We start from the raw sequence: 54158 nt of genomic DNA, 5'->3' as shown, positions 1-54158 counted from the left end.
AAGAAATGGGAAATTTGTTTCCACCTAATCCATGAAACTTCTCTAATTACAATTAAACCATATGTGGCTTAACCCATGTTACAGATAGACAGAAGTCCGGTAATTAATAATCCAATCTTGATAGTTTTGGCAGATAGAACTGCGAGTAAGAGCAAATTTTAGATGAAGTTATAGCCCGCTCCTTCCCAAGTCAATTTTAGATGAAGCTGCTCTGTCACATGCTTTTCACGTCATCTCCTTCTTTTGTCATCTTTGGGCTGTCTTTATCTTGGAGATCTTTACCCTGCTTACTTAACTATGAAGCTATGACCCCCCAAAAAAAAGAAAGAAAAAAAAACTACCAAGGATATGATGTGATTGTAACCTCGCAGTTTCTAGATATGATCCATTGGTCAGGGTGAGCTAACTAGTAGTAAGATAAAAATGTAGTTTTTAGCATTACTCTTCTAACACTGGTTAAAAGGCACGAATCTTTCATCAAAACCCTATTTTTTAAAGTGTCCAAAAGCCCATTTAACAGTTTTCTGAGTCCCCTTCAAATTTACAACCCCAATTTTCATGAGATGAAACTGAACTATATACACTATAAAAAATGATTTTTTTCCTGACAGGTAGTTTTTGACGTGTTAGGTGGTCTGACACGTCAGTAAAATTTACTGATGTGTCATTATTGACATGTGTCAGGCGTTAAATTTTGGGTGTCAAAAACGGAAATTTTTTGACGTGTCACTTTTAACACTTCAATAAGTTTTGAGTGTCAAAAAGTGGCATGTCAAAAGAATTTCCTGACATGTCATTTTCTGACACGTCAAAAAATTTATGACGTATCAGAAAATGACACATCAGAATTTTTTTTTGAAATTTTTGATGTTTCAGATTTAACACGTCAAAAAATTTTCTGACATGTCACTCCTACCACGTTAGAAAATGACACGTCAGGAAATTTTTTTGTCAATGTGCTTTTGAAGTTCAGCAGTAATAGTTGTTAAATAGATAACCATTAATACCATCCATTATTAACTTAATTGCAATCCATCACAAGAATTATCCATTTTCTCTTCTGGATTTAAAGCTATAAAATCACCAACCACATCCCCGGGAGTTTTGCATGCATGATGCATGAACAATATTTCTTTCTGCTTAATTCAGCTTAATTTCTCTTCATGCATGCATGAATTTAAGCGAAGAAAGATACTAAAAATAGAACATGCAGAATCCAAGAAACCCCATTAATTAACATGAAAGCAAATTAATTAAAGAACTTGATCATGACTTTCCGGCCGCCGGTGAATAAAATATGATGATGTCAGCCTCTTCCGGCAATCTAAACCTCACCTTCTTTTTCGAATAATTCCCAATTTCGCTTCTGCTTATTATTGAAGAAACCACCGGTTCTTCTTCAGCACCTACCCTTTTCTCCAGGGAGAAGCTGTCTCTTGCTTTACAGGATAAAGCTGTATGATTTACACTTTTGTCCATGGAGAAGCTCTGTGAAGCTGTACGGACTCTACTTGAAGATGGGTGCACCCTTTTATATGAAAAGCTCCTGCTTGGAGAAGCCATGAACAGCTGCTCCAGAGTTATAATCTCTCTCACCTTTGCAATCTGCTTGTCTTCTGGTGAGTGAGAGTATTGTTTCTTCTTCATCATCTTCTTTGTCTTCAACCGCTCTGGTTTCATCAACTCAATGATTGATGATCCTGCGCTTCTAATATTACTATCATAAGGCTTTCCCTTTGAGCTAGAACGCCTGAAACTGCTCAACTTGGCGCCCATTGAATCCTCCAAAGGCAAATAATTAATGAAAATTTTAAAAAACCAAGATGAGAAATGGATTGGATGAGAGCTTTGGAGGGGATTATAAATAGGCTTGTAGACGGAGTAGCCTATGGGATCACTATTGTTCACATGAGCACAATGATACCTTTGTTATTATCATGCCTTTTTCTTTTTCTTTTTTTCCTTTTTTTTTAAATAATTTCTTCTACATTTTCCATGCCCTCATGTATTGGAGCAAACTCAATTAAGTAGCTATTTATTTTTCAGATAAACTAAAAAGTAATTAGGCTTGCGTTTTAATTATGTCCCGTGCGCACAAGACGCAATCTATTAATTAGTACCACATAATTAATAATTAAAATTGTGTGTCACTCTCAACTTAATATGTCTTGTAAAGCCTAATGTATATATATATATATATCCAGATAGAAAACGACACAGATTTCTTAATTGGCTCATCCAAAGGGCAAGCCATGCAATATTGCTTATTGCTTAATCAGAAGGTGGACAACAAATGGAGATAAAACCAAAGCTGGTCAGCTAATAATACATGCATCTAAATAAGCAAGGTGATCCTATTTTAGTGCTATCCTCTTTCGCTTCTGAAAGAGCATAATTCAGAATCTTTGTTGTCATATAGTTGGAAAAGACATTGTGCTTAGGACCTACGCTCAGCTTAGAGCATTTACATTTTTCTCTTCTAGTTATTCACTTTTTCGAAAAATCTAGTAATGCATGCAATTTGGTAGTTTATTTCAATAAAGAAACTATTAATGGAATTCTAATTAGACTCAAATTCTAGGATGAAAAATTATGTGTTTGGAAAGGTCATGCGGGTGTCATTTGCAATTGGATGATCAATATTAACCTTTGGAATGTTTGAAGTAAAAATTTTTAATGCCTCTAGAAAAGGAACTGAATAGATATATTGGCAATCAGAGTTTTTCTATATCATTTGGCCGAGTAATAATTATAGGATTAAGAGCTTGTTTAAGCTTGCTAATATGTATTACACGCTACCACATCAACAACTAGAAACCTATATTCCAGAGGGAGGTAAACGTTATGTACAAGCTAGGCACATGCATCACCACACATGCACCTATGAACATCAACTACGTACAGATCTGCTGCCATCTCAGCTGCAGAACATTAAACGATTATGTGGTGAAAACAAAAGGCAAAAAAGGATGTATGTTATATATATATATATATATATATATATATATAGAATGTCAGTTAATGTCTTTCTTATCTATTTATTTATTTATTTTTTGACATGTTCACACAAGGAAATGGGGAGGTAGATTCGAACTAGTGATCGACCTTTACTTCATGAAGCGTAGTTCATAGCCGATTGAGTTACTCCTTTGGGACTAATGTCTTTCTTATTATTGCTTTCTCAAAGCTATATTCTTAAAGATGATTGCAATTGAATTAATGACTGATAATAGGAAAAATACATGCAAGAGAAAGATCGAGTAAGCAATTTACTCATGACTATTCCAAGTCTTCTATAGCTGTAAAGTGAAAACAACTCGATCGGATACCCTTACAATAAAAAATAATTGATATTTTCTGTAAGCAAGCGCCGATATATATAAACATTTATTTGACAGCGCTTTTTTGGGGGTAGTTAACTAAAATTCTAATTGAGGGTTTCTATTTTCTAAGACCATGTATATATATATGAGGCTAATGCTTGCTCAATGCCCGAAGGTGAAAGAAGTTGGTAACATGATAACAGCGGAGCCAACAAACCCAAGCCTCGGTGAACGGGTAGTACTTACTATAATAGTCTAAAGGTAATAATTGAAATTTCTTGTTGGGTAAGTTTCAATCCTCATGAAAGGTTAAACAATTTGGGCACGGTGTTAAAGAAAGCCTTGGTGATATAAGTACACATGTCTAGTGAAAATGCAGACTATTTGTACGATATAAATTAAGATGTGGACTACCTACCGAAGAAGCTTCATTGTTCTCTCGTATTAACTTTGGGTCTTTCTTGCGCAAACCGAAGAAGCTGGCTTCCTTCCCCGGGGGCCTATTCTAACCTTGTGTTGGTACTTATGTACAAGCTTGTATATTCAATTAATATAGCCAAATTTGGCATGGGCCTTATGAATTTTTTCTATGAAAAGAAAAATCTTTTCTTATGAATTTTGTACGGTGGGTATTTCTTCAAGCTTGAAAAAGCATGGTGGTTTTTTCTAACTCGTGGCTGGAACTATATGTTAATTAAACTAGTTAATTTCCAGAGCGTGTTCTGATAGATCATTTTTTCAAGAACATCTACTATATATATATATATATATATATATATATATATATAACTTAGCCGTTTGCTTTTGTTATATATATATATATATATATATATAAACAAATTAATAGAGCATACTGTGTAAGACTTGCATGTTTAGCGTTGCATAGATTTCTACGGCTTATGAACTTGCTCTTAACAAAGTCACATATATACTTTTTGTCGAAAGCACAAGACAATCAAAGGCCTCTTTCGTTGCAGCTTCCCGCAGGCTGTTTCCACCAAATTTCATGCAAACCTTCAAAACATGAAAGGCGACATGATATCTATATATATATACTCTAACAATGTCAGCAAGCTAGTTAGGTTTTTAATTAGGATATACGATCAAACAATGTCACAAACCCTAGCTTTTCTTGGTTTAATTTGTTTTTAAGGACAGCTTGTCCATCGTGCTCATAATTTTTCAAATTTCTATACTTCCGGCTGCATATTGTTATGCCCTTGGCCAAGGCATCAAAGGTCTCATCTGCACTATTTCTATTGCTTGATTGGATTGGAACTTTGAATAATGGGGGTTGTCATGATGATTTCCATAATCTGAATGCATTCTTAATTGTCTTAATGAGTGCAAAACCCCGTTCTTGGGGTCTAGCTATCGAGATCCACACATTAATTAGTAGTTGGGTTGGATTGGGATTTGCTGTAATTTAGTCACTGAATTATAACTAGTCAATGAAGCCCACCTGTTCAAACATATGATTGAAGACTTGCTTGAACAGGTAAATAATTAGCTTCTTTAACTACTCGAATCGACTGCAATTCGGACGGCTAATTACAAAAGAATCCAAGTCACTAACTAGGAAAGACACTGGTACTGCTGAAATATATTAGGGAATCTGATTAAAAGTGTGGACTTCTACTGCTTTAGGTTCTGAGAGTGCAATTGTGGAAAAGCACCAAGTAAAGTTTGAGACATTTAACTATTTAAGCATAAAGGGACTGTATGCAGGTTCTCTCACAGGATCCTTATCACATGTCCTTGTCATCAAAGATTTAAGATGGGATTCTTTTCTCTAATTTTGGTCCATTTTGTAGAAGATCATGCATTAATTGACACCAATCGATCTGGTGTATACCTGTTTTGTTTTGGTCAACACATGATTGCAATTCTATTATTACTACTTATTGTTTGATGCATGCAAAACCAAATAGTCCTTGACATTTCAAAGGTATCTTTTATCTAATGGAAACTTATAAACACGGTTGATATTTCGATCATTTTTTGTCCACATTGCGACTGCTATGTGTTTCATATGTCACATTAGTCAGTTATGTGATTAAAATATGCAAAATTTTCATCTTCAATAGTCATAACCATATAATACTAGCTAGTAATAATGTAGCGTGCAAACATACGTGAGAGAAAAACCGGTAGAGTACTCTTGGAAGGAAAAGATAAATGTATCAATTATTAGGGCTGCTCAAATGGGGCGGTTGTAACTGTCCTGCTAACCGCTTATAACCGTTAACCGCTAACCGTTTTGGTAGGCAGTTATTAAAAACCGCTAACCACTTAGGGTGGTTGCGATTAGTGGTTTTAGGGGATAAGGCAAGGTGGTTTTGGTTTTGTGCCATTTGGCGGTACTATGCCTCCATTTGGATTTTGTCTTTTTAATTTTTTCATTTGTATTTAGATTAATGGATATGGGCTATTTATGACTATGTATGTGAAATATATAATGTGGTATGTGATGTTTTGGGCTAAACCTTATTCAAAAACATTGGCTGGCACAAAAAATAATATATATATATTTTTTTCATCTTTTTTGGAACATTTTGGCCATAAACCCTTTAAATAAGCCCAAAAAATAGGCCAATCCCATAAAATAAGCCCAAAAAAATGCCAATTAAAAGCCAAAAATACTTAAAAAGCCCAAAAATTCATATAAAAAAAGCGGTTATAAAACTGCGAGTTATTGGATTGAATAACCGCTAACCGCCAGTTATAAAATAACCGCTAACCGCCTAGGCGATTGCGGTTATTAAAAATTGATAACCTCCTAAGGCAGTTGCAGTTGCAGTTATAGCCAACAACCACCTGTTATAACCGTTTGAGTACCCCTACCAATTATGGTTCTATTTGTTTCAACTTAATTTTTTTTTTTTTTGACAAAAAAAATATATATATTTTCAAGAAAAATTATTGTTCGCTCTGGACCCAGAAAAATAATGCTGAAAATATTTCAGTATTTGATTGACATTTGACACCAAAGAGAAATACTAGTCACTCACTGACACCAATGATTTATGTGCTATCATAATCTCAATCCCTCATTTAAAATAAATGATTTAGATGGAAACAATGACAGTCTCATATAAATTAATACTCCCAAAAGGAGAAAATGATTAGCCTAGCCAATGAGCGATATTCCGTAGGTGCTTCAGGCTCAATCTCCCCCACACACGTGTAACGCCGAAGCCCATTGAGCAATCTCCACGTGCTGTGTCTCTAGCAAATCCATTCTTTACGAGAAACCCCACCGAACCGAAATTTTATTTTCAATTTCACTTTCTTTTTTTCGCATTCCACAAAAGTAGTAACGAGCAGCAGCCTTTGGCTTCGCTTCGCTTCCTTCTATTATTCGTATTCTCTCTCTCTCTCTCTCTCGCTTCACTCTCTGCCAAGCCAAACCAGGTTCCAATCTCTTTCTGTTGCTCTCTTTTATATGTGTGTTTCTGTGTTGTTTTGATATTGCGATTCCTTTATTCAGATTTGGCTTAAGGAGCTGTTTTGATTTCCAGCGTTTTGATTCCGGTGGGATATCAGTTCCGGACTTGGAATGCCTTGTTTTTTGAGATTTGTTTGGTGGATTTTAGTGTTCGTGTGAGTATTTGATTGATTTAAGTTTCTTGGGGGTTTCAAATCCTGAAATATTGTTTCAGTGAGACCAGTGGAACTAAAGGGAGTTTTGATTTTTGTTGTATATTTTGGAGCTAAAATAGTTTGGGAAATGTAATAAAAAATTGAAGTCGGTGGTTTTGTGGGAAATGGGGTGTGATAAGAGTTGGTGTTTGTGTTGTTGAAATTTGTGGTTTGCATGCTCAGGCATTATTTTCTCTTGGAAATGGCATCTTATGCTACACTGGGGATGTGAGAGGTATGCCTGAAATTGTGGAGCTTCAGGTGACCCAGAGCCAGAGGAGGGTTGTGATGTAACTGATATTTTGACCGTTTTGTTTGACCAAAAATCGGATACGTTGCCATAAACATCCAAGAACAGTAGTCCTAGTTGTATGTGGTATAATTTGTCAATTTTTTTTTTGTGAGAAAAAAAACTTTACTCTTCAGCACATGATGTTTACGCCGTCTATATAAGAATGAGGTGGCACCTATTGAAGAAGACATTAGGGAATGTTGGTTAAGATGGTTTGTTCATGTTCATTTGTAGCCAATAGCTAGACTTGACTGTGGTTTAAGGTAACGGACAGTGACAATAGCAGGAAAAATGATGTTGGTTGAGTGAAATACGTGATCATTGCTTGAGATGTTGAGATTTGAGATGTGCATGTTTCGGACCTTTTATGTGGTGGAATAGCAAAACTTAATTTTCACTGAGATTTCTTGTGCTCAATTTCTATCATATTCTCTGGTGAAAGGTGACATTCTCTGTTAAAAGGTCTAGATGATGCACCGCATCAAATTGTAATGACATATTTTGACCAATTAGTGACTTCTATAAGCATAATTTACTAGGGAACCTTTGTCTTGTATGTTAAATGTTTCTGTTAGCTTTGGTGCTGTACGTTTCATTAGAATTCTGCATTTGTTCTTTCATTTTGGTGTAGTCATGCCATGTTTGAGTGGTTACGATGATTCACTCAGTCATTCAAATGGAACTATATTATTCTACCATTCTCAAGTCTATAGAGAGGATTTGCCCTTGGGGTTTTCCATTTTAAGCTGACTGCATTGACAGGTGCATATTTTTCGTTGAAGTTGATGTGGCCTTTGTGCTAAAAGTTTTGTATATGAACTAGTTCACAGAATTTAACATCTAGTGTTATCTTAATTTCTGCTGTTAGTTAACTCTGCTGAATTATTTTTCTTTCTAATAGTGTTTTTTTTAGATATTGCCCCCCTTTCATCTCTGTAAATCTATTTTGCGATCCCCCTCCCCCCCCTTTCTCTTTGCAAGTCTGTTTTGATATTCATTCCCTAACTATTATATTCTGTGTTTGATGTTTCAGGCAACTATTTTTCTGCATTGCAAATATCTCTGTTGTTTTCCCTATAGAGTAAAAATTAATACGAAGAGCCATGCAAAAGGATAATAGTACCGGCACTCCATCAACTCCTTCTGCTCGTGTTCGACATCGTCGACGTTCACATGAGGTTGTTTACATAGTTACTATACATCTGGTCAAAATTGGGTCTTAATATGTGTATGTGTGTGTTAAGGGCTTAACCATTGGATCAAAAGCCGTAGGATAGACTATTGGGTACTAATTTGGTTAAACCCTTAATTCTTAGGATTGTAACATTCCACCATATTTCCAAATCTAACATCCACAACGGTCCATTCTATCGGCACTAACCCGATGGTAACTCTTTCTCTTTTAGTCGCTCCACTCACCTATCGGTATTTAATGACTTAACACTCTTCCCATACATAATATTAAGACATTTTAATCCAACCTATAAGTTGCCTCTTATGTGACTCAAACGTGTGACCTGGTGACTGCTTTGATACCAATTGTTGAGGGCCTAATCATTGATCCAAAGCGCTAGGATTGTTGGATACTAATTTGGTTAAACCCTTAAGATTGTAACAGTGTGTGTGTGTGTGTGAGAGAGAGAGAGAGAGAGAGAGAGAGAGAGTTATATTTGCTCTGACAGAATTTGCAGATAGAATGAAATTTTTGTGGTATTACTGATGGAACTATGCCAATATTTAACTTATCTGTTACATGTTATGGGGTCTTTCTGTTTTTTATTTGAATAATTCCCTTGTTTTATAGATACGAGCTTAGTGATGCTATTTTCTCAGTGATCTGTGTAAACAAGATGAATCTTAACATCAATTTCATCCCCTGTGGAATCTGTCACTATTTAGCTGTTTGGAAAACCATTTTTGAAGTTGTATATTAACATGGTCTCTAAGGCAAAGCCTCGCTTAATCGTTCGGAGTTCAATACATATTTGATTCATTGAAGGCATGGGTTTCAAATGTATAATTTGATTTCGTTTTTCCTCTGGGCTGTCAGGTAATAGCAGAGGATGGCAAAGCAAACGGAAATGATTTACTTGTTCATGATAGTAATAAATACAAATCAATGTGGATCCGTGCATACTCATCTATTTGGATGATTGCGGGCTTTGTGTTTATTATCTACACGGGTCATCTTTATATTATGACTATGGTTGTCGTTATCCAAATCTTTATGGCTAGAGAGCTGTTCAATTTACTCAGGAGAACACATGAAGATAAACAGCTCCCAGGATTTAGGCTACTAAATTGGTAAGAATGTTATTTTAGTGTCGCAATGTGAATTTGTTTTCCCCTGAAGGAAATGAACTGATGTTATTTGAAATTAAGATTTTATTTATTACATCTCAACATATTTGTTCATTTTCATTTTCTATGCTCAGGCACTTTTTCTTCACTGCAATGCTATTTGTTTATGGCCGCCTTCTCAGTCAACGGCTTGTCAATACCATAACCTCGGACAGATATTTATATCAGCTTGCGAGCAGCCTTTTCAAGTATCATATGGCTATCTGTTATTTCTTATATATTGCAGGTTGGTTCTACATACATCTTATTTTTGTCCTTTCACGTAATGGCTATGAAGAATCTTGATATCAAATACCCTTTTATATATCTCTGACTCATATTCGAAATGTAATCTGCATTTCATCTCTTTATTAATTTATAATAGTATGTTTTATGTGCATGATGCTTTTCTTGCCGGGTTACTGCTATTTTGCAGTGTTTTTCTTTTGTTATTTTTTTTGTTGTATGGCTGCTGATAACAATTTTTTTTGTGTAATGGGCTCAGGTTTTATGTGGTTCATTCTTACACTAAAGAAGAAGATGTACAAGTATCAGTTTGGCCAGTACGCATGGACACACATGATTCTAATTGTCGTGTTTGCACAGTCTTCCTTCACTGTTGCCAATATTTTTGAAGGAATTTTCTGGTAACTTAACTTTCTTCGAAAAAAATAATAATTGAGATCTTCTTGATGATCTTTAACTTCTAACTTGCAGACTATTTATGCCATTGCTCAACCTTTGTTCCCTTACTTTGGTAGACTGCTTTTGGGCCTTTTTAGTTTCACCTTTTTCTGATACTTGCATTTTTGTACATAGAATATACATAATTGATATTGTGATATGAGGTTTGATAGGCGATATTAATTGGGTTACTTCTTGTGAACTTTAATGAATTCTTTGGAACTTATCCAGAAGGACTAGTGGCGCCCTGCTCTGCATGCATCGATTGTGGATCTTCTGAGAATCCTAACTGCATGTCTATTAGCTGTGCTTGATAAAGCTGTCTTACCCTCGAGGAAGTGGATAATTAACAGGCCAATAGGGAAGCCTATTGAGCCACATGAAACTTTCTTACTTCATCTGTCTCAAAATAGATGATGTGGTTTGAAATGGAAAGATTATTATTAAAAAGTGACAATACAACGATCTTGCCTTATTTTATCTCAGAAGTGGTATGACTTCTATGTTAACTTTTTGAAAAAATCTGAGGTTATTTAGAAAAGTGAACTATGAATTTTTACTTTGGGGAAGTTTCATATATTTTGATCCAACTCATAAAGGAAAGGTTATAAGCTATTTTGAGATGGAGGGAGTAGTTAAGAAGTTCCTATTTTTTACTCTATTCTGGGGATGCTTCTGACCTGGAGAGTGCGTATTCCGAATTTCAGTTCTTTACTTGCCCTTTTTGACATTTCCTCTTGAGGTTTTTATGAATTTATTTATTTATTTTGTCTCGTTGGAGGTAATATCTCCCCCTTATTTGTTTACTATTCCTATCAATTTGATTTAGGACCTCATGAAAATAATAAATCTCATGATACCCAAATCCTTTATAAATAGCATAGATTTTAATATGAACATTATAAAAATACTGAATTAAAATTTTTATTACTTTGATGAGATGCATACAGGGGAGTATCATTTATAGTCCTTTATATGTGCTCGCTATGGAACTCATGCCACATTTTGACCTTTGTATATCATTTTTTGTCATCTATTGCCGATTGAATTTATATCGTGTCCAGACTTCTTTATTCTTTAATTTGGTTCATCTGGTCTATAATCAAGTTTCACATTCTGATATGGTTTTTTTAAAAAAATGGGCTATTTATGTAGGTTTCTTCTTCCAGCAACTCTGATAGTCATCAATGACATTGCTGCTTATTTCTTTGGTTTCTTTTTTGGAAGAACCCCTTTAATCAAGTTATCTCCAAAGAAAACTTGGGAGGGATTCATTGGAGCATCTGTTACTACAATGATCTCTGCGTTTGTGGTAAGCACAGGTTTTTTTCTATGATTGCTGTAAATACGCTTAAGTTTTATCATGTTTAGTATTGCTTGATGACTAACTTTGAGGAAGCATTCCCTGGGAGTAAGCCTAATGTTTCAGCCAGATGCAGCCATTTATGGTCAAACTACAATTTTATAAGCTTATAAAATTTATGACTAGCACTTTATGTATTAATGCTTACTTTTCGCTGACAATGTTTTCGAAATGGTTACAAGACACACATCATTACTGATTAGTTTCCTTCAATCTTATTTCCTTAATTTTGGATATCTGGTATGTCTAATGCCTTTTATCGTTTGTTTATTTTTCACCCAATAGTAATGCTTGGCAGAATTTTATCTTAACAATGCCATGTTTCTCACAGCTTAACCGCTTTTATTTTTTATATAAAATCTTAAAGTTGCGACTTACTTCTTGGACTGAAATGTTGACGAGGGTTCTCTTCCCTTCATTAAGTACACCTGTCTTCTCTCCCTGAAATATGCATCTGAAAAGCTTCTCATTCTTTTAGCAAGGGTGCAGTAAAACTTTCTGACCATGTTTCTTGAGTTCATGTTTGTTTACCATGAAATTAATTGCGGGTGAGTTCTGGTAATAATCTTTATTTGTTCAATGTCTGGATTTTATTCAAATGGGTATCTATAAACATGGTATTTACACTTATTTATGCAGCTTGCAAACATCATGGGTCGTTTTCCATGGCTAACATGTCCAAGGAAGGTAATTCTTTTGATGGAGTGTAAGTCATTGAGGTTTGAAGAGGCTTAGTAGATCAGTTTTGAAGAAACTTATAGCCTTATTTCTGAGGTTTATATGCAGGATTTATCAAGTGGTTGGCTTAACTGTGATCCTGGTCCATTTTTTAAGCCTGAGCACTTCACTTTACCAGGATGGGTTTCTCAATGGGTGAGTCAAGTGACATTCAATTGAATTTGATTTTATATGAACCAAACTACACAGCATTTATTTATATACTCGGTGCAGAAACCAGAAATTGGTCTCTTAATTTTCTGGGTAGCGTCCTCGGTCATCACAGGCATATGATATGTATAATGTACTTTCACTTTTAAATGTATGAGACTCTAAGAACATCTAAAACAATTTGTTGACTTCATAAAGTTATCAATCCAGAAGCTCTTCAAATGGTGTAGTTACATTCTTCCAAAATATTTGAATTTGACCAGCCCTTAGATACTGGATAAATTTGGTTTTCCTATGACTGAACTAAACGTAAATGCTGGCATCCATTACCTGAGCTGTAGCGGTGGTTGGCTTGCTGTTTATCTAGTCAAGGTTGTTTTTTTCCTTCTTTTTTTTTTTGCAATCTCTTTTCATATTTTCCCCACTGGAAATTCTTTGTAATGCCATTATTTCAGTAGATATCCCCCAAGAGTTCCCACAAGAATAATTTCTTTTTCTCATCTGATAGACATTTTTGTGAACAAACACTTTTAATTGTCAGCCTGGAGATGGTGATGCACCCCTAACTTATTCATTATTTCCATGTTTAGTGTAGATTCAGAAAAAAATACTGTGCTTTGGACTTGATTGTTAAATAGGACTGAAAATAACAGTTATAACTTGTAGGAGTGAAATATATATGCTTTCATATATCTCCTGTTAATAGTTGCATTAATTCTTCTTTTTGGTGGTATCGTACTGAAGTTCTTCATAGAATTATGTAATAGTTTGTCTATACAGTTGGTGAATCAGCTATAATTGTCCGACTATTAAAGGTTGAAAACAGGGCTCTTCTCCACTGTTTTAGCTATTTGGAATTATGGAACTCAAATTATATAAAGCTTTCCAATTATGGAAGTTTTATTGTAGCCAATGAGATGTAGATTTTGAGTCTCTTAAAATTTATGGAACTCAGATTCTAATGCATCCTAAATTATTCTCTTGCACAGTTTCCTTGGAAAGAGGTCTCAATTATGCCTGTTCAATGGCATGCTCTATGCCTTGGCTTGTTTGCATCTATAATAGCACCTTTTGGAGGCTTCTTTGCTAGTGGTTTCAAAAGAGCTTTTAAAATTAAGGTTTGCTCGTGATACTTTCTTAATTTAAGTGATTTCAAACATAAGAGATGGTAAGCTTCCAATATGTTACACACTATTTGCTATATTTTCTCCCTTTTCCTGCAGGACTTCGGTGATAGTATTCCTGGACATGGTGGAATTACAGATAGAATGGACTGCCAGGTAAGATTTAATGAAGTTTGAATCCACCTGATTATAAGTGTTTCGACTATGGCTTTTCTTTTTTTCTTTTCTTTTTTTTTTCCTGTTTCTAGTAAATTGTTTAATTCTTCAGATAAACTTGATTACCATGCCTGATTAGTCATAATGTATGTATTGAATTTTTATTCCTCTTTAATGCACATTAAGTGGCACCCACCAGAACACCACACCTAGTGCACCAATACTGCTTTGACCATAACATCTGAAAGTTTCAGTTACATGCGCCTGCTTCATGTGCTGAAAGTTCAGCTCTATTTACTAATTAATTTGCTCAGTTTGGGGACTGGTGGCTTCTACACACTGCCCATCTGTCTCTGTTAGTGTGCTTGATGCATGACTCTGCATTCTTTCAAAGTCATGTTGTGCTTGTCATCTCATCTCATAACATATTGAATTGGATTTATGATGCTGCTAGTGAGCATTTCTTGTCTTTCACAGTCTAGAATTTGCAAAACGTTTTTGTTTCGCCTTACCCATACCTGCTGTTTTAAATGTCGTCTGCTTTAACTTGAGGGCTAATTAATTGATTACTCTAACCGAAATTTGTGGAGTTCTGCTAAATAACCATGATACCTGGTTTGTAGAGTTGAAGCATAATTCTATGTTGATTGATCACTTATATAGAAGGCAGCTGTGATGCATTATTCTGTGACTAATGAGGTCTTCAAATGTAGATGGTGATGGCCGTATTTGCTTACATCTATCTTCAGTCATTTGTTGTGCCACAAAGCCTGTCAGTTGAGAGGCTCTTGGACCAGGTACTGTATTTTACATGCTTGTGTATAAAAAATTTCATGTCCATTTAGTTACATGAATGAATACGTAAGAATATGTTAGCTGATGGTGTGACTGTTTTCTAGATATTGATGAACCTCACTTTGGAGGAGCAGCAAGCTCTCTACACAAAGCTTGGGGATATCTTGCAGGAGAGGCTGTTTGGAGAGCCGTAGATCTGCATAACCCGTGTCTTGCCTTGATGTCTTCTTTCTTCCCAGCATGTTATATACATGGTGGCCTAACGGCAAAAAAAAAAAAAAAAAAAAAAAGGATAATGTTTTGTATATTGTGGTGTGTTCCATTTTCCTAGTTCCACCCCACTCAAATACTTAGGTGAGTAATTCTTTAGTTGGCATACTCTGTATAGTGTATTTTAGCCATTTAATATTACATGAACTCTCAATAGAGTATGAATTGCTCCTCCCTCTCTCTCTCTTTCTCTCTCTCACACACACACGAACTTATTGCCTAGATTTCTTTTGGAAGTTCAAATGAATTAGTATTCTAGTTATGTGCATTATTTATCTGGAAAAAAAAATAAAATAAAATAAGGGCTTGAATTAGTTCTCCATGAAGGGAAGAAGTCATCAAAGGCCATGCACTAATTCTAATTCCGATCTTAAATTAATATGGTTTTCCTCTAACTCAGCCTATTCAAAGGCTCATCCTCTTTCTCCCAAAAAGCCAAAGCGTAGATTTTGGTATAGGGCATCCTCTTTCTCTTTTAGCTTTACGTTTACACTTGCGCCGAAAAGCAAGTTCTGATGCTACTTCGAGTGTTTTAAGTCTACCTTGCCCATCTACACATTATATGATTCAAAGGCTCATCTTCCATGTATGTGTGTATGTATGTACGTGTGGGAACTTCCACGCATCTTTGATCTATTCATTAATTTGAGGCTTCAATGAGAATCTGTGAAGCTGGATCGAACACCTACATATCTTGTTGGTTGCCTGTGGCTTGTGGATAGATCGGCCTTTATCACTCTTAAGTGAATAACATGGAAACCATAAATAAACAAATAAGAGTTACAATACATCAATCATATAGTCAAGTTTGTCGACATTGATAGTGTAAAAGTTAGAAGCTCCTCAGGGTAAAAGTTTGTAGACTTGCAAGAATTGTGTATCAAGTAATTAAGACGACTCGAATAGCTAACCTCGTGGTATTACACTAGACGAGAGACCATTCGAGCTAACTCTCGCGGGCCATGAAGGATTAAATTTTAACCTGTTCATAATATTAATCTCGAGGCAAAAAAATAAATATCTAAAGATTCCTAAAAAAAATAATAAATAATAAAAAAAGGAAATGGCTTTACTAGGGACAATCCAAATCGAAGAAAAAATTAATTGTCCATCCAAGGCATAAAGCTAACAAAATCAAAAATCATGATTCCCTCAAGAGTTCAATAACAAATCATCACAAGATTATATGTTCTAAAACCAGAAACAGATCCCAGTATCCAGAAACAAGCCATCTGATCTCATCATTACCAACAAAGGCATATAAATATGATACATGTTCTACACCTACAATGAAAAATCTGATGGGATCCCACCTAACCAGTGTAATATGCAATTGACACTTAAAAAAGCAGCTAGAAAAGAAAACAAAACTGGTCACTTGCTCACGTCTGTCACCTTCCAAAACGTTTCAAGAAAGCCTATATTCCATTGCCTTTGTGTTCTTTCATTGGGTTTTTGGTTTTTCGATCTTCACAAATGGAAGAACACCCATAAAATGGACAATTTTTGGGGCCCATCCCCGTTGCTGAGCACGGCAAAACATCAAGAAGGTGTTTGCGAAGTAGGAATTAAAACCCATGAAGACATGCCACAATGCATGACCCTGTGGATTAATTGGCCAACGAGATATCTCCTTGCAGAAAAAACGATCGCAGAGCCAACACAAGCTACCTAGGACAAGGGTGGCCAAATACAGCTTTGCAAGCCGCTTAGCAGAAGCATCTTGTGTGAAAATGTAATACTTGTACATTCGGGGAATGCAGAGGATACACAAGATCCCATAATGCACCTTGAAGCCAATGCCGAAACGGACAATTGCATGACCAATAGCAAAAAAGGCACCATAAAGGAAGACGAAGGTGGGCATTGTGCTGCGGTAGTGCCAATCTGGTGAGTAGAGGATGTACATATAAAGTAGCATCTCCCACACCATTGGAGTTTCATCACTCTGCTGTTGCCTGGAGATAAATGCAGAAAACCTTCTAAGTGTAAATGTTGACAGCAATAATCATCCAAACATAAAGGTATTGTCTAATAGAGTTAACGTTATCCTGACAGACTTCATACCTGATATTAGTTAAAGGCAGAAAAGATTTCCAGGCCTAAAGTGAAGGTGCACGTGTGAGTGTGCATGTGCAAGATCAAATTTGTCGAAAATAGAACCATAAATTTCTAAGTTAACCCCTCCATATGCCGCTCAAGCATATGCTGCTTGCACTTGAGACAGAATAATAGCATTTTCATTCCACTCCAAAGGAAAACAGCATTTGCATCGAGCTAACCAACTCATTCAACTCAAGCCCTAGCCCCCAACTGCATGAGACAGCCTACATAAATCCTTGCCAGTGACCAAGAAAATAAGGTTTAAATTCCTAATTGTCTTCAGAATATCAGTAAAAAGCACCCCATATAACATAACACGAGACAGTTATACACACTCAAAATTGTTTACTTGCTACATCAGTTAGTAGCTTGTGAGACCCAAAAATTGTTTGCTAGACTCACAATGACAAGAAACTAACATGTCCTCAATGATTATGGAATCTCATAAGCTCAAATACATAGTTCTTATCAACACATTCTTCTTTCCATTCCCATTTCATCCCTTCTTATCTCCCTAAATTGAATGATTTCTCTTGAATCTATTCATCAATAAGCCTACCGAAAGATACACAAAATCGTCAAATTCCTCATGATTGCTCAAACTAAAGCTTATATAGCTAGTCATTATTGCAGTAATATGCTTGTGCTGTCAAAAGATTTCAATGTCAAGGCTCGCAAGAATCCATTGTTGAAGCATATACAACACAATAAAACAAAAGGTTAAGAGCGTCATCCTGTTTGAAATTTCTTCATCTCAAGTAAGTTTAATTATCACCGTTCAGGTTGCAAACATCTAATTCAAAGTTTCTTTTATCAACATATCTCATTTGTACTAGTACGAAACCTCAACATCATATGAGACCAACCAATCACACATACATTAAGCTGCAGAACATAGCTGAGAGAATTACTTACACGCTTTGCAACGTGGCATGGTATAACATGCTTCCAATGGCAAGTATCATATTAGATATGTGAAGAACACTAAATCTCTTCTCAAATCGTTGTCTTAAGGCATTGATAAGACCAATGAGGGCCAAAAGAACGGTTGGGATGTTTGAAATGGTGTTGTAAAATTCAGCAATATAAGAAGAGTAAGAATAATTCTTCTCACAACACTCGATACTGGACGTGACAGGACCCCAGAAACTTGATATTCCATCAGCCATTCTTCTTCTCTATATTCTATGAAATATATTCAGGAGAATCCTTTATGTTGACGAGTAGCAGATATCATAAAAGTCACAAACCATGTTCCTGCAGAAAAGAAGCTGATAAGTCAACAATCCAACAATTCATTCATAGAAGAAAATTCACTTACGATGGAAACAAATTGTACAACTCGCATTTATCAAGCCTCTTACACACAAGTCATTGTGCTGTGACAATATAATTAAGAAATGGGTTACATAATAGGAGTGCTTGACAAAGATAATAGAGTGCGTGCCACTGCAATGCAATATGTCCATGAATGTTCCCTTCTTTTGAACCTGGCCAGTGGATCGTTGGTTATATTAATAGGCTCAAAACCATGATAGTGTACGATCACCATGATATAAACCAAAACTAAATCATATATGGCCTCAATTTCAAACATACCCAAGTCAAAGAAGGCTTTAAAATGATGATGTGTCTTGTGTTGACATCCAAATCAATTATTAACAACAGAAAGCGAGGACCCAGATGATAAACTCAAAACTCCCAACAAAGCAAATGTGAATAGAGGAATTGCCAACAAAAACAAAAGAAGAACACCAATTCAGTTAGATTGCAAATCTATTTCCCTCATAAGATGCATCAGAAAAAACATACGTACATGAACAGAAAAAGGCTAAAATTGATGTCCAAACGAGACCCAAATCAACAAAAACATTTCTTTCAGGTAAATTTACAACAAATCACACCAATTGCAACCAAAATGCTTAAAGATCCAATCTTACAGACCAAAATCAAAACATATCGTGCCAAAGAAGAAAAAAAAAAAGTAAAACAGAACCAACAATTTGTGATGCTCAGAACCTTTTCTACATACCCAACAAATCAAACTAAAAACAAAATTGAAATACAAAAAGAAGAAACTTTTAACTCTGGAGAACAAAAGACATTCTCACATATGTTTTATACTTAAAATTATATAACAACAAAACGAACCATTCTCGCTGAATCAGATCTCATTGTTCTTGTACTCAATGGGCTAATCTCCGTCTCCGTAAGCTTAAGCCGAACAAGGGATCACTGTGGGGAAAGAGGCAAGAGATATCACGTTTCGCCGCTCGAGGCAGAGAAGGAGACGGTAGACTAAAAACTAGTTATTGCCCTTTTTTTTTCCTTTCTTTACTGCCACGTCGGCCGAGTGGAAGGATGGGTCCCTTTACTCTCTTCTTTTTTAAAAGGTTTAAATACTTCACCGACATGTTGTTCAATACGAAATCAACTGGACTCCCAGTCCGAGGTAGTTGTACCTTAAACCTTTGAACTTTTTTTTTTTTTTTAAAGGAAGTATTTGTGAGCATTTGATTAATGTAATTGGCCCCTTTATCCATGTTTAATCCAATAATTTAATAGTTTGCTACCTCAAACCTTTGAACTTTTTTTTTTTTTTAAAGGGAGTATTTGTGAGCATTTGATTAATGTAATTGGCCCCTTTATCCATGTTTAATCCAATAATTTAATAGTTTGCTACCTCAAATCAATTCATAGGGTGGATACAAAATGTAAGGGGATAAAACTAAAACTAAAACTAAAACATTTTAGGAGGATAAAACAAAAATTTAAACTTTAAAGGGCTTATTTCATAAAAACCAATAGTTTTGAGGAGATTTTTAAAATTTAGAGGGTGACATTAGCAACTCCAAGCTAAGTCGTAGGTTTGCCCCCGCCAATTAGAGACTCTTACATGTCTTATATGTCGCATTAATATTATTTAAAAAAATATGGGACGGTCGAAACACCCTTTTGGCCAAATGGGGTTGACCGACTACCCCATGATCTGTTTTTATCTTTCTTTTTTTTGTTTTTAATTTTTTAATTTTTTTTGGATACGTTTTAGTGGTCGTTGATTAGTTCGACATTGCACACCGTTAAATTATTGAACAAAACATGAATGAATATGGGCCCGGCCCATTCTAGACTCTGATTGACAGTCCATGCATGAATTGATGGGCTGTGGCTCAAACCTGAAAAGGGCAAAGCTTGTTTTATGGCTTGTGGCCTGATTACATTTCGGGCCTATGTCTGAGTCCAGTTAACAGTCTATAGACTCCATAAATAAATAAATAAAATACCGATTTTATTATAAATTCTTTATAAACTCATATATCAATCCACGTAAGTACCACATGGCATAATTGGGTGAAAAAAAATTAAGTAACAAAATTTGACATATAAATTTAATTGTTTAGTAATTGACGTAGTAATTAAGTGTCACAAACTGTCACGTCAATATGTAAGAGAATTGTAATAAAAGCTATAGTAATTCGAACAACACTCAATTGATAAATGAAATCAATCTCATTATAACAAGGAATTAAAATTTTTAATCTACCCAAAAAAAAGGGATCCAAATCCACAATAATTTTTCTGCCTGAATTGCTATGAATTCGAACACCAAATGAATAGAGCTTTTATGGGCCTAATTTGCCTGAGTAGGTGAGCTAGCTGCACGATATCTACTACCTATGCACAGAGACGGACCCAGGTTTCAATTTGAGAGGGACCAAGGGCCAAAATTTTTTTGGAGAGAGACCAATTAGCAAAAAAAGCATTAATCTTTTTTTTTTTTGCCTAATTTTTTTTTTCTTGTGATTTGGGGGGTCCACTCCCCTGGGTCCGTCATTGTTTATGCATGCAAACCTTATAGAACCTCTTTCATATTTACTGTCTGAATTACTAACAATATATGCAACAAAATCATTGAGATCTTCCGCTCCAAAGAAAGAGGCAGAATTATAATTGAGAGGAGGTTATATCAGTCAATTATGAAGATAATGTCATCAAAGTAATCAAGTCCGCAGTGACAAGAAAAAGAAGTGTCAAAATGTATGTAGCCTAGAAAGTTGGCTATATGCGAATACTTAAGAAGAGGTGATTACATAATATTATATTAATATTAAGGAAGAAACATGTGCCGTTGAAAAGACATTGACATCTCACTGGCATTTTGTCGAGCATATTCTGCGTGGATGATGATATTCGCCCAATACTCGCACGAAGCCTTGCTTATGTGCGAATGGCATATACTGTCCAAATGTTATAGGAATATTGCATGGATTTCTTTTATTTCATCCCATACTACCAAATAAAATCTCTACGGCTCTGTTTGTTATTGTGTTTTGAACGTGTTTTTTGTTTTTTATTTGAAAAAATATTTTAAAGTGACATAAAAGTATAGATAATTTTTGTGTGTTTTAAATGTACGTGTTTTGTATTTTGATTGTTTCTTAATTTTTTTTAGAAGATAAATAATAATAATAATAATAACAACAAATGGACTTTTGTCTCGAAAACAAAATATATGCTCGTTACATATATGTGCATTTTAAGAGTGAGTTTCGTGCCAATACAATGTATTATGTTTATAAATATTTTACAGTTATTTTACACCTGTTAACGTGACTTATTTTAAATAATTTATCATATCAGTCATTTAAAACACGCAACATTAGCTAGCTAATGTTAAACGGATGTGATAAGTGTGTATGAAAAATAGTCTTACTCAAAGTCTTAAATAGTAAAGTTTCATATCGTTTTTTGTTCAGGTGCATGTATTTTCGTATATTCATAGAAATGTCTATTTTACTAAGTCTCTATTCGAAATCGTGTCCAAATTGATATGCCATTCTTGCCGGTGCAACTTACCTAGCATGAAATTAAAAATAATAATAATAATAATAAAAAAATAAAAAATAAAAAAAAACTCTAAAATATTATATGATATTACAAAAGAGTATACACATTATTAATTTATGATATTTTGAAATTCTTACTTGGATATATTATATATGCTAATTTCCTCTTTCGGCAACTTGTTTGTTTCCTTTTTAGGGGTCAGTTTTGGTGGCTATTGGCAGCACGATATGGTTTACTTCGAGTAATTCTACTCCAATTCAATCAATGAGAGAAAAACAAGAGCCAATGAACCTGGACACATACAAGGTTCATTGAACCTGGACAAACAAAAACACTTCTACGAGACTCTGCGCCTATTTCCCACGTCACACCCAACACAAATCCAAACAAGCCTTGATACAATGACGTGGAAAACCCAACAGAAAAGGGCCAATCGAAAGCAATACTCTCTCCACGTGTAAGTTGGTGCTGAGTGGTTACTGCTCGCGTGGACCACACATGCGTACGGCGCTTATCGCGTGGCTTTTATGATCTCATTGGGTAGAGTCAGCAAGTCCAAGCGATAACTATAGCCGCCGTTTGAACGGCGTCAACTGGAACCAGTTCCAGTGTAAGGCATCACACAGATCGATACGTGTGCAATTCCCAATGACCGCCCATCCCTGCCTCACTGCTGTGATAAACAGGTGATTACTAGAGTATATTGATCAAGATGTGCCCAAAACTAGTAAATTACTAAATTCTTTTCATCTTTTTTTTTTTTTCCATATTGATGTGACAAGATTTTCATTGTATAAATTATATAAGTAGACCAATTAAGCTCATAACTATAAAAGGCAAAAAAAATAAATAAATAAAGGGTTTTGTTTTGTGTGTATTTTATTTGGTCATAAGGTATAGTGGGATCCTAATCCCACTTATCAAAACCCATTGGGTCCACTCAATTCATGATTTAATTAAACTAATAACCTTGATTAATCTTCTTCAGCACGACTAATCATATTAAATTATTATTTATTTCAAAAGCTTAAGTTAATAAAATGATATAATTTTAATATCTTGACACAGCACATTCATTTCATAGCTAATAAAATATAAACCATTAATTATTTGATTTGTAAAATTTAATGTAAATCATAAAATGATTTATCTCTATTTGGCTTAAAATTAAAAAGATTCTTATTGATCTTAGCCTTATACATAGGAACAAGTATCTTCATCTATAAATCAAGAGTAATGCAATAAATAATCACACTTTTATTTCATCATTATTTCATGTGATTTGCCAATTATAAACCCTTAGATTAATTCTTATTAAAAAAATTAAAAATTAAAAATTGTTCAGCTTAATTATCACGTCAGCAAAATATAATAGTAGCGAGATAAAAGCGTGCCAGTGCCACCTAGCATTACCCATTAATCAAAGCTAAAAACCCGAACCTGGACGTCAAACCAGCCATGTTCATTAAGAAAAGTATAATTAAGCCTACATACATGCTTAGTTAAATTTTCAAAACACACACACACTTCCACCGTTCCACGCCCACTTTTCTCTCTCCCTCCCTCTATATATATAACGCCGTTAACATTCCATTACTACTCTTATCTCTTCATTCCAAGGCATTGTTTTTATGTAAACATCATTTCGCCACAATAACGACATCCCCACACCATTCTTTCTTCCAAAAGCCACTTCTCTCTCTCTCTCTCTCTCTCTCTGAGTCTATGATATATTACCCAGTAGCCCTCTCTATCTCCTTCACATCATTCTCTCCCAAAAGGTGAAGATCACCATACAAAAGCGGAAAAAAGAAAACATATAGATATTTTGGGAAGAAATTAAGGGTATTAGGAAGAAGATCAATAACAATGGCTAGAGTTCCGGTGAGGTTTGAGAGGTTAGCGGAGGCGTTTCAGGACGTGTCATGGGTGCGTCTGGGCGAGAGCAGCGGGAGCGAGCACTCGCCTTTCACCGATTTATCGGATCTTGTGAACTCTTTCATTGAAAGAGACGGTGGAGCATTTGATAGAGATCACGACAAAGAAGTTGTGGACCATGAGAAGGAGCAGAACCATGCAGAGTCGTCGGATTGTTCCGACTCCGAGACCAAGGATATGCTAAAGAACCTGTTTGGTTGCGAAGACGATGATGGTGATCGTGATCAGATTCGTGCTGCAACAGAGCTTGCAAGCAAAGGGCTGATCGGCGACAGGTCGTCTCTGGGGTTTAAACGACAACTGATGGCTCGTCTACGTGACAGGGGTTTCGATGCCGGTTAGTGACTTATCGTTTTTTACTTTTCACATAATTAGGAACCGTCAAATCCGGGTTCTTATTTAGGTAATTTACGTATATATATATATATATATATATATATATATATAAACGTATACTAATTAGATGAGTTGTCAGTAATTAATCATGTGTCTCACTTTATATCCGCCGTACGTGAAAAGAATTATTGAATTCATTAATTTTATAGCCTTATTGAGTAGCAACAATAAATTCAAATTATCAATGTCATTAAGCATGGTTAGTAAACATTGTTTCTTATTAGATAAATTACTTCATCAACAAGATTTGGCTCCGCTACGTAGAAATGTTTCCAATTTTAGCTAGAACTAGAACCATTAGAATTGGAACATGTATTATGGGTCTGATTATTAGACTCGAGCCAAAACCCACTAACTAATTCGTTATTTGTGTAGCATTGTCTATAATAGATTTTCAACAATTTTGTTATTCAAATCGCTAACAATTTGAAAAGTAAATGTGAGATAGCTTTTATTTATTCTAATTATATGAACCATATTTGTGCAGGCCTTTGCAAATCCAAGTGGGAGAAAAACGGACGATTCCCATCTGGAAATTACGAATACATTGATGTAAATGTCTCTGGGAACCGATACATCATTGAAGTTTTGCTTGCCAGAGAATTTGAAATTGCTCGTCCAACCGATAAGTACACGTTATTATTGGATGTTTTCCCGCTAATATTTGTGGTTAAAGTGGAAGATTTGAAGCAGGTGGTGAGGCAGATGTGCAAGGCCATTAAAGAGTCCATGAAAAGCATGGGCATGCATGTACCGCCATGGAGAAGAAGCGGTTACATGAACTCCAAGTGGTTTAGTTCTTACAAGCGGACAACCAATGAAGTTCCAACAGGAAAAGCACAATCTGATGAGGCTTTCGCCGGAAAACGAGCAGTTGGGTTTGAGGCACTGCCTGCGATATCCCACTATTGCAGAGATAATTGTGCAAGGAAGGTTGGTTTAAGAGTTGGGAATTTGGTTGCTGTGCTGAATGGCAATGGCAGCATGGGCATGAATTACTTGTAGAGTTATATTGCTTGGTAGTTCCATGTAAAGAAAGATTGCTAGGATTGGTATATTATTTGGTGGCTGGGGGAAGGGTGTATACAGTTTTGAGTAGTGATTGGATTGGGTGTGAAAGAATGTTAGTGGGATTTGTAGCATAGTCAATTTGGGTTTTATGTTCATAGGCATGCAATAGTAGCTATTTTGAATCTTGTAGAGAAATAAAATATGCATTCTTTGCCTTTTTGATTGGATTCAAATCTCGTGCAATTCAAATCTTGTAGATACGCACTTTGTCATAAAAGTTTCGAGAATAACTTTTAGAAGGACCAACCACATTAGACACCATAACGAATAAGTCCCTCTACCCTAAATGTAGACTTTCTAAGAGCATTCACAGTACCTCCCCTATATGTGGTTTCCTTCATTAAGTTTAAGAAAAATGTCAAAAAACCACCCACAGCAAATTTTACATATCACTCTTAAATATTAAGATCGCTACATAGGGTTGTACTATAGCAATTATTGTGCTTATTAAAATAGAAAAAAAAAACTCATTCTCTCCTTAATCATTAAAAAGCGAAGAAATAAAAATAAAATAAAAAAGTGATAATTAATTAGTATAGGAACGATAAAAGGGAGCTCTTGTAGAGTGTGACAAGAAGGTGGGAATGCTCAAACCTTCATCTTTTTCCCTTGTCTTTCACTTGACGCCTCTCTTCCCTTGTCTTTCACGTAACGACTCTCCTCACCAAACGCTCAGCTACCAACGATGCCCTCACTACTTTCGGACAAAAATTACCCCTCCACCTCCTCGTAGATGTCTATGTTCAGAAGGAAAAAATTGTGTAAATCTGAATCGAACAAGGTGGTTTCAGATCCTTCTTTTCTCTTCTTAATTTCACTTTGGCTTTAATAATATCAACCTCAAAGTCGAAATCTCTCCCTTTTTTCTGAAATATTTTTCTGCAATTTGTTCAGATTATAATACCCTTTTCAACAACGAAATCATTGTCCTCGAGAATTTTCACCGACTTTATTTTGCTTCTTTTTCTTTTTGGGTCCTTCAGGGATGATGATTTGTAGTTCTGTTGGTTGATGGATTCATTAATCTTTGACCCTTTTCTTCTCCGATCTCGAACAATGGATATTGTGAAGCCTTATTGCACAACAAACAAGCCCACCAATTGCAAATAATGTGAGCAAAGTACAAAAAAGTTTTTTAAAAATGCTTTCGAAAACGTTAAAATCATGAAAATGTCTGAAATTGTGTGTATTTGTAGGCACCGATAGACGCCAACTGCTGGGAAATCAAAGCAGCTAGCCTGGAAGGTGACCCCTTTAAACGGTTGATGTTTTGAGAAGGGTCTCTAAAAAGGCTAAACCCTATGCCATTTCCCTCTTCTCTCCCTTCTCATTACCCCCAAAAAACCCAACAACAACAAAATCAATGCAATCGACAAAGAGAATATATAAGAAGTTCGGTAAGCAGATTAGTCGACAGAGATCGGAAAGATCTCACGACAACCGGCCAGTAAACTTCTCTCCGATGTTTGATTTGGCTACAGCCGCTTTGGCAAATCAAGATCAAGGGTACTGAATCGAAGATGACACCCTTCCCTTGGTACATGTAGCCTCACCCAATAAATCAATGGGTTAGAACAACAAGAATCTAATGAAAAAAGCGAGAGCGGCGACGATTACTCTAGGAAGAGAGAAATATAAATGAGAATGAAAGAGGCATGCAACTAAAACCCTAGCTGCTGGTTTTATATATAAAGTTGGGTGGGCAGGGAAGATCTCAGCCGCTCATCTCGGACGATAGGTATTCTATCATATTAGTATAAAATTTACTAAAAAATACAATAAACATAAACATAAACATAAATAAATAAAATCACAAGATTTGAACTGTTTAATAATAAAGAATTGCAATTCTTTAAATATTTAGAATTGTTGAGTAGAAAAAAATAATAATAAATAAATAAATAACTGAAGTTCTCCTCTAGCTCCAATCTTTTCTTTTCTTTTTTAACATGTCCGCACAAGAAGGGTGAGAAAAATTCAAACTAGTAATGTTCGCTTCATTAAGCGTGGTCTCAACCGATTGAAGTTCTCTACTGGCTCCAATCTTATCATCCCATAGTTGCTGTTTATTTTTTTCAAAGAAAATCTTCAATAATTTTATCACTAGAGGCAAGCCAAACTCAAAAGCATGAACCCATATTTGTTTTACTGCTCAACATTGTTGTTCTTCTTTGAATTGCCTTTTTTTTTTCTTTTTCTTTTTTCTAATATATTTTATCATGAAAATTAGAGAAAAATATTATTACCTGACTATTTATATATTATAATATTTTAAAAACGATTAATAGAATACTTAGAAATTCTGAAGGATCTTGATATTTGTTTTGTTTTTTGATCCATCCCAATATTTGTATCAATGCCTCAAACTGTAAAATGATAAAATCAATGGCTCTCCTTCAAGTTAAATGTAGAAACCAGTGAATTAACTTGGAAAAGGTTCAAGAAAATTTTAAGGACGCAATTCATTAATCTTTTTAGGAAAAAAAAAATTGTGTTGGCGTGGACACCATCATACATAAGATGAAAAATTAACTGGAACAGTATATAAATTGTAACCTTATTTTATGACAATGTTGAACAATGTAAATTCTATGTGTATATTTTGTTTTCTCTCCTTTTTCACTAAAATAAAATGCAGTCTTGACAATTCCCAACGGGCCAACAACAACATTTGTGCAGAAATTCACGTAAGAAATCCTAAGACACAAGCTTGCAAACAACATGATATTTTTTAGTAAATGTTACTCTTTAGTCTTTGCACCCATTTATTACACTCATGTCATATCGGCTGTTGTAACACATTGTAAGCCACTTAAAGCATGACACGTCAGCCAATACGATATGAGTGTGAAAAATGGATACGAAGAGTAGCATTACTCATGATCTTTATACAATCATCTTCAACGACGAGATGAGCCAAAAAAAAATTCAAAGTTTGAACTCAAATGCCAGTCATAAAAATCCGCCTGTTGCACATACAACAATGGTCTAACAACGTAACAAAACTCAAGTGCAAGGCAATTCAGTCATACATAATGGAACAGAAACCATGTTACTTAAAATGGTTACCCTCTTCTTGCTTTTTCTTTTTCTTCCTTTCCCTTTTTCCCCCTTAATCGGCTGGGTATGAGTATTTTTTCTCAATTTTGGGTATAAAAATGTATTCAAGTATGTTAGTATTATGTTGAGACTTGGCAAAACTGATAGAGAAAACCTAAGCCCTACAAAAAGCAGAAATTGCTGATGTTTGGTTTTGCTACCTAAACTCACTTGGGTTTTCTTTGCTCTGGATGAGAGGAACATTATCTTCCCTCCAAAGGATCCGCTCTTCGCACAATGCTTCTGTCACCTCCGCATATAGCCGATGCTCCTAAATTAAAAAAATAAACAATAAAGATGTCACAAAAAGGAATTCAACCGAGTGGAAAGTTTATGCACAAGAATCCTGTAATTTTATCATCCAAGAGGGTACTTCTCCTCCTTCCAAAGACAGGGGTCTGGGATTCAGACAATCATGGATGGAGGATCAGTGAGTTTAGCGGTTATTCTATCATTTGGCACCAAAAGACATAAAATCATTCAATAGGAACCAGCTAGAACTTGATGTTACTATTGTCCCAAAGTTAAAACTGTTGACAAATGACTAATGATTCAGGTTTTCTCAATTTTATTGTACAGGAAAAACCTAACTCTCCCTCAAAAGAGAGAAAGTGAGAGAGAGTTGAGGGAAAATTATGATACGCCCAGCGTTAAAATCTCATTACCTCCCGAAGAACTCGTGCTGCCAGCTCCTCTGCAGTGTCATTAGCAAGCACAGGGACAACACTTTGGGCGAGGATACGCCCAGTGTCGTAGTGTTCATCAACAAAATGAATTGTTGGACCTGAGTATCTAACCAAGCACAAAGGAACAAAAACATAATATTCAGACCGACTTCATATAAACAATAATATAATGGAAATAAAAAGTTGGATAAAAGTGGGCAAATCCCTTATGCTTGGTCAGGAAACAATATTTGTTTAGATATATGACATCAAATGCTGCAACCTACCTTGCTCCAGAAGCAATGACTGCCTTATGCACCTTCATACCATAATAGCCTTTGCCTCCAAAAGCTGGAAGGAGTGATGGATGGATGTTTACTATGGATCTGGGATAAGCTCGGATCAGCTCCACCGGTATGAGTTTTAAGTATCCCGCTAGGAGTATAAAGTCAACCTCAAATCTCCTGATTATGATACCATGACAAATGTTAATATATTTTTGTACCATTTCAACACATCAATCTTTCCTTTTGTTTCACATATTTCCTTGGCTTATGAAATTAAAGAAATCACTTCCAAGAATCAGGTATATTTTAACTACAAGTATTAAAGAAGAAGGATATCACAGCCATCTTATATAGACTGTTCTTTCCTGATGTGATTTTGATACATTTTTCTTTTGACCTTCGCATATTTAAACCACTAGCACAAGAACCGGACTTAAGGCTCTATATGTTTCAGCTTAAAATATTTTCCAGAATTTTTCTTTTCCATATGTTCCTGTATTTGGTCCATGAAGAGTTGTACCCAAGGAGACGGAAAAAGACCCAAGCCCATCCATGTTGGTGACAAGGCTTGCGAACTTCAGTTTCACTATGGCAAAGTTCAAATTCACCATTGCTGACCTAGATAAGCTGCCTTCTCAACTTGTGGGCTTTGGTATTATTGATTTTTATAAATTTCAACGTACAGAATTTTGGTGCAACCAAACACTAGGAAATTATTTTAGGATCTCAACCAAATAATAGAAAACATATTACTTTCCCTGACAGTGTTGTCACTAGGGAAATGTTTAACAGAACCTAAGTATTGTACATTATTGGTACAACACAGAGTACATCCTGGAATCTGCTTATGATATGAGTGGATCTCGTCAAGTACTTGGCAGGGGTTATATAAAAGAACAATTCTTCTAAGTAACAGGCAGAAGTACAAGTCCCCTAGGATAAGCCTAAATGAGATCTGCTACCCTAAGAAAGTATATATTACGTTTAAACTGTTATTTGGATAACGAATGACCTTTAGACAACAGACATCAAATGAACCAAGGACAACCAGAAAAAGAAAAGCAACTTAGGAATCTAATGAAAAAGCCAACTGTAGCAGACAAAAGTAAAGCCAGCAGAAAAAACAGTAGTATGTAAGCACACATAGTCAACAGTGCCTAGAGAAAATGATTTAGATAGGTATGATCAAGCTATATAGTGGCAGCACAAAAAGGATGCACAGTTGACGAGTTACATTAAGTACTCAAAATCCATAGGATGCATCTCAAGGATTGGCTACAAGGAACATCTTCGTTAATGATTGATCTAACAGACTTCCTTCACATAACACAAATTAGACTAAATTGTATTCTCCTTTATTGAATAGTTTTTCGACAATTTCTTAATATTTCCTGACTGCCTGTGGCAGAGAATGTAAGAGATTTTATAGCAATAATTAATCTAATTTGGGTTTATGCGTACAAACTTCTTGCTGAGCAAAAATCAAGAACCTTCTTACTAGTGAATCTACCATGAATATGGTTCAACATTAACGAAATCCAAATAAAAAAATGTAAGGCAGACCTAAATGTTTCATTTTTGGGAGAAGAGCCTGACCTAAGCACAGATACGAGGTCGCTTGGGGAGAGCCCGTCAAGTTCCTCCTTTGTTTTGGGGAACAAAACAACTGGGATGCCCTTATCTCTTGCGTACTCTGCACCCCCACAGCCTGCCATACAGAGGAAAATAACAAACATGAATAGGTATGCTCCAAAGTAAAGGTTTATGCATTATAGTGCCACAGTCCCGAAGTTACTAATTATGTTCTAATCTTATCACCATAAGTTAGCAGGCAGTGCACATGTTCCTTCTATAAAAATGAGTTGTAAAGGTCCAAAATCTCTATCCAATGCCTACCAAGTTGATGGAAGTATATATCCAAGAAAACTTTCCCAGCTACCTGTCAAGGCAAACCAATGGCTACCATTTGTAGCTAGTCTCAGATTTCAGTATCAGGGCTGCTTGTTTTGAAAAAAGAGCACCGCACATTAAAATCAAACAGAAATCACTCTGTGAAGTATTAACATGTCCACCTACGAGATAGAAAACTTCCTCATGCTAGCTAAAACTAGGTATGACAATTTTAAAAAGCACAAGGCTCAGTTGCACCTCTCGCATCTGATACTTTCCTTCAACGATGCCACATAGGGAATTGGAATAAGGTACCACAAGAAACCATCCTCCAACCAATGGCCTACCCCATGTCTAGTCCATATCGTGTGACTCTGGGACCCATCAGTATAGAAAGCATATATGAATGCGGCTATTCAACTATGATTTTCCTAACGCTCACAAATCACAGAACTTGATTTACCAAGAAAATTGCAGAGACAGCAGTTCAAAAAAATTATAACTGTATTGAATAACATAAAATTTCCACTATTTTACAGTTCGTAAGGAATTAAAAATAACGACTTTCAAGCCCAAGAAGACAATCAAAATAATAAAATCAGAACTATATAAAGATAGAGAGAAAACCGCGTTTATTTGTGACCAAAACAACGATGTCTCCATGAACTGATCCTTGAAGAGAAGCTTCATGAATGGACCTGAAGTTCGACCCACCACCGGAGACGAAAACCGCTAGCTTTTTCCTTCTAACCCCATTTTTCAAATCCTTTCCATGAGAAATAGCATCATCCTCCACATTTTCTACACCGTTTTTACACTTCAATCTCTGCTTAGACCCCACCCTTTGCGGAACAGAATGACAGGTTCTATACGAGACCCATTTTCGGGGTTGATAGAAAGATGCTGAAAAAGTAGGCGGTGACGCCACAAATAATGGCTTTTTGGTGTTTCGGACGGGTGGGATCGTTGGGTTTGAGCAAAACCCAGAAAGCAATCTCTGGGTTTCCATTGAAATACCGGACAAAATAGAGCTCAACAGGGTTTTATAAAATAGAGCTCAACAGGGTTTTATTAGTTGGAAAAGATAAAATAGGAAAAGGAATTGGAGATAATTTGACAGTGGCTTTTTTGTGGGTTTTCTCTTCTGCGTTCAACCGCGAAGCTTGAAACAAAAGCGGCAGAAGAGTGAAGCAAACAAAGGAAAGAGGTGCAGCCACTGGGGAGAGGGCAGGGTACCAAACCATGTCGTGGTGGAATATTTGAAGGACATACATTTCATTAAAACTGGGCCTAGTCGCAATTGACATGTGTCTTTCAACCACATGTTTTATTTATTATTTTTTTTAAGGTTAAATACTAAAAACCAACTAGGGTTAGGACACTTTATTTTTTTTCTTTAGGTTTTGATTTGTATCACAGGAAGTACGTGTGGTTTTGATAAATACCAAATTAATCATTTAGTTAACTTAATGGAAGTCCACGTCACTAACATGTGGACCAATTAAAATTCAACATCTCGCATAAGTGGCCACGTCATCACTAATGACGTGGCCACCTAATTAAATTTTTTATTTTTTTTAAGAAATATATATATATATATATATTTTTTTTTTTTTTTCAAAAGAAAAAAAAAAAAAATTGGGGGGTGACAGTACCCACTAGGGGTGGCATGGAGCCAAGGGGGTGGTGGCCAAAACCACCCCCAATGGTGGTTTGGGGGTGGTTTCGGCCACCCCCAGTGGGTACTAGGGGTGGCTCGACCACCCCCCCAATTTTTTTCTTTCTTTTTTTATTTTTATTTTTTATTCTATTTTTTTAAATAAAAAAATTTAATTAGGTGGCCATGTCATAACTGATGACATAGCCACTTATGCCAGATGTCAAATTTTAATTGGTCCACGTGTCAATGACGTGGACTTCCGTTAAGTCAACTAACGGTCAATTAATAGAATGACCAATTTGATCTTTATTAAAACTACAGGTACCTCCTGTAATACAAATCAAAACTTATGGAAGAAAAAATAAAGTGTCCAAACCCTAAGAGGTTTTTAGTATTTAACCATTTTTTTTTAAAGTGCATGTTTTATTTTTAATGCTATTAAAAAAGCGCAAATAAGACATGCTATTAAAAAAACATGTATTTATCACTAGTACAAAACACAAGAAATGATAGATGAGCTGGTTCAAAGAGGGATCGAGTTTTCTTTTAAATTGAGTTAAAAAAATTTCTTCAAACTAAGTTTATAAAAATAGCATATGTCCGTTAAAAAGGTGGAAATCACATATATTTTTTGATAGCATGGACAAAATTATAATAAATTTTATGAAAAATTATGTGCATCTGATATACTATTAAGAAAATAGACACATGATATTTTTATAGATTTTCCTCAAACTCAATTTGAAAGAACACTTTGTCATACTTTATTATACATTGTTATTTGGTCTAACAACATATATTATATTAGACTCCAATCCAATTTGAAGAATAATTGGGTTTGAACAATTTTCTACCCTATGCAACACAAGATTTTAAGTCTCGTGCAACTACCATTTCAATTGTAAACATTTTATATTGAGATATCTATCTAGCATGAGAACATGACCAACTAATTGCTTCTATTGTGAAAGTAGATGTTTTAAATGTTTATTGGTTAAGAAATTTTACTGTAAAAAGGGTAAACAAGAGTCTCATTGACATATATGATCCATAGACCGTAGTAGGAATTAATAGCTCTCCTAAGAACAAAGAATCCCTCATATAGGATTAATGGGAAAGAGGACAAAGTTGGCCATTTGGAACAGTTTGATGCACTATCTCATTTCAACCCTTCGATTGGGACAGTTTGATGCACTATCTTATTTCAACCCTTAGAGCGAAATGCAATAAAAAGAATAAAAATTTATAGACAAACTCCACCGTTCCCTTGCTATAGGGACATTGATTACTCCAATGACGCTTTTACATACGACCATAATGTTCAATAAGTGAAATATGGACCTCAAAACATTTCAAATTGAACTACACCAAGAATATACCTCAAACAGATTTTCTTATTTCAATATTTTCCAAAAATAAAAAATAAAAAATTGCCATATTAACCTATATAGCCCAACCAAATCACACAACTAGTTGACTCACATGTAGGAAGTCTCCTTCCAAATTCACCCACACTACAAAAACAAACAACTCATACTATTCCATCAATCATTTGCAAAATAAGAATGTCAAACACATACACAAAAGGCTATAATCCTATTTGGGAAAGGAGTCCATGTTTTGGACGGCCACGATTGGCCAAAACATTAACTACCCACTCACGGAACCACCCAATCCCAGTCAAACTTGGAAAACCATAAAAAGGCCGAAAGCAAAAGCCAGCTGTATATGTTTTGAGATAGAGAGAAAGAAAAATAAAAGTAATAATAATATTTTTTTTGAGGGATCGGAGGCCGAGTCGGAACCGATTCAGATCGGGGAAACATGGAGGGAGTGGGGGCCCGACTCGGGCGGTCCTCGACGCGGTACGGGCCGGCCACGGTGTTCAGTGGGCCGGTGAGGAAGTGGAAGAAGAAGTGGGTCCACGTAGCGCCATCGACCAGTAGTGCTGCCTCTAACCACAGCAACAGTCACTCTCATCAGATTCACAGCCACAACACCACCACCAATGGGACGACTAACGGTAATAACGGCTCACATCTCTTGCTTTACAAGTGGACCCCAATCACCCAGAGCCAGAACAGCAATAACAACAACAGTAACGTGAATGACGGTAACGGGGACAAGAGTTCCGGCAGGGATGACGTGGCGGGTACCCTGGAGGAGCCTCCTCGTCGTAAATTCAAATACATTCCGGTAATTTTTTGTGAATATAGTAATTGATTTCTTGTTTCTTGGGGTCTTTTTTTGTTAATTTTTAAATTTGGGTTCGAGTTTTTGGATTTGGTTATGTGTGTGTTTGTTGGATTTTATTTTGGGGAAAGAATTGTGTGTGGGCCATTAGAAAGATTGGATTTATTTGATTTTGATATGTGATCTGGGTTTTTGGGATTTGTTGAGAATAGCGGGTTTGATGGACTGGGGAGACTGATATGTGATCTGGTTATTTTGGGTTAGTATCGATTGATCAAGGGTTTTGGCTTATGGGTTGGAAGAATTGTTTGGAGGAGTTGGGATTTTTATTTGAGTTTTCGTAGGGTTGCAATGTAAAGGTGAAATCTTGTGATGTTTGGTGGATAATGATATAGTGGCAAAGACGTGGGGATGAGGAAGAGGGAAACAAAAGCTTGAAATGAGTGGGGATTGATTTGGTTGTACTTGACTATGGTAGAATGTTTTGAATTGTTAGTTATAAGTCGTTGTAAAGGACCTTTGAGGTGGTACTATGTAGATTTGGAGGTTATATTGAGTTGAAACTTTAGTTTTGGTAGTACTCCATGTGGACATGTTGATATGCCATGTGGACAAGTGTACTTGGGCATATCTAGTTGGAAAGGTTTTGAATAATGTTTGCTGGCTACGACTCCATGTATATGTTTGTGTGTACATAATTTATTATGCGTGTGTGCTTGTTTGATGTCATCATAAAAAGATGTAGCTAATTATGCCAACTTGGAACTTTGTACTTGATCTAAAAGGCTGACAGTTTGTGGAATTGGAATATATCTAGATTTGTATGCCTTGACTTTTTCTTTTGTCTAAATTGTTTTCCATTTTTTGTAATAAAAAAAGGAATAACTCAATCATAAAAATATTATTAATTGTCTAAATCCAGTTGCTCAATAACCTAACATATAGCCATTCTTTTTTGGAGTGGGTGGAGGGGAGACATTTATCTTTTTGCTGTTTTAGTAATGATCTAAGGTCAGCTATTTATAAAAGTTATGCTTGGATGATACAAATCTTGAAGTACAAAGATAAATTTTGTCATTCTTTATATGGTAAAATCTTGGTTATGAGAGACTTGAAGTCTTGGTAGACCATAGGTAAAATCTTACGTTTTATGATCATAGCACTGGTACTATAATAATATTTCTTTGTTGATTGGTTCACACGATGAGCATTTTTATGCAAGGGACTTTTTTGGGTTGATTTCTTTGATCGGTTCGTAGATTTTGTGATAACGATCTATTATGGATTTTGACCATTACACTTATGTATTTGAGAGAAATAGATATGGTATCATATGATTATACATTTAACTCACTTCCTACCTATCAAGCATCATATAGAAAATTATAATGATGTCTGTTTCACTTAAAAGACACAATTAGTGATGTGCTTATCTACCATGGCTTTATGTTGTGTAGGTTTAATTGAGTAGACCCAATAAAATGGTAAACAAGGAAAATTTGTCTCATATACTGGAGAAACCAGAGGAGGTGGTGGTGGTGCCAATTGGAAATTGGCTTTGTGCCTACTAATGGCATATGATGTACTCAGATATTCTTTCATATTTGAGAATCAAATTTAATTAGAGTCTTATAAAGTTTCTGCTTATTCTCTCTCTCTTACTCTCTCAAATTACATATATTTTGTGACCTAGAAGCTAATACTTGCTTATTTTTTCTTCTGTTTTTTGGCTGACAATATGTACTGTTTGGGGCCATTATCCAACTTTGGTGTTCTTTTTATGAGGTTTTCTTTTCATGTTATAGTAAACTGTTGGCTTGTATTTTAACATGTTAATTTAAAAGTTAGAAGTTTGTCAAACCCATAGATTTGGCAATTCAACAATAACAGATTTGGAAATACAAGATGTTTTATATGAACAGTACACTCTTTTTAGGCATGATGGTAAGTTGAACTTCTGTAATGCATATTGACACAGTTGTAAAACAAGATTGATCTTTTTCCTTTTCTTTCCTTCTATTATTTGGAGTTCTGAGCTATATCCATATGAGAAACCAGGTGGAGGAGTTTGGTCTCAATCTCTTCATGTAATTCATCCGCATGACATATCTCATTAATGGAATGGAATTCATTTCCCATAGTTATGAACTTAAGGATTAAAGAGATGATATGCAATGGACTGTTTTAGTGTTGTTTGTTTTGGTGCATTTGGACAATGAATTATATAAAGACTTTAAATGCAGAGGCTATACAAATATTTTAAAGACTGCTGTAGGTTTTAAGGATGCCAGATTAGCCAGTATAAAAGATGAGTCTTCAGTTCATTAATGCCTTTGAAGTTTGTGGGCATCTCTCATTATCGTCGATCCTGCATTAGTTCAGAAATGCATTTTTCTCACTAGTAACATGGAAATTTATGGGATTGTCACATGATTTGTGCCTGTTGTCTATGATTGGCATTTGTGCCTGTAGTCTATGATTGTAAATCCCGGATAACCTAGGAACACAATCTTTGGTCTGTCCTGTTCCTGCACTTTGGCTTCCAATTGCTGATGCCTGGGACAGTTTTTGAGTTGCTTGAATGCTGGAATGGAAGTTTGTACATTCCAGTAATAGTGGGAGTTGGAATGAAGTCACATTATGCCTTAGGTGGTGTTGGGCTCTCCAGGAGTAAGCTCAAGCTCATTTTTGTGAGCTCGCTTTTTGATTGAATGAAAGCTTTGGGTGGATTAATCTTTTATGGATTGTAGCTTCTCAGGATTTCTTTTTTTTGTACTCCCTCTGTGCTGGAGAATTAAGCCTTTTCTATTTTCTTTTTTGTTTCATCTTTTCCTACTAAGAAAATCTCTTATTAGGTACTTATACCACCATTAGAACACAAATGGATGAAAGAAAAGGAAAAGGGAATGTGGTATTCGAGTTTGTGTTTGTAACGTTGGAAATAAGCATTTATGCTGGGGAGAGTATAACATTTCAAACAACTGATTTATGTGTTTTCGAGTAATTGTTTTATATGTAGCCTAACAATTTTTCCTAAAATAACAATCCATCATTGAATCTAAATTGACGCCCTTGGAATGAGGCAGTGAAGACATTTGTCTTATTATCTCTATGTTCTATTTGTTTTACTGGCTTTGTGGATGCATGATCATTTTGGATATTTGGCTGTGCAGATTGCTGTTCTAGAGGAGCAGAAGAATGAGGATGCAGAAAACGAGGCTGCAGAAAATGATGATGCTAAATCAATTGATATTGACCCTAGTGCAACAGAGTCCACTCCCAAGGGTGAGGCTTTGGACGAGAAACCTGACATTAATGATGTGCCAATGGAGGAAAGTCAGGTGAAACGGTTACACATCTCATTCTTGTTTTGTATTTCATTGCTTCTGATCTAAATTCTTGGTGAAAATATCATCTATGATGGAGAAAACTTCTGGACAAAAAGCTAGTCTGGACTGATGGATTGGGACACTACTGCAATTAGTTTAGATAATGATAATAAAAGAAAGGAAAATGAGAATGATGAAAGGTCATGCACAGGATTGCTAGTTACCTAGCTATTTGTTCCATATTAGAATCTAAGAAAAGCAAAGTACTTCATTTTGAAAGTCTGGCAAGATAGTTATAAAAAAAATATTTGTCTGGTTTAAGATGGAGTGTCTAATTTCAAGCTGCAATCCCAAAGATTGGTGAAGGAAATTTTCTAGTTTTAAAAATGTATGCTTCTGTTAGTGGCATGAGATCAACCCTACATAGCTATTGAACTATCTGCTTATGTCTTATTGAAAGATTACATGTAATGCTGAATTAGATTTTTATTGCGTCACAGGACAAAAACCAGTTAATATGCCAAGATCTGAATGAAAGCACTTTGGATTTGAGTTTAGGCTTGAAGGCGCATGATGATGACCATGGTCATGACTCAAAAACTGATCAGACTAGAGGTGGCCAGTAGGAAAGAGAAGGCAAGTAGTGTTGAGACATGATTGAAGGCTGCCTTGGGGTTTTGGGATGCTGAGGACATTAGAATCTGCAACCTACTTGTTTGTGCCTGATTATAAACTGCAATTTTTTTTTAATTTTTAATTTTTTTTGTATTCTTGTTGAACCACTGGCTGTCTTAGGCAAGTGTATTCCAGTGGCATATGCATGTACTTTAGTCTTCATTTTATGCTCCCTTGCTGAGCTGATTGCAGTTTGGCTTTAGGGGGCATGCAATACCTTTTTCCCTCCTCATTGGACAATTGATTTTTTTTTTTAATCTTTCCAGCTTTGTCTGACAACTTCTGAGCTTGGACATGCTGGACTTACAAATTGAAAGGAAATCGAATGAATCATCTAGTTTTCAATGTGATAATTGTATTGATGTTCTAGTATTACTTTGCATCATGTTGATTGGACTGTCAATATGTAATTGCTCATCAAGATGGTACTAGGTGAAGTGCCTTATGACTAGGACATAGTGTTGAAGGATCTATAATGAGTTCAGAGTACGGCTTTAGGTTAAGAGTTATGCTAGAAATTACATTTTTATCTCATATTTATTCTATAATGCTGGACGTGGCAAAACCAACTATTTTTATTTTTATTTTTTATTTTTTATTTTAAATTATTATTTTTTATTTTTTTATTTTTAAATAAGGACTATTTCAAGGATTGAGTGATTTTAAAATGTAGTTAATGAAAAATAATTTTTAGAAACACAAATATACATTTGGTAAAAGTATGGTTCCGCTTTTGAAATCACAGTTTATTCTTTAAAAGCATGCATTTTTTAAAATGCATCCATTTCATGTGATTTTAAAATATAGAATTTTATGTCTCCAAATTGGCATTTTTTTTAACACACTTTTGGCCTACAAAATCGCAAGGCCAAAACGCACTGTTAAGTCTTAATTGAGATCTCCCGGTTTTGGTTTTAGAGCTGCAAATCAATATCATTTCCATTCATGGATCTCTCAAATTTAATGCATGGTTTTGCATTCAAGACCTTTATAACTTTACAACTTATTTAGCGATATTCTTTAGATATCTGGTTTAGTAATTTTAAAAGTCCTTCAAGTGTCCATCTCGAGTTCCTCTAAGAATGCTGTAGATATTAAAATTACCATTTGATCAAATCTAATAATAATTAATCACAAGCTCAATAGTGATTTTAATAACCACATCATTCTTGAAGGAACTATAGAAAAATACAAAAGGGACTTTAACTTTACTCTGTTTGGTTGGTAATCAATATGTTCTAGCAAGAGCCTTGCGATGAGGGTTACGCTAGTTTTACTAGCTAGACTTATTTTTCACATCAAGTTTTATTTTTTATTTATTTATTTATTTTTCATTGCATGGTATTATCATGTCTTTATATCTTTTAAAATTTTAAATGACATAGTAACGTATACACCATTAAATATGTGAAAAAATGATCTGGCCCATAAAATAAACCCCTCTTCACTTAAGTGTGAAATCTAACATGGACAATGAATCTCCAATTCAAGTAAAATGGAGAGCATCCTGAACTGGCTCCTCCACGACACAGCAAAAAATTTAAGTCCCAAGAGTAATATAATTATGAAGAAAGTAATCAATACCTCAATTCTCTACCATTTTAAATCCTAGTTCTACATAGCCAGTCCCAATTTTAAGAGGTGAACGTGGACTGCAAAAGGTTACAATGAAGATATTGCAAAACAAAAACATGTGATTTATGGAAATATTAACAAAATTTTATCATTGAATTTGGGAACCTTGGCTGTTCAAGTGTTCAATTATTTCCAGTTGGTTTACTAGTACAGTGCCAATCATTAAAGCTACAAATACACACTTCATGACATAAATGAACTATCCAATGCAAAAAAAGACAAGCATGATTATTGAAGAACTTCAATGAACTGCAAGACAAGGAGGCAATATTGAGCCTCCAACCAAGCGACATAAAAAGAAGTTGAGAACTTTTCGTCATCATTCTTTTGCTACAGCTGCTTCTTCCTCTGAGAAATAATCTTGCCTGGAAATGTAAAAGAAGGAAAAAAGAAAGAAGAGTCATGAAGATCCCACCTTCAATGGAAATGGCATTCATGCAAACCATGGAGAATATTACAGAGAGAAACTCTAAGATATTTCCAACCAGACTTTCCAGCAAGTGTCAAAAAATCTTTTAAAATCCAATTTAAACAATTAAGACATTTCTTCTTCTCTTTTTCACCACCTTTTATTGTGCAAATGATGAGCAAAGTTGCAGAAAACTGACCATCTACTGCTTTTTTTTTTTGGTAATAAGATGTGTCTCATGTCCATTTCCTTTCTATAAGGATTAAAAAATTGCGACAGATCAATATTAATTTGATCCAACTAACCGTATTTTGCGTGAAAGTTGGTAGATTCCTGTCCCTGCCATTGCAACATTTACACTAAAAAGGTTCCAGTTCTTCTGCAGGTCAAAATAAAAGACAACCAAGAATTAGAATTATGAACAAGCCTCCATCCCAGACAAATGCCATTGAGCAATACCAAGAAGTGAAACAAAAGAACATTCTTCATAAGATACCACAAAGAAATTAGGAATAGCAAACAAGTGCTTTTCTTTTTCCCTTGGAAATGAATTACTCTCCGTGCAGTCAAGGCCATGTTCACATTCTCGTTGCTTTTTTCTCATTTTTGTTTCATGGGGTGCAAAGAGGGAGGGGGAGGGGAGTATCATCTTCATTGAGGACCTTACACACTAAAAGGTGGGATATATATCGTTCCAGAATCATTGAATAAAAGATCAGACAGTTGCATAAACCCACACCTCAGATTGTTCTTAGTATTTTAAACTTCACTCTTTCTAGGGATGCACACGGTGGTGGAATTAAAGCAAAAGGTTATTTTGGAAAAAGCTGGAGAGCAAGTGGTAGGGCACCTTTAACTTGAAGCTTTGATCAGATCCGACTGGATCTGATCCATTCAGATTCCACAGATTCAGCCGATTTACTCTTAAGAGTGGATTACTATGCAATTCCCTATTTGGGTTTTGGGAGATGAGAAAACTAGAAATAAGGCAGGAACAAGAGATAAGGCACAGTCCATTCCCTCCAAGCTCCAGCCCCCCCACCAAAAAGGGGGGTGAAAATTTCGATGGAAGTCATGATACCACCATTACCAGGGGCGAAACTAAAATTTCAGGTGTGAGGGCACAACGGGGTGGGGGTGGGGTGTAAAAATTAATTTAGGAGGGTTTATTTCATGAAATTTAAAGGTCTTAAAATTTTGGAAGCAACAAGGTGGTTCCACCCCTGACTATTACAATCCAGAATGCGAACCATTCAAACCTTAGATACGATAGCCTGATTGAAAGATTATGGTTCATACAACTCAAATCTGGACAAGGTATGTACGCGTGGAGTAAAGAAAATAAGGAAGTGTCTATGTTATATCTGTGCAATGAAGCTATACAACACTGTCGGAGGTATACCATCATTATCTCTAACTTCTGAAAGCAGGAAATCTTCTCAAAATTCAGACTTACCGGAGTGATTACTGTGCTATATCGTGTCCAGATAAGTCCAGTGCATGTAACCGCTGCATCACAATAGAGAGCGTGAGAAAAAAATATAATGCTGGTGTAAATTAATGCAAGACAAAGAATGCTTAAACTACTAATAGAATACTGACTTGTTCTTGAATACATGGCAGTACGTGGATAAAGGTTTCAGATAGTGTGTGTGCACATGTATTCGTGTATATACCTATTTGCTGAGGATACGAAAGCTTTTCAGGTGGTTTGGAGAAGTCAGCAATGTTGGCTATGCTGATGCCCCATTTGAAAGTCGGTGCCCAAAAGTGAACTGCGACAACAAGAAAGCAAACTTATGCATACTGTAGTTACTGACAAATGAAAAACATTCATTCAACCATTGGCGATTAAGAATCGACTCAACACATGTATTATGTACCCACAGGTGTTATATTGGATTTGAATCAGATTCGAAATTGATTCTGTTAAATTCACAGTTATCCTAAAAGCTTAAGCCGATAGGAAATTGTGAATTTAATCATTTAACTAATACTTGAATACTATAACAATCCTCTCATGTATGAGCCCAACACCTGAAATCAAGTAAACTTTGAAGTCAAGGTTCCATGACCTCTACTCTAATACAATAACCGGTTCAGTACACTTATCATGACAAAGAAAAATATATGTACATATATATATATAAACTGATGGAGCAGTATAAAATAATAAACTTGTCAAAGTCATTCTACAGAGAACGATGTTTGGGGCCTCAAAAGGGCAATAGGATTAGTTACACATTAAATCCAAAATAACACAATTCTCATAAGGCAGATATCACTGAGACCAAACTAGCACATTAATACCAAAAAAACAAAAAAAAAAAACCTTAGAAATCTAATGTCCCTTAAGTGATTCCATCAACAATATAACTTACTAATTATGGTCTCAATCAGCTATCTGATTTACACAGTAAAGTCCCAAAACAATAATATAATTAACTCTAAAATGTCTATCTGATGTCAGCCACAGAAACAGTAATTAACCCTTCTGCTATAGCAAAGGTCAATTTTTTTCTGTTTTTTTTTTTCAAATCTTGAGCCTCAATCTCGTGGATCTAATCTCTGTGAAAGTGATTCGTACGGAAACGCGACGACACGAGCGAAGAAAATCCGAAGCAAAGTATCAAAATCGAGCGAAAGAAAGCAAACAAACAAACAAAGCACATATTTTTAATTTGCAAATTACAATCAGACAAACGACAGAGCAACGATTTTATAAAAAATATAACGATAGCCGAGTTGACTCACTCGTTTTGGGTCCGGCTGGGTGGTTCCAAAGCGCTTGAAGCTTCGATGTCGCCATGGAGCTCTCTCTCTCTCTCCTCTCTCTTTTCGAGACAAAGAAAGGGTTGAGTACGGTGGTTGGTTCCTAGTCCAAAGCTCAATAGCTTATTGGTTTTGGCACGCGCTTGCCAGCGTTTGGTCTGTCATACCATGCCACGTTGCAATTCAATTGGTCAAAGACCTTCGAAGAAGAACGGTAAATGTTGCACTGATAAAAGTGAACAAATTGGGAAAAAAAAAAAAAAAATCTTTAATTGCTGTTAATTATTCTTCGCGTTTTGTTGCTCAAAGTAGCCAAAGGTATAAATTTGGAAAAAATCATAAATATTCGATTGATAAAAATGAAAAATGGATAAAATCTTTAAATAATAATCGAATTAAAAGGAATTAGATTTATACATATATATAATATCTTAGGTTAGGATGTTATGATATTATGATTAGGATATATGTAGATGTCTACAAATAATCTTATGATAAAATATTTTAAAATTTAAGTAATTTTTTCTAATTAAATAGTTAGATTTTGTCATTTTCATCCTCACAATTTTTTTTTTTTTTAAATTTCTTGTTAATTAGAAATAATAAATTTATCTAAAAGAAATTGAATAATTCATATTTATCCTTATCCACATTTATATCTTTCTAATAAATAAGTATTCTCTCCTTCTTCAAAGGATATGGGTAACTATTCAGATTAATTCTATTAATTATAGGACATAAATTTTCTCCAAACGGGAAAAAATGGAATAGAATCCTCTCTAGTTCATGGCTGGAATTTCGCTTAAAAATTCTAGAGCCATAAATAAGACATATGTTCCACTACAAAAAAATAATAATAATAATAAAAAGGGTAAAGTCCATATACCCTCCTAAACTATCACTCAATTGACAATGTACCCCAAAACTTTCAATTGTGATAATGTTCATCCCAAACTACCAAAACATTGTCAATGTCCCTCCTAAAGCTAGCAAAAAGATAAAAATGTCCCTATGTATTTATAAATAAGACAAAAATATCCCTATAAATTCAAAAAATAAATAAATTTTTAATTTTTAATTTTTTTTTAAAACGAAAATTTTAATTTAAAAAGAAAGATTTTTGTTTTAAAAAAAAAAACCAAAATTTGTTTTTAAAACAATTTTTTTCTTTAAACATAAATTTTTATTTAAAAGAAACGGAAATTTTTATTTTCTTAAACGAAAATTGTTAATTTTTTAAAAAACAGAAAATTTTATTTTAAAAAGTTATTAAAAAAAAAATCATAACCAAAAAAAAAAAATTAATTTTTTTCTTATACAATGGATTTTATTTTATTTTTTTTAATTTTAAATTTGGCACCCTTTGGATTTATTTATTTATTTTAGTTTTAGGTTTTTTCTAGAAGTTTTAGTATTTTTTGTTTTTATTTTACTAACGGTAGTTTCGTCATTGAGAGGAACATTGACAATTTTTGGTAGTTTAGGGGGAAAATTGTCACAATTAAAAGTTTAGGGGGGACATTGTCAATTGGGTGGTAGTTTGAGGGAAGTATATGGACTTTCCTAAAAAAATAATATTTCAGATTAAAAAAAATAATAAAAAAAATGAGGTGGCTAGCCAGAAGCCACCCCATCTTGGCCATAGGGAGTGGTCAGACCACCCCATTTTAGCTGAAGGTGGCTTGAGAGCCACCCCAATGGCTGGCCAGGGGGGCCCTTGGGGGTGGTCCGGCCACCCCCTAAACGCAAACTACAAAAAAAAAAAAAAATTGTTTGGCCTTTGGGGTGGCCGGATCACCCCCAAGGGCCATGGGGTGGCCGAACCACCCCCAAGGGCCATGGGGTGGCTTCGGCCAGCCACCCCATACCAGCAGTCAACTGGGGTGGTCCGACAATATTTTATAATTTTGTTTTATAATTTTCTTTTTAAAATATGTATTATTTTATTATTTTTTTTATTAATGGGACAAATGTCTAATTTATGGCCTCAAGATTTCTTTAAAGAGATCATGACCATTAACTGAATATTCTTCAATCCAAAATGAATTGGAGCGAATGCTGTTCCATTTTATATGGGTTTGAGGATATTTCCTCCATACCGGTTTGAAGGAAATTTTTGTCCTTAATTATATCTAAATTTTCAACCAAGCAAGATTTTCTAGGATTTTTTCACAAATATTAATTTTTATTTTCAAAATAAAAATTAATATTTGTGGAAAAATCCTAGAAAATCTTGCAAATAAATAGTTAAAATTTAAAGAAGATTTAAAATTACTCCATACGTTTAACACAATTTATAATCTCTCTAAAAAAAAAAAAAAAAAAGTCACTTCTTACGATTTTCAATACTTTACACATATATCACATTAACACGCCCTACCCAATATTAGTGTGAATTTTTAACTACATCTTAAAAATAAAAATACCAAAATTTTTGCCACATAACATTTTTTTCCGCATTACTTACAAATAAAAGTTAAAAATGTTGACGTGGCACTAACGATATTCAAAATTGAGTACATGTCCGTTAATGGCCTAATCTCAACAAGTCTAATTACAACCGCAATTTGATTTTTTTTTTAAAGTCAAGGTAGTAATTTTAAATTACATTAAAATCCAAAAATTGCTTTAAATTTTCACTTAAATGTGTGATAAATCTTTAAATAAACACACCCTTTGTGATCACTTCCTCGATTTTTGAAAATTCACTTTGAGAACTTAATTTTTTCCTGGATTTAAAATATATCCTTCCATATGTTTCAGTTTGAATTTGCAACATCTGTCGGTGTCTCATCCTTAAAAATAAAGTTTTTAAAGAAATTATTGTAATGTGATGTGATAAAAATGTTAACCTCTGTTTTATCAGGCGTGGTTCACAGCCAATTAAACTACTCATTGGAGACATTAAAAAAAAATTTATACTATACATTTACCCTAAATTTTCTAAAACATTTATGATTTTGCTCGGTTCATTTATTTACTGCAATTTTGCTAATAGTCGAATATCGGATCGGACTTATCTGCTGTAGTTTGGTCTGCGTGAATTAAAAAAAAAAAAAAAAACGTTTGGCCGTGAACTCCCGTTAATTCTGTCGTTTTTTTTTTTTTTTTTTCTTCTCTCTCTTTTGGCCGTGCGCACAGTGGGTCATGCACGCTGGCCTTGAATGCCTTCAGCGCTTGGATCTCTCTGATAGAGCCTCGGCACAGATCAAGACGGCGTCGTTGAGGAACGGCACCGCAGGTAAGCCCAATCCTCCAAAATCAACGGCACGGCACGCCCGAATCCAAAGCTCCATTTTTTTTTTCTTTCCAAAAGTTACAAAGAGACCGTTATTCCCGCCACCGGTCGTTACCGCCGACCATAGCTGGACGTCGACCACCCCATCGCCACAGTTGACCGTCGGATTCGTTGAAATATCGCCGGATCGCTGGGAACTCGTTGTAAGTATTTTGTTTTTCTTAAAATTTTCGTTTTTTGTTTGAATTTCCTTCGATTTTTTCCTTGTGTTGGGCATTGTTTAATGGCTTATTGGCCTTGTTTGGTTGTTTTATAATGCTCGGTAGAGGAGCTACATGGATTCACCGAGCCAAAATACTTCGTTGCAACGGCTTCAAAATGTGGAGAAGGTATATAATAATTATATAACTCAACCCCTTATTTGCAAAACCCTTAGGTTTCTATTAGAAAGCCTAAAAGTGGTTTTTTTTTTTTTTTTTTTTGCTTTGTTTTTTGATGGATTGGTGCTGTAATAGCGGGTAGTTAGGGTTTTGGAGCTGGCAGGAGGGGTTATGGATGAACTGGCCAGCCCAACTGGACCCAGAAAGGACTTCATCAACAACCACTGCCTCGAGTTCATGCAATTGATCAAGGTCCAGCTCTTCCTTAGCACAAATTCATGTGTTTTATGGGCATATGAATTGTGAATGGTCATTGGGATTTGTTGTTTAGTGACTGAGAAACCTTGGTTCTGGTTCTGGTTCTGCTTTTTGGTTACGTGGTCTAGTTCTAACAAAATTGAGTATTTGTGGAATTTGAATTTGAATTTGAATTATGGGGATTGAATTGGATGAAAAGTTGGATAATTGTTTGTTAACTAAATTCAAGATGTCATGCCAAAGAAGTTAAAATTAAGAGGGAGAACCATTTCTTACTTTCTTAATAGTAATTTTATATCGGCAGGAAATTTTATTGAGTAATTTGTGTGCATGGTTGAAATTTGGGCGAATGATTGGAAAAGAATATATTATTTTCATAATTTGAACTTGGGTTTTTAAATGCACTTTGGAAATGGAATATAGATAATGCATAATGCATGCTTTTATGTTTTTCATTCAACCACTTGATATGGTTTACACAAGAGGGCATCAGAACTGTATTTTGGTTTCTTTGTTGCTTTATGGGCTAATTGTATGTCAATCTGAAGCGAGGGCCATTAGTTTTATGCTATAGTTTATGCCACGTAAAATTGATGACGGAAATATTTTGTTCTGGCCTGTGGTTATGCTAGGGAATACCAACTTTTCACAATGTTTATGAATGTGGAATAAATGATAAGATGATAAGATGACGCAGATTTGTTGTGGACACAACAAATTTATTTATTAGATGTGGTCTTTTTGGACAATAACACAATGTTTCTTGATTCGTTAAGACTTTTGCCTAGGATCTTAGATGTGTGTCATTTGTACTTTTTATATGATGAGAACTTCATTCATCTGATTGAATGCTTGCTAGCTAGCATTGCAACTTTAACTCTGCACCCTTGCATACTCTTAATCAAACAAAAATGAAATTTCTGTCCTCAGCTTGATTGTTTGTCATGTGATCATTCAATTGTCTCTAGACAATTTTACGAGATAGAAGATGTTAGAAAGTGAAATACTTTGTGAAGAATGAAGTAATTTTAGGGGCAATTGCACCTAGAGATAATTTTGATATTTGATTGAGGGATAAAAAAATTCTCCTTTTACTATAGGATGTGGAATAGTGGTTAATAATGCATAAAGATTTGTTTGCCTGTGGTTGTTGCATGTTTGTATGTTTTTGTATGGATGAGAGTGAGAATGATTAGTAAGTGGCTTTGCTCAGGTCAAGTGTGACATTTTGGTTATGATTAGTGCACTTGAAGCTACAATTTTGGCTGATCACTTGAAAATTTCAGCTATTTTAAACCCTTTGAAATGGATTTCTTAATCATCATCAAATTCCATTGAAGGTGAGTATTAAAATATGTAATTTTTGCTGTCACTTTCTAATTCAGGACATCCAAGTCACACTGCGTGATGAAATCAAAAGTGCATGCGAATACCGTCCATTTGAGAAGTGTGATTACAGTTCAAGAATTGCTAATGAGATCTGTTGCAAGAAACTGGAATACGTCATTTCCCAGATGGATGGAATGAAACAGATTGTTGATGACTACCATGGTCCAGTTTGAAGATGCAGATACAGGATTTGTAGCTAATTGGCAGTATGCGACTGTATTCCTCCTTTTATATCACACTTCCCATAGTATAATGGGTCTCTAGGAATTTATTTAAACCCAACTTTTACATTTAGATTGATTGTACATAATTTATGGTTTATTTGATGTTCACTCTACAGGATTTGTAGAAGGAATGAGGAAAATCTGGACTGGAGCTTGGTGGCTTAGAACTTAGAAGCATTAAGAATATGGGGATGTTTCCCTTGATCTTTGTCAAACTTTTTTAGGGGATTGGAGGAGCACGTGAAATATATTCATGTGATTGTTCTGTATTTGGTTAGATCACTTCAGAAGTGTAGGAGGGAACTGTAATTTTATCTTCAAGAGATTCTTGGTTAGCAAAATCTTCTTATGTTGCTGTATCTTGATGTTCAGTGCTATATCACATCCATGTCTAATATATTCATGGTCAGTTATCGTTGCTAGAAGGATGCATGTTTGTCTGAACTTTTAAGTCATTTTTTCAAGGGACTAATGCTGAATCTGTTTCATCCAATTCAGTCTATTAAACTAATATATAATGTGTCCAAAAATGAAGTGCATTGGTAATGTTATGCTGAAATGAAAAAAATATAACATGCCTTTTTTCCTCTCCCTCACCATACAAAAACCAGACACAGAAACCAAGCAAGATCCTGAGATCCATACACAGCAAAGAACGAGAGAAAGAGAGATAGAAGATAGAAGATAGAAAATAACGTATAAATCTTTCTGCAATACATTTTATTTTATATTTTCTGATTGTAATACATTTTATTAGAAGTATATATATATATAGTCTGCAGAATGGGGAGAAGCTGCAGGGATTATTATTGTCTCTCTTTAACTAGCTGCCCGTTGGTTTCTGTTTATATATAGGCGGGGAACCCCTGCACTTTGTTTCCTTTTCACAGCCTCTGGTATAAGGGTTGGCCGGCGGAGGCAGACAGTTCCCCGGCCCACCCTTCTTGCATTCCGGGTGCTTGCCATTGCCACTCCTTATAGGTGCATATTTTAAAACTCTACCATTTGCAGCTTCAAAGAACATAAAGCAACCCAAGAGAGCACAAAGGCAGATAATTAGCAATGCTTTGGGGGTTGCCATCATCTCCTTTGAGGCTAGCAAATGTGGGGAAGACCTTATGGACGGAGGCATTTATATATAAAATAAGATCAAGTATGGAGATCGGGAAGTTTCACTTTCATATATTTATTTTAGGAAATTAAGATGTTAATTTGTTTTAACTGATCAACTAGTAACAAATTTGCAACTAAGTGCTTAATATTAATCAACTATTGAATTCCTAGCTGACAAACACTGTTCGACTACTTGGTTAGACGAATACCATTCAAAATATTAGTAAATACAACTCAAAGTTAATTCATGTTGTTATAAAGTTTGAAAAAAAAAAAGAAAAAGAAAAAGATCATGGGTTTTAAACAAATAAAATATGAAAAAATGGGAAATTTTAATATTCAAATATTGGACATTCACAATTAGTCATTCAAATCTACATATGCGGTTTTGGTTTAGTTTTTCATTATTATTACTATTGTTAGGTTGGTTTAACCCAAGTTCGATTAATCCAGGACATCTCAATATATGCGAATCGTTTATGCATAGTTTGCTACTCCGCAGCATTACTCTGGGTACTTTGTGAACCCAAACTCCTCTTTATCACCTTTGAGCCTAAAAAAAATATGGATCATCTTTATTTCATTTGATATGGAGAGGATCCTTATTTGCCTAAAAACATTGTGAGTGTTTTGACTTTGAAATAAGTAAGGCTAGTGGCAATCAAACCTTCATTTTTATTTTTTTTGGTTTTTTTTTAATAAAGGATAATTTAAGAATTTATTGGTACTATCATATCAGCAAAGGAAAACAGTGATATAATGTAGAAAATTACATTTTCATTCCACCATTATTTTCACTATACTGTTGTAGTACTATCAATCTACTCTTGAATGACCCTTATTATAAAATCAAAAAAAAATCAAAAAAAAAAAAAAATCAAAAATCAAAAGTGAATTGATATAGAGAAAGAGTAAAATACATGCATTGGAGCCAGAACCAAGACTCTTAATTCCGTCAATGCTTTAATGGCATGGCAGTGCTTTTACTTCTAAAGATAGCTACTATATTGAAACTCATGGGAACTGTTTGTTGTTTTTGATGGCCTATATCTATACAAGAAACCTTTTGTTAATATTCTACGTAGTATGCAGTTTCTTTCTTTAGGGCATATGTACTTCTCATTCAACTGCAATTTTATTATCATCATGGGTGGTGGTTTAGTGGCTCAACGAAATTTTCAAGTGATTAGGTAAGTACTGGGGTGTGGGTTCGAATCTCTGCAACGGAGAATCTCCATGCCTGATTAGTATAAACCACCTTAGTTCCCATTGATGCTCTAATGTGGTGGGCGGTTAAGCTATGGCTCGGCTGGTCTTGAGAGTGCGCCTGCGGTGTCCACTGTTTAGGCCCCTCCTGAGTAGTTCCCTAAGCATTGGTGCTATTATAGTCACGCCCAAGTAGAACAGCCACAATTGGTCTCCGCCTCCAACCTTTTTGCTTAAAAAAAAAAAAAAAAAAAAACTGTAATTTTATTGACCTTCCTCTCTCTCTCTCTCTCTCACACACACACAAGTTACACTGAAGGAGAAATGGTAAAAAGATATATAATAATGGAAAAACTTTCTCTAATTTATTTCATGAAAATGAATATCATCATATATATGGAGATTGAAGAAATATTGAAAAACATTTCCGCAAGCAATGTACTGGGGAATAATTTAATTATTGTTTTATTTAGCTGCATCAAAGCATCATCAATTTAATGATCATCAAAGTAGTCTTACTTTTCAAGTGCGCGCAACCATGGATGGTGGTGTTGAACCCCTGCACCTCTGGCCTTTTTGACAACCCCTTCCATAAGGGTTGGCCGGTGGAGGCAAACAGCTCGGATTACCCTTACAAGGGTTTCCCGTGCCGCCTCTAATAGGCCCATGTCCAATACTTTTACCTTCAACAAACACAACTGAGCAAATCAAGAGAGCGACAAGGCAAATAACCAATGCTTTAATGTCGCCATGTCTTTCAACCAAATCTGTTGTAGAAAATAATACTACGTCGTACTTTAACCTTAATATATATATATGTGTGTGTGTGTGTGTGTGTGAAGCAAATGATGTGTTAAGGGTAAACCCAAATTCAATAATTTTGTGTCAAATTCGTGGGTTGTGTCAAAATTACCAGCCCTAATTAAGATCCTCTAGAATTCTCTCCTTGTATTCTATTAGATTTTCTAAAATCTCAACAATTATTTTCAAATTAAATGATTAAGAGACTATGGGATTACACCCAGCTAGACGCGATGAGTTTAATTAATGTTGATTAACTAATTAAGTGTAAAATTACAGCTTGCATAATTAGTAAGAGTGTTGTTAGGGGTATTATAATTTTTACAACGCATTCTTTTACAAAATGATGTGATAGTACGTACTTCATAATTGGTTAGATAGTATTTAAGCAAACAAAATCTAGGAATATGATCATCTCAATTTCAAGTGAAAATTGAGATGAACCATTCTATGGACAAGATTTCATTTCACAAACGTGATAAATATGTTTTCATGTTCAACAAAATAAAATCTTGATCATGAAATGACTCATCTTAACAATCAAACACATGCAGGAATCATGTATAAACTTATTTATTTGGTGAGAGTACAGTAATTTTGTTTGATCTCTTTAATTAGCTCTGTTTGGTTTATCTCCCTTAAAAAAAGCTTCTTCTTCTTCTTCTTCTTCTTCTTGTTTAATTAGGTGCAGGCAGTACTCCCCTGCACCTCTGTTCTCTTTCGCAGCCTCTGCTGTAATGGTTGGCCGGTGGAGGCAGGCATTGCCCCCTCTTGCATTTGAGGAATCCGTCTTTTTTTATAGGCTCATACCCTATGAATCTAGCATTTGCAGCTTCAGTGAAAAGCAAGCAACCCAAGAAAGTCGCAATGCAGATAAGCAATAATAATGCTTTGGAGGTTGCCATCATGTCTTTGAAGCTAACTAGGAAGCAAGCAAATGTGGGAAGACCTTATGCATAAAGAGGCATTTAAATAAGATCAAGTATGGAGGAGGTGCAGTGGTGCTGATGCTTTTGAGGAAGCTGAAATAAACTGCTTAAGTTTGATGTTGCAGGACAAACTTTCACAATTAGGCACTATAAATAAGGAGAGATGAAGGAATTAGTGGCGACAAAAGTGGAAACGATGCGTTTGATGAATCTGGAATTTAATGGAGGATCGAGCATCCACCGTGCATGCACGTATTACAAAAACTAAAGTCTACAAATTAATCAGTGTTTTTTGTTAGGTTAATTACTATAATTAATTACTTTTACTACAAATATTTATTATCATTAACCAATATTGTCAAATTTTGTTACCATATCGATACTAATAAGTCAATTCCTTGCCTAATAAAGGATGTGAAGATTGATCAACGTACAAGGGGCATTTGTGATTAAGATCCTCTAGAATTCTCTCTCTGTATTCTATTAGATTTTCTAAAATCTCAACAATTATTTTCAAATTAAATGATTAAGAGACTATACGATTACACCTAGCCAAACGCGATGAGTTTAATTAATGTTGATAAACATATTTGTTTCACATGAGTAATGCTAGGTATCATCTTTTTATCCTCTTAAATCTAATGTGACTTTCAAAATCACAATTGGATTAAAATTCAAGTATGATTCATTTAAAATTTAATGGTGATTTTAAAAGCCACATCAGCTTTAGGAGGATTTTAGGAGGATAAAAAGATGGTACCTAGCATTATTCG

At 35.1% G+C, this 54158-nt stretch overlaps 7 protein-coding genes and 1 non-coding gene across 9 annotated transcripts; 4 read left to right on the top strand and 4 right to left on the bottom strand.

Moving 5' to 3' along the window:
• The first annotated feature begins 6620 nt into the window (after positions 1 to 6620).
• On the top strand, positions 6621 to 15053 carry CDS2 (cytidinediphosphate diacylglycerol synthase 2). Its single transcript, XM_059582304.2, has 12 exons — positions 6621 to 6737; positions 8291 to 8435; positions 9308 to 9561; positions 9693 to 9844; positions 10103 to 10244; positions 11437 to 11593; positions 12284 to 12331; positions 12431 to 12517; positions 13522 to 13650; positions 13756 to 13812; positions 14526 to 14609; positions 14712 to 15053. The coding sequence occupies exons 2-12, from the start codon at positions 8361 to 8363 to the stop codon at positions 14799 to 14801; spliced, it is 1275 nt and encodes a 424-aa protein (XP_059438287.1). The 5' UTR covers positions 6621 to 6737; positions 8291 to 8360; the 3' UTR covers positions 14802 to 15053.
• Positions 15054 to 16003: 950 nt separating this feature from the next.
• ATCES1 (Alkaline phytoceramidase (aPHC)) lies at positions 16004 to 19308 on the bottom strand. The gene is made up of 3 exons (XM_059581731.2): positions 19132 to 19308; positions 17896 to 18237; positions 16004 to 16835 (listed from the first exon to the last, which is right to left on the bottom strand). Exons 2-3 carry the CDS (start codon positions 18147 to 18149, stop codon positions 16322 to 16324), a joined length of 768 nt encoding a protein of 255 aa, XP_059437714.1. The 5' UTR covers positions 18150 to 18237; positions 19132 to 19308; the 3' UTR covers positions 16004 to 16321.
• Positions 19309 to 23466: 4158 nt separating this feature from the next.
• LOC132172546 (phosphoenolpyruvate carboxylase, putative (DUF506)) lies at positions 23467 to 25393 on the top strand. Its single transcript, XM_059584060.2, has 2 exons — positions 23467 to 24103; positions 24650 to 25393. Exons 1-2 carry the CDS (start codon positions 23698 to 23700, stop codon positions 25165 to 25167), a joined length of 924 nt encoding a protein of 307 aa, XP_059440043.2. The 5' UTR covers positions 23467 to 23697; the 3' UTR covers positions 25168 to 25393.
• A 1221-nt stretch (positions 25394 to 26614) lies between these two features.
• Positions 26615 to 26717, bottom strand: LOC132173193 (small nucleolar RNA snoR109). The gene has a single exon (XR_009439284.2). It is a non-coding gene; the product is annotated as a small nucleolar RNA snoR109 (small nucleolar RNA).
• A 1434-nt stretch (positions 26718 to 28151) lies between these two features.
• Positions 28152 to 32398, bottom strand: LOC132172941 (phosphoribosylglycinamide formyltransferase, chloroplastic). 2 transcript variants are annotated; one of them, XM_059584503.2, is made up of 5 exons: positions 31802 to 32398; positions 30881 to 30992; positions 29285 to 29461; positions 28998 to 29124; positions 28152 to 28603 (listed from the first exon to the last, which is right to left on the bottom strand). In XM_059584503.2, the coding sequence occupies exons 1-5, from the start codon at positions 32181 to 32183 to the stop codon at positions 28490 to 28492; spliced, it is 912 nt and encodes a 303-aa protein (XP_059440486.2). In that variant the 5' UTR covers positions 32184 to 32398; the 3' UTR covers positions 28152 to 28489. The 2 variants fall into 2 exon arrangements, with proteins under 2 accessions (XP_059440486.2, XP_059440487.2); XM_059584504.2 differs by having other exon boundaries at positions 28152 to 28582.
• Positions 32399 to 34561: 2163 nt separating this feature from the next.
• Positions 34562 to 39284, top strand: LOC132171313 (golgin family A protein). The gene is made up of 3 exons (XM_059582600.2): positions 34562 to 35030; positions 38201 to 38368; positions 38857 to 39284. The coding sequence occupies exons 1-3, from the start codon at positions 34659 to 34661 to the stop codon at positions 38980 to 38982; spliced, it is 666 nt and encodes a 221-aa protein (XP_059438583.1). The 5' UTR covers positions 34562 to 34658; the 3' UTR covers positions 38983 to 39284.
• Positions 39285 to 40725: 1441 nt separating this feature from the next.
• On the bottom strand, positions 40726 to 43950 carry LOC132171226 (mitochondrial pyruvate carrier 4). Its single transcript, XM_059582491.2, has 5 exons — positions 43830 to 43950; positions 42752 to 42850; positions 42532 to 42584; positions 41381 to 41454; positions 40726 to 41031 (listed from the first exon to the last, which is right to left on the bottom strand). Exons 1-5 carry the CDS (start codon positions 43882 to 43884, stop codon positions 40986 to 40988), a joined length of 327 nt encoding a protein of 108 aa, XP_059438474.1. The 5' UTR covers positions 43885 to 43950; the 3' UTR covers positions 40726 to 40985.
• Positions 43951 to 46952: 3002 nt separating this feature from the next.
• LOC132170739 (mediator of RNA polymerase II transcription subunit 11) lies at positions 46953 to 49733 on the top strand. Its single transcript, XM_059581825.2, has 5 exons — positions 46953 to 47288; positions 47412 to 47474; positions 47601 to 47717; positions 49109 to 49318; positions 49453 to 49733. The coding sequence occupies exons 1-4, from the start codon at positions 46995 to 46997 to the stop codon at positions 49283 to 49285; spliced, it is 651 nt and encodes a 216-aa protein (XP_059437808.2). The 5' UTR covers positions 46953 to 46994; the 3' UTR covers positions 49286 to 49318; positions 49453 to 49733.
• The last annotated feature ends 4425 nt before the right edge of the window (positions 49734 to 54158 follow it).

Source organism: Corylus avellana, chromosome 1 (genome assembly GCF_965113065.1).
Source record: "Corylus avellana chromosome 1, dhCorAvel1.hap1.2, whole genome shotgun sequence".
In the NCBI taxonomy this organism is placed as follows: Eukaryota; Viridiplantae; Streptophyta; class Magnoliopsida; order Fagales; family Betulaceae; genus Corylus; species Corylus avellana.
The sequence above is the reverse complement of the archived record's forward strand: the minus strand, read 5'-3'. Positions and strand labels throughout refer to the sequence as shown.

Coding starts and splice junctions, on each gene's coding strand:
- CDS2 (XM_059582304.2), top strand. CDS start 8,361: ATGCAAAAGGATAATAGTACCGGCACTCCATCAACTCCTTCTGCTCGT. Junction 8,436..9,307: donor ATCGTCGACGTTCACATGAG/GTTGTTTACATA, acceptor CTGGGCTGTCAG/GTAATAGCAGAGGATGGCAA. Junction 14,610..14,711: donor TTGAGAGGCTCTTGGACCAG/GTACTGTATTTT, acceptor ACTGTTTTCTAG/ATATTGATGAACCTCACTTT.
- ATCES1 (XM_059581731.2), bottom strand. CDS start 18,149: ATGGCTGATGGAATATCAAGTTTCTGGGGTCCTGTCACGTCCAGTATC. Junction 16,836..17,895: donor CATGCCACGTTGCAAAGCGT/GTAAGTAATTCT, acceptor ATTTATCTCCAG/GCAACAGCAGAGTGATGAAA.
- LOC132172546 (XM_059584060.2), top strand. CDS start 23,698: ATGGCTAGAGTTCCGGTGAGGTTTGAGAGGTTAGCGGAGGCGTTTCAG. Junction 24,104..24,649: donor TGACAGGGGTTTCGATGCCG/GTTAGTGACTTA, acceptor ATATTTGTGCAG/GCCTTTGCAAATCCAAGTGG.
- LOC132172941 (XM_059584503.2), bottom strand. CDS start 32,183: ATGGAAACCCAGAGATTGCTTTCTGGGTTTTGCTCAAACCCAACGATC. Junction 30,993..31,801: donor TTTGGTCACAAATAAACGCG/GTTTTCTCTCTA, acceptor TCTGTATGGCAG/GCTGTGGGGGTGCAGAGTAC. Junction 29,462..30,880: donor GACCTCGTATCTGTGCTTAG/GTCAGGCTCTTC, acceptor TATCATAATCAG/GAGATTTGAGGTTGACTTTA.
- LOC132171313 (XM_059582600.2), top strand. CDS start 34,659: ATGGAGGGAGTGGGGGCCCGACTCGGGCGGTCCTCGACGCGGTACGGG. Junction 35,031..38,200: donor GTAAATTCAAATACATTCCG/GTAATTTTTTGT, acceptor TTGGCTGTGCAG/ATTGCTGTTCTAGAGGAGCA. Junction 38,369..38,856: donor TGCCAATGGAGGAAAGTCAG/GTGAAACGGTTA, acceptor ATTGCGTCACAG/GACAAAAACCAGTTAATATG.
- LOC132171226 (XM_059582491.2), bottom strand. CDS start 43,884: ATGGCGACATCGAAGCTTCAAGCGCTTTGGAACCACCCAGCCGGACCC. Junction 41,455..42,531: donor ATAGCACAGTAATCACTCCG/GTAAGTCTGAAT, acceptor TTTGACCTGCAG/AAGAACTGGAACCTTTTTAG. Junction 41,032..41,380: donor CAACTTTCACGCAAAATACG/GTTAGTTGGATC, acceptor TTACATTTCCAG/GCAAGATTATTTCTCAGAGG.
- LOC132170739 (XM_059581825.2), top strand. CDS start 46,995: ATGCACGCTGGCCTTGAATGCCTTCAGCGCTTGGATCTCTCTGATAGA. Junction 47,475..47,600: donor GGCTTCAAAATGTGGAGAAG/GTATATAATAAT, acceptor GTGCTGTAATAG/CGGGTAGTTAGGGTTTTGGA. Junction 47,718..49,108: donor AGTTCATGCAATTGATCAAG/GTCCAGCTCTTC, acceptor TTTCTAATTCAG/GACATCCAAGTCACACTGCG.